Source organism: Arachis ipaensis, chromosome B2, assembly GCF_059453495.1.
Source record: "Arachis ipaensis isolate K30076 ecotype BB chromosome B2, ASM5945349v1, whole genome shotgun sequence".
Classification (NCBI taxonomy): Eukaryota; Viridiplantae; Streptophyta; class Magnoliopsida; order Fabales; family Fabaceae; genus Arachis; species Arachis ipaensis.
In genome coordinates this window covers 112603507-112675595 of record NC_142437.1, presented here as the reverse complement: position 1 = coordinate 112675595, position 72089 = coordinate 112603507, and the positions used below count along the sequence as shown (strand labels likewise).

The following is a 72089-nucleotide window of genomic DNA, read 5'->3' as shown; positions in this document are numbered from 1 at the left end:
ATACATAAAAAATAAATTAAACTACATATATTTATATACAAATATATTAGTGACTGATTTTAATGATCAAATAGTATTTTTGTTCATTTTTAAAGGGGAAAGGGACACTCCTTGAGATCTCATAACCATTGATTTATTTTTTTTGGCTTTCCTATATTATATCAAAAGATTAAGAAAAAATAGTCCAATTATATTAAAATTCCTGCCAAAAAGAAGTCAAAAAGTTCTATTATGTTCAATTGGCCTAAATAATTGTGTCTTGCAGAAAAGTGTAGTTATGTCCTTAATTAATAGGAATTAGGAAGCTTGTTGAATCCAATGATTTCCCTTTTCAATAATTCAATTATTCGCCTTTCCTAAAGAAGCAACAAAAGTTCAGAATTATTGCTTGGTTGGCATTTTAACAAAATAATACTCTGAATATCACATACAAAAAGTAATTCACAAATTACAAAAAGACATTTTCTTTTTATTTTTATATATCCGCCAAAATTTAGGCACCATTTTCGAGACAAAATTGGCCAAATTAACTAATTTATTAAAAAATGTGGCCCCATTTTGTGACCCCTTTGGCTCATCATCAAAGTCAAATAAGGCTTCTGCATTTGCAATTTGCTTAGATTTTTTGTTCATTTCTATTACATTGATGTTACCGCCAAGTACCATTGTCATTCCAGAAGGAGGAAGAGGCAACGCAACAAATTAAATAAATTAAACAAAGCAATGACATGAAAAACACACATTTTGATTTTGGTTTAACTTAACTATTATTTTTATTAAAAAGTAATGTTATTTGTATTATTATGAGAAAAGACACAAAATTATACTTCTATTGTTTTTATTTTATAAGAAAATTGTTCAATTTTTTTTGTCCACTCAAACACTAGGAAACAATAAACATAGAGACATGAAAGTGATGTCTTATTTTTGTCTCAATATCTTTATGGTTATTTTGAATTACTTGCCAAATACAATATTAAAATTTAGTAATTTACTTTAATGTTTAATACCATTTGTTCTAAAAATTAACATTGTCCATAGTCCACAACCTAAATATATGCATGAAAATTCATTCTAGTTGGGCAAAACTACTACATTTATGTTTAACCCATGTAGACTATAGGGGCCACAATCATATGTCCTTAGATGACAAAATCAAGTACACACAAGTTGCACAACCATAACTTGTACCTAAAAAATTATGATACATTTTTCAATAATTGAGACTTCTTAGAACTATGGCTAGTTCAAAAGTTACATTTTTATAATTTTTTTTTCTCAAATTATAGTCTAAAAATTATAGACAAAAAATCTAAATACGTACTAAATGGCTAGAACCAGCCCCGGAAGTGACCTACGATACAAATCGCGAGGCTGGCTCTGCCAGAGAGTCAAGCTATTTTGCTTGATCTCCCACCTTGGAGGACTCAAATCCCTAACAACAAGCCATGTGTTGAAATACTCCCTAAATTGAGTAATCAAGCCATTCTTCAATGTCCAAACATGAACCCAATAGGCTTGTCCTTCCCACCCTTCAGTGATAACACAATCTCCTATGGATGTGAAGCTTCTAGGCTCAAACTTGAAGCCTTTGTTGAGTGCTGTTTCACCAGTGAGGACCTTCATCATGTGTTGGCATTCTGGGGGGCCATGGAACCACCATTCAAGATCACTTGCTAGCACCTTTGAAACCATTTCCATTTGGCCTTCTCCAAGAAGTGCCTTGTATAGAGACTCAACTATGGATTTGTTTTGAACACAAGAAGCTTCATCATACTTGTTTTTTGGTGCCATTTCTTGGTTTCCTATATGGAAATTAAGGGGCTAATAATATGTGCCTCTCTTTTTGGATATAGGAAGTGGCTCTAATTAGTTTCTTGTGTGCATGGAGAATATGGCTTTGGATTCATGTATATTTATAGGCCTGAGGAGGGAGATATATGTCCAATTCTTAGTACCTTAGCTTTTTGTGGAAGGAATTGAATAATAAATTATTGGGGGTATTAACTAATAAGACTGAATTTCAAATTTTAGAAGTTTTGTAACTCAATGTATTTATTTTTATACCTATATTATTTTGTATTTTTTTTCTTTAAATTATATTTAAGTCTAGACTTGACTGGTATAAAATTAGTCAAAGTGCTGGTAGAGTGCAGTACTCTCTAAAAATTAACTTATTATAAAAGGTTAAAAAATAAAATATAAAAAATAAAATATAATAAATTTTGAATTTTAAACTATAAATCATAAATCTAAAATTATTGATATAAAATATAATAAATAGAGAATTAAAATTTGTTTAATTAACAAAAATACAGTACTTTTCATTCACTACTAAGGTATATATAAAGATGAGACATAAAAGTAATAGGCCTATTAAATTATGAAAATGAAAAAAAAAATATTAAAAAACTTTAAAGTTTGATTCGTGATAGATTAATTAAATTTTTAGTAATAGAACATGAATGTTAATAATTGTATTAGAATAAAAAAATATTAATAAATAATTCACAAATAAAAAAACTTAGAAAATAAACTTGGCTATGAATTCAAGTTAATTCTGACAAAAAAAAAAAAAAAGAACTATTGTTTCAAAACTAAACTAATTTACATCTCCTGAAATATGAAATTCATATGGATAAATAAATAGATAGATTTAATTTTTTTTTCTCTTATTGAATTATATATAGTTATATACACACCGGAGATTGATGATTACTTTTATGATGTGACGATTGGACGAGGGTGTGGGATGATTAGGCCGTAGAACTAATTATTATAGCTGTGATTAATGCTGCACGTGTGAAGTGACAAATTAGAATCTGTCATCACACCCAAATTCACGTATAAACGCCAATCATATGCTATTGCAATTAAGCTCTCGAATAATGCTTTTGTATGACGTGTTGATCATAACGATGTGAAAAAAACCATGGTGTGGATATTTTCTAGAATGCCAACTCTACCCTTAGTTTGCCTCCTCATTTTTCTAAACAAAGAATATAATTCCATTTGAATCGACTGAGATTATTATTTTTGCCAAGAAATGAGGTTTAATTTTCTTTTTTTATTTTTAATGGAACTTCATATTTAAATTTAAGGAAAGCGATGTTGCAATTCCCAAATTTTTTTACATCACTTTTTTGTGTAATTCTTTCAAATTTTTGTTTTATTCTTATTATTTTAATTTTTATGATAATAAGATATATTTGATTGAGCGAGGGTGATTTGAAAATAATATATAATAAAATAGTGGTGTTATCATTTATAAAGTGATGCTATTCTATCTCTAAATTTACATTTTAAATTTTAATTTGTTACTTACACTAGCTAGCTCTTATTTTTATTTTCGTTTATGGCGAGAAAGTTAAGTTATTTTTGTGGCAGTGATAAAGGTTCCTTTTAATGGTGCCATGAAGAAGAGGAAGAGCATTGTTGAGGAGTTTGTGTAAAAATGATAATCTCACTATGAGAAGAGCTTTAATTAAACTCATTATAAATGTGATATGACATTTTCACAAAGCAAGTTATTTTCATTTGTACGTCTGGCACAACTTATGTACTAATTTTTATTAACCATTCCTTCAATTCTTTACAACAACTTAAATATTTTTATTAACCAATTTGGGTTGGTCGAGTGATCAGCTCACTTGTCCGCTTAAGTAGCGTTGGGGTTTCAAATTCTGCCTTGTGCATGCAGTAATTTATTGGCCAGCGACAAACCCTTAAATAGAGCTCTGATCCGCAACAGATTAGTCATTGACCTGTCGGGTTGGAAGATACCGTGGGTTAATGCTAGTACTCTTTAATAAACTTAGTTAATGCTAAGATATTTTTGTTGATTTTTTATAGTTGAGATAATTATATTATTAATATAATTTATATTAGTAATTCATAGATATTTATTTTAGTAGTAAAATCTAATATATCTAGTTAATAATTATCTTTTAAATGATATTTTATTACTAAATTTTGGATAAATTACCTTATAACTTTTTGGGTCTACAAGTTTTCAGCTACTCTCAGCCACATATTTTTTTTTAAAGAGTATTATTATTTGTGTTCTAATACATCTAATTTTAAGTATTATGTATTGTAATCAATCAACTGTTATGATAGGTGAAAATCACTATAAAGAAATCATATTATCAGAAAAAGAAGTATGCTTTTGAATACATTCCTATCTTTATTAGATAATATATTCACTTGAGTATTAAAATATCTTTCATAGATATTTCACTCAATGTGTTCTTTAAAGATCAAATATACTTGAAGAAGCTGAAAGAAGGAGACATTCCATTCCAAGCGAGTTATACCTAAGACTCTTCATACACAAAAATATTTATAAGTTTAAAATATATTTTATTATTTTCTATACTGAATCCATGATTTCTTATCAGAGTGTAAAACACTTATTATTGTAACTAATTTAATATTTATTATTTATATATATTGAATAAAAAATTAAATTAATAAATAAATTGTTGTCCATTAATATTGTTTATAAAATTACTTCATTCAAAAGTTTAAATTAATAAAAAAATAACATAAATGATTATATCTCTAATACTGTTTTTCAAATAAATTTTTTTTTGAATTATTTGAATTTTTATATAAATTTTTTTTTATTTATCTTATGTTATTTTTTTATTCTTTTAGAGTTCATTAACAATCAAACTCTAGACTTTTTTTTTAAAAAAAAGGTCACCAAAAAACTCAATTAAACAATTCTAAATTTTTTAGACATAAAACTCTAATATCATAGAATAAAACCACTCCTCCAAAAATTTAAATTCATAAAAATAGATAATATGAATAATTATATCTCTAACAAATATATTTAACATATAATGCAAAACATTTATAGCAAAAAAATACCTTTGTGCCATCATAACATAACCGCGATCCCAAGAAATGTGGAAAGAATATCTTCCGTCATGAAATTGCAAAGTTCCAACAAGAAAAGAAGCATGGTTGGTGTTTATTAGTAGAACTTTCATTTCTTTTTTTTAACTTCACTTTTGTCCTTAATTTTTTGTAGTATCGTTCATCCAAATCCGGAAATCCCTGTCTTCTCTTGATAAAAATCGTCGTTTTCTATTGCAAATTTAGTTTTACCTAATATAAAAAAATCGAAAATAATTCATTGGCAATCACAAGACTCTATGACATTGATTCTTAGTGAAAAATGATAAAATATATGACATTTTTTTTAAGTGGCTGAAAACACGAAACGCCTGAACCAAGCTCTACGCGTATTCTACGTGTTTAGATTTTTCTTTATAGTAAATTATTATTATTATTATATTTTTACAATTTTCGCATTACTGAAAGAGAAAAATGAAAAAAAAAAAAAGTTAAATGTTAGACTCTCTATGTAACTAATGTTACATTCGAGTATTTAGCATGAAAATAAGAAATTTAACTAATTCACATATATTCGTTATAAAGGTTCGTTTGGAAAGTTTTAAAAATATTTTTTTTTATTTTGACTTATGAAAAGTAGTAGTATTAATGTATGGTACAATTTTCAAAACTAAATTGCGACTTTCTAAGAAGCTATTTAGGAAATTATAGAGAAGTTAAAAAAAAATAACTTCTCTCTTAATACTACTACTTTTTACCATATTTTTATAAAATAAGTATTTTTAAAATAAAAAATTTAAATACAAAAAAACTTATTTATAAACTACTTTTAATATAATTATTTATTGTTTAAACTATTTTTTCAAAAAGAAACTTAATTAAGTTGTTTACCCAAATTGGACATCTTAAATATTCAAATAGAATTAGCATTTAATGTAAGAATAGTTATCGTTTTTTAGTGACTAATGTAAGAATAGTTATCGTTTAGTTTTACTCAAATAAATTAAAGATTTTTTCACGATAAAATATTAAAATTTAATTACTTTTCATATCCGAAAAGAAAATCATACCTCAACACCTTGGAGGCCACCACGCGGTGATCCTCTCCTCGATCTTCCTCTATTTCAAAACTCTTTTTTTTGTGTGATAAATAAGAAGCAGAAGAAAAAAAGAAAAGAAAAAAATAAACATGGTAAATGATGAAGCATGTGATGTATATTGTAAAGCTAATTCTATTATGAGCTAATTAAAGAAAGAATTAGAAGTTAGCAAGTTAGTTAGAGAGAGTTAGCAAGTAAAATTATAACAGTTGTCACTAGCATTGTTATATATAGTACAACCAACTACTCTTGTAACTAACTTTGCAATTCACATATTCAATAACAAAGCTTCCTTCTTCTCATATTTGAAAGATTTAAGTATATATCAAAGGAAGGTTTTTATCCATGGAAAATCTTTCAAATAAAAAATGAGTTTAGATATAGGCTTAATTTCGGTAAACAACTTAATTAAATTCATTTTAAAAAAAAAAGTTCAAACAATAAATATTTATATTAAAAGTAATTTATAAATAAGTTATTTTGTATTTGATTTTTTTAATCCTAAAAATATTTATTTTACAAAAAGAGCGATAAAATTTTTATTATTAAAAAAATTATTTTTTTAACTTCTCCATAAACATTTAAATAACTTATTAAAAAGTTATAATTTAGTTTTAAAAATTACACGAAACATTAATATTGTTACTTTTCATAAATCAAAAATTTAAAAAAATAATTTTTGAAACTTCCCAAATAGACCTTTAGTTGAAGAGTAGGAAACAATATCATACAACACTTTAATATTTTCAGTGTAGATCTAAAAATTAAATTTAAGAGATTTAGATTTATCTTTGTTTTTATTTATTAAGATTTTTTATAATAAAAATGTATGCTTATCCTCATATTATAGTTAATATAGAGAACGTTTACTCTTCTTTAAAATAACATCTAATGTATTTCTGCAATTTGTAAATACTATTTAACTATTTATGATGAAACCTTACTTTTGTAAATTAAAAATAAAAAAATAAAAACGCTTTCCATAAAAGGAACTCTTTGCAATCACTAGAAAAAGTATAAAGCCCCCCTTTATTACTATTTTCAGGGGGTATATATCCGTATCTAAATTAGGGAGAAAATTAATGCAAAGCATGTGTAGGCAAAGGGGATACGATTCAATGACAAATTGGAGGCTATATTTATTGGGAAGGGGGGTATGGGCACTTTAATTTCTCACATGCATGGTGTAGGGGAACTTATCTCATGGCGACTAAATAAATAATGAAAGTAAAAATTCACACTTAATTTTTTATATAAAATTAATAATTAAAAATATTAACTAATTTAATATATTTGATAAAATTTATTATCTAATAAATTTAAGGGTTAAGTACGATTTTGGTTACTAAAGTATAGGTTGAAAATTTTTTTATTCCTAACCCTTTTTTGCTTACAAAATCGTACATAAGATTCAGCTAAATTTTAAAATCGTCCTTTAGACTAAAACACCATTTTTCTTCACCAAAATACTCAGTTTTTATTCTTCTTTTTCTTCTCAATCACAGTAGTATCTCCTTCTTTTTCTTCTTCTTCATCACAACATCAACAACAACAACAATAAAATAGAAATAATGTAATAAATATAAAAAATCAAAAATAGAAACATTTTTCGTCTCTATTCAGGATCAAATGAAACAGAAGAAACAGAAATATCAGAATAATAGAATCAGAATCAACAACAACGAAATAAGAATCAAAACCAATGTGATTAACAAAATCAACAAATCAACAATGCAAAAGAAACAGAAGCAGAAGAATCAAAAATGTAATTAACAAAATCAATAAATCAGAAGTAGAATCAGAACCCTAGGGAGGAGAAGCAACGAGCTAGTGACGAAGAGCAGTGGTGACTGGCGAGGAACAACGGTGAGCGACGAACAGCGAGAGCAACGGTTCCCCCTTCTTCCCTTCCCCGCGGTTCCCTTTCCTCGTCGCCACCTTCTTCTTCTTCCCCTCCTCCTTCTTCTTCTTATTCTTTCCTTCCCCGTGGTTCCCTTTCTTTGCCGCCCCCTTCTTCTTCTTCCCTTCCCTCTTCTTATTCTTCTCTTCTCCGTGGTTCCCTTTTTTCTTATTTTTTTTTATTTTATAATTTTTTTATTTTATAATTTTTTATTAGAGATAGTTTGGTCGAAAATTTTAAAATTTTAGTAAAAATAACAATTTTAAAATTTAGCTAAACTTTAAGGACGATTTTGTATGTAAAAAAAAAGTTGGAAACGAAAAATTTTTTTGGCCTATATCTTATGACCAAAATCGTACTTAACTCTAATTTTAACTACAAATTTTATATAAAATTAATTGGATGTGAATTGTCACGAATTTTATATATATGAGGATAAAATTAGGGTAATTTATGTTAATAAATTGATGATTGGATGATAAAATTATCCAAATGTCCTAAATAAAAATTGATTACACATCTACATAAATAAATCTATATAAATTGAATTAAAAAAAGTCGATTTAAACATATACACATAAATAGAATCAATCCAATTCAATTGATTCGATTTATGCACAAAATAAGACATTCATGTAAATCGAATTAACCTAATTCGATTGACTAAGACACGAGAGAATTTTTTCATTTTGAAAAATCTAAGTTTCTTTTTATGATAAATCGATACAAGTCAATTCGAATTATATATATAAAAAATACATCATAAATCAAAGGATAATTTACGCTACTAAAATAATATAAATGGGGATGAATATTACGCAGATGTCCTATATAAACTAAAAATTTTACAAGTTTTGTCCTGAACCACTATATATAAGTCAAATGACTTAAAAAATTTAAGCATTAAACTATAAATTCTGATTTCTAATTTAAATTTAAATTTTTAATTTATACACTAAATTCAATATCCAAATTTAGAGAATTAAAAAATAATTTTATAATTTATCAATTTTTTTATTTATTTTATCAGTATTTTTATTTGTCAGTCTAATTCTTTTAGTCTAATAATCTAATAACATATTTTATATTCACACTTTTAATTTAAATATTACTAGCTAATTAATGACAAAAAATAATAAATTTTACTTACCTTCTAGTATTACTCAATGTATATGAACTATTAGTATTCAATTTAGTCGTGTGTTTTTTATTTAGGGTTGAACTTTCCTTCGTACTATTCATTTTAATAACAAAAAACATATTAATATATATTTATTTTATATTGTTTTATCGAATTTGGATTAATTTCGTAAAAAAAGAAATCGAAGCTTAAATAGACAACAAGAATAATTATGTCTCTAATAATTTTTAAATAATGTTTGATTTTTTTTCTTTTATTTGTTCTATGTTACTTTTTATTTTTAAAATTTACTAAGCATTAAAATTTAAACTTTTTGAATATAAAACTGAAATGATGTAAATAATTATATAATTATAATGATTATTGAAATATATTTTGATTAAACTGGCTGAAAATATATTTAAATCTTCAAAAATGAAATTATATCTAAACATCTGAAAAAAAAAATCATTTTCTATAATAGAATTCATTAGATGGGTCAATATATAATAGTGTGCATGTACTACTATATATGACAGGCTGGTACATAGTTGACAGAGTTTGACCATTGAATTCTATTTCGACGTAGACATGGCACCTACGCGCCATCGCTTTCACTTGGCCAGTCGTGGTCCTCACGCGTCATCTTATATGAATCTAACATAATATATAGTAGACAATTTCCGTTATTAATATGTAGGGTTTTATAAATCTATAAATTCATTAGTAAAATCTCAACTTGTTGATAAATGCCTTTGTGAATGTCAAAATTGTGTGTTGGAAAAACACTAATTAGGGGTGTCTGTGTATATAAAGCATTAGAGGAAAAGAAAGGAAAAGTCCTAGAAGTGTTTTAAGGTGTTTAGAATTTTTAATTTCTCATAAGAAAAATTCAAAAAAAAAAAAAACATAAAAAAAGAGGAGAGAACTAAAAGTCTTGTAACACATTAAATTTTTTATGGCTATATCCTTCAATAAAATAATTTATTATAATTATTATGATTTATATAATATTGTAGTTTATTAAAAGATATGAAATTAGAAAAAAATATTTTTAAAATTTTTAAAATGTTTCATCTCTTAGTTTTTTTCTAAAATAATTGAATAAGTAAAATGTTACGAGTCAATATACCTTTTATTAATATTAATTAATATTTTATTTTTATATTATTAAAATTTAAAATTTAAAATATAATTTAATATTTTTGTATAAAAACATATTTACTATCATATAACATTATTCTTTAAAGAAAATATGAAACGCTTGAGTTTCTATCTTATATAAACAATTGTTTTCATTTGGTTAAAGCATTGTTAATTGAATCCTGAATGTCACACGCTAAACTCGTGTACGGAATAATGATACTACCAAAATTTATTAGAGATAAAAATATAAACAAGATTAAAATGTAATTACCTCCCCCCCATTTGAGTGAACATAATTTATAAAATAAATTTTATGTGGAACTGTTTTGTCGATTTTTAACAAATCGATAGTGGTTTGATATCTAGTAGTCTAGGAGCGAAACATACTCCTCTGTGCGAGTACCAGTTTTTTAGAAGTGTATCAAAGCGTCTTCGATTAGACCAATATTAAAAATAAAAATAAAGTAAATCTGTAAATTAATAAATAAGACTTAAAAATTAAAGTTTTGAAAACTAAATAATAATAAAAAGAAAGGTTTGCAATGAAATTAAAGGAAAACAATAAAATGCCTTCGATTGGATCAAATGACTTCAACATAAAAGATTTAAATACAGAAGGATAAATTGAATAATGAAAGTAAAGAATACTAGGTAAATAAAATTAATTGAAATGTTAAGTTTACAAAAAAAAAAAAAATTGAAAGAAAGAAGAAGATGGAAGGAACCCTACAGAAAATGTAACTCGATCGCAAACTTAGAAATTCGTTGGGATGTGAGAGTGCTAGAGTGTTTTTTCTGAGTAAAAGTTCCAACCCTTAATCCCTAACGCTTCCTAGTATTTATAAGCTGTCTTACATAACGGGTAATTAAGTTACAGTTAATTACAATTGAATGAAAAAATTACACAATCACTCTTGGTAACCGTTCCCGCTGCGTGATTGTAGATATTTCCCATGTTTTCCTCGTGTGATAGAGGCCACGAACCTTCCCGTTTCCACAACTATTCGACCAGCTTTTCGAAGGCTTCACTTAATTTCTCGAATCGAGTCTCCTATTTGATTTAACTTATTCGATCAACAAAACAATCGAAATCCAATCAGCGTTGAATACCTCCAGCTTCATACTCACGCGCGCGTCTTCTCGAGAAACTACACTTGACTCTTTTAGATTCAATTCATTTATATCGAAAATATTTTTTCGATCAACAAATTGCCCCTTGGATTAATGTGATTGTTTTCGATAATATTATCGACAAATAAAGCACTTAATCCAAAAGACGTCAGTTTTTTCAAATCAGTAATAATTGTCATTTAAACCCCATTACCATTGATTCACTCGACACGTCTCCCGAGACTTACGCTTCCTCTCTCTACCACTTTATCTTCCCCACGAAGTTACCTCTATTCGCATCCCCTTCTGCAGTAACGGCTACAGTGATACTTTAAATTGATCACTACTCTCTCCTTTATTCAAATTTCTTGAATCTTCATCATTCTCTGAGTTTCCTCTACACCGAAAAGCTCTTCACAAAATCTTTAACCTTTATTCCCTTTTTACTCTTCTTGATAATGGCTAGTTCTTCCTCACAAGCTGCCACCTAAGATAAGGGCAAAGGCCCCAGAACAACACCGCCATCTCCACCGGCCCTTCGCATTCTCAATCAAGTCAATGATGAAGTCATTGACGATCCCCATTTGCCAACTAATGACACCAGAATTCTAATACCATTCACCATTGGTGCGGATACACACTACTTCCTTGGACCGATTGAGTCTCTGGAGAGGGCAAATAAAAAACTCTCTTTCTTTCCAAGTGCTGAAGGGGAAGATTTACTGATAAACCAATCCTTTAACATCTCCCATTTTATCAACCAAAAATCCTTCAAGAACAATCCGAAGATTAATCCTCATGGATACGATTTTACAGCTTGGTACCGACGTCTTGAACCTACCAAAAGTGCTGACTGGAAAGCTTTAGGCATCCACGAACTACTAAGACTTTCCCACTTCTCACTTACCACATACCCTTGGATGATCGGGGCTGTGACCTATTTCTGGAATAGAACAACCAACAACTTCCACCTTTCATGTGGAATGATCGGAATGTCTCTTCTGGACGTGGCTGCTATTACAGGGTCCCCAATCAATTCTCTAGACTGTACTCCTGACATGCAGTCGAAGCGTCAGTACAATGTGGTTTTAACCAGTTCTTACAGTGACTTTATCGCCCATAACATGGGTGCAGAAGGTACGAAAATCACTGAAAATGAACATGTTGCCTTCCTATTTTATTGATTAAATGCCATCCTATTCTGTTCTCGAAGTGTCCAAATGTCGAAATTTTACCTTCCTTTAGCCGTTCTTCTCCACGAAGGAAAAACTCTCAATCTGGCCAAGCTTCTTCTAGGACATATTTTCGAAGAACTTGGTCAATTTGTTTGTGACCTTCGAGACAACAAGATCATCAGTACAGGGGCCCTCTATGGCTTCTTCAACTATGGCTTAATGCCGTTTTTGAAAATTTCATGACAAAGTCTGAAGGCGGTAGTACTGATAAGCAGTACATTGATGGTTTTCGATTGTCTGTATTCAAGCCCAATTTTCCAGACACCGAATCAGATGAAGATAGATTTTGGGCTGTTTTCTCTCTTTTCCATACTTGTAAAGATTTCGACAATGACTAACTCAATTTTACTCCTTTCTTGCGTCACAATCGTGGTCCTGCTTGGTTGGAATGTTTGCTCTTCCCTGATACAAATGAAGCAAATAAACTTGCAAATCGAAGTTGGGCGAACATGTTGGCTGTACAAGTAATACCAATAGGGCTACCTTTACATAAGAAAGAAAGGTTCAAAATTACCATGTATGCTCCACATTTGATAGCCAGACAATTGGGATTTTTTCAAGCCATCCCAACGCCACAACCTCGAAATGATGATCCTTTCTACCACATTACTTTGACTACTCAAGAGGAATTTAATTCTTGCCTCTTAAAGAATCAACAGCGCAGGGACCGTTTCAATTTCGTGGTGTACGATCGCAGCTTCTATATTACCAAATTCTGTTTTGAATGGTGGGCTACTTACTACTCTGGATACACCCGTACCTTGGAAAAAATTCAACAAACTGCAATTCAAACTACCCCTGTTGTTGAGAGTTCTCCAAAAAGAACTCACAAAAGGAAGGCTGAGACTGCTCGACCACCACCATCCAAAAGTAGAAGAACTCCTACCAAAACTTCTCGAAAGGTAATAATTTTACAACTTCCCTTTTTAACTTAGGATGTACCTCGATTCATATTTCCTTAACCATTCTCAATTCTGAATTTCCTATCAGTTGATACTACAATCATCAACTGAGAGTTCTGAAGAAAGTGAACCGACCAACAAGGACACTCTCGCTGCCTCCTCTCAATCGGAAGACGAAGCCGATTCCGACTCTGGTTCTCAGTCAATACGAACATCCAGACTCCCTCAGGTAATACAATTATTACTACACATACTTTACTTAATTTAAAATAAAGTTTACACTTATAACTGTGTACCTTCTGTTCTAGCCTGTCAATGTTACCCACTCGACTTCAACTGTTGGGATTCTTGATCAATCAATTCTGCCACAACAACATGGTCAAGAACAATCTACATCACATGACTCCATTCAATTCTCAGGACCCGTTCAACCAATTCCAGCCTCTTTTCCACCTATTTTTCATACAACACAGGTAATTAATTTAACAGCAAATCCCTTGCAACACTCTCCAGAAGAAACCCATAGACTTGAAACAACTTCACCAAACGGTCAAACTGTCCTAATTGAAGAGAACCAAGCGGTCCCAGACTCCGATTCTGCTTCTAAGGCTGCTAACACCACCAATTCAGATTCTTCTCGATCCAAGATTTTAGAGACCCTTCCAGAGTTGCAACATGATCCTTCACTCCAGACCCCTCCGGGACCAAAACCAGGGACATCGAATGTTCCTACCACTCCAACTAGTGCTACCTTGGATGACTTGCTTTTTGTTATGAATAAAGTTATCCAAGAAAACAAAGTGCCAGTACCTGTACCAGCAATCTCAAGGCCTGCTACATCAAGGCCTCCAATCGAATTAGAACCTGACACTCGGGAACAACTTCGATCATTCATCAAACTCTTGGATCATCCACCTACCACATGGGTTAATGACCCAATTCTCAACAAACTCTTGGAAGATTGTTTGAATTCCTCTTTTGAATTCCCAACCAACACACCATATTCTGCTTCAATCCAAGAATTTAGACAACTTCTTAATGATAGCGTTGCATCTCAGTTTCAACTCCAAGAAACTGAAAATGAAGAAGCCACAGCCAAATCTAAAATAGAAAATTGTCTTGCAACTGCTCAACCAATCCAGGCCTCTCGTGAGGAGTTTGATCTGAGGATTTCCCATGCTATTTCTGTTCAGGCTTTTCATGATCAAGAAGAAGCAAGACTCGAAGCAGAATTGGCTCAGATTCAGGAACAACTTGCTATCATACGCCAAAATCGAGCCACCATAGCCAAACCTCTGGCTGCAGCCCAACAAGAGCAACATCTCCTTATCCAGAAACTTGTCTCAATTGACATCGAGCGGAGAGAATATGAAAAACAACTTGAGAAAATCCAAGCTGACAAATTCAAGCAGATTGAAATGCTTTCAATTCTGAAAAATAAAAGGACAAAGTTGGGCTCCAATTTGGCAAAACTATTGATATCTTGAACTTCTTTTTATTTTTTATTTTATTCTTGTAATGATTTCTACCTTTTCTGAACTTATGCATGCTAAATTTCTATATTCGCCAGCAATAGAAATGTTTCAGATAGTTCCCATTAATCGAATTAATGATTTTCCCTGATTCGATATCTTTAACTTGATAGGCATTTTCAGAATATATCCCTATCACTTGAAAGGGACCTTCCTAACTATGGGACCACTTACCCAAGAATCTTGATTTCTTTTCCATCGGTAAAATGACTTTCAAAACTAACTCACCTATCTTGAAAGATTTCTCCTTAATTCGACGATTATAACTTCGAGCAACACTTTCTTTTTGTCGAATTACATTATCAAGTGCCAAGATTCGCTCTGAGTCTAACTCATTTAACTCATCAAATATTGCATTCCAATAATCATCGACTGTCAAATCATTCTGTTTTGATACTCTTAAAGTATTCAAATTAATTTCTAATGGTAACACTGCATCATGGTCATACACCAATTCATAAGGTGAAGTCCCTATCGAACCTCTTGGTGAATTTCGATAAGCCCATAATACTTGACTTAAAGTCTCATGCCATATTCGAGGTTTATTCTCGATATGCTTTTTAATCAAGCCAATCAATATCTTATTTGCTGCCTCTACTTGCCCATTAGCCTGTGCATAATAGGGAGTTGAAGTAACCATATTAATGTTCCTTGAAGCCGCAAAATTTTTAATTCGCTGGCCAGTAAACATAGTTCCTTGGTCAGTACTTAACGTCGGAGGAATTCCAAATTGATGGATAATATTTTTCCTCGACAAAGTCAGTTATCTCACTTTGACCAACTTCTACTAAGGAAACTGCTTCAACCTATTTTGTGAAATAATCAATAGCCACTAAAATAAATTTGTGCTTCTTCGATGAAGGAGGATGAATCAACCCAATTAGATCTAAAACCCAACCTCTAAATGGCCATGGCTTTATAATCGAATGCAATTCAACTGCTGGAATCTGTTGTATTGAACCATGTCTCTGACATTCTTGACATGCTTTTGCATAATCAATACAATCTTTTATCATAGATGACCAGTATACGTTATTGCGACATAACACCCATCTCATTTTCTTTCCTGCCTGATGAGCACCACATATTCCATTATGAACTTCACCCAAAGCAGTATTCTGATCTTCTCGACTTAAGCATCTTAACAAACTCCCATCGATCCCTTTTTTGTACAACTCATCGGCCATTAAGACGAAATTTATTGCCCATAATTTTTCTTTTCTGTCGACTGCAGTATTGGAATCTTTCAAGTATCGAGCAATGGGTTTCTCCAATCAAAATCCTCCCACTCATCCATACACAACACTTCTCTTTCATTTGCTGGTACTAAAATTTGATGGATACTAAATAATTTCTTAACAGTTTTCGGACCAACCCGATACCTCGAAGCAATTTGGGCTAACTCGTTAGCAATTTCATTATGAATTCTAGGGATATGTGATGTGTGGCAGAAGTTGACCAATTAAGGAATTAATAAACGAAATGCGTTGCAAGTACAGTCCTTAACCAGTTAAGATCTACCTCGTCAATTTAGAAAAGTTGTCACGAAATTTAGAAATAAAAATACTGGGAGTATGAGTTCTAGGTCGTCTCCCAACGAGTTGCAGGAAAGGGTGCTATTTTATTAACTAGAAATTTTCCGAAAGTTTGAGAATTGAATAATGATGAACAATTGAATAATTATAAATTAGAGCAATAAAAATAAACTAAGAATAATTATTGATATTCTAAATAAAAGGCCTTGACTGGAGAATTAATTAATTGGAAGTTCTATCCTTGTTGAGGTCTCTTAAGTGTAGTATTAAAAAGGTTATTTTTTTCACTTAGTTAACCCTTACTAAATAAAGGAAAGTCAAGTGATTAAGCTAACCCTTATTCGCAAATCCTAGTCCTCTCCCTTAGGAAGGTCTAGCGTTAGTAAATACAGAACTAGCCAACAGCGTTCAATTTAACCGATACTTAAGCTTTCCAACTCAAGTGTCTCCTCTTAATCAACCCCCATGTCAAGTAGAAAAACTACTCCATTGACATGGATATAATACTTATAAAAATATAAGAAGACATGATAAATTAAATAAAATAAAATAGAGAATTAATAATTAATTAAAAGTAAAGGTAACTCTATATATTAATAAATTCAAAATGCAACATACTTATCTGAATAGGGTCAATGATCAACTGAAAAGAGCAAAGGAATAGGGAAACAAACTAAAGTAATGTCTTCAACGGAGGTAATGATTCTTCAACATCCAAAATCCAAAGCAAAAGCATAAACTATCAATGTAAAGCTAATCTAGATTCAGATCTAAAACTAAAAGTAATCCTAATATCAATGTATCTGAATGTGTGTGGATGCGTGTTGAGTCTCTGCATGTTCCCTAGCTTTAGTCTGTGTTTCTGGGCCGAAAACTGGGTCAAAATGCGGCCCAAAATCGCCCCCAGCGTATTCTGTTATTTCTGCAGATCGCGCAGGTCACGCGTACGCGTCGTCCATACGTTCGCGTCATTTAGCTATTTTCCTTGTCACGTGATCGCGTCGTCCACGCGTTCGTGTCATTTGTGCAGACTCCAATCCACGCGTTTGTGTCAGGCACACGTTCGCATCACTGCGATTTCTTCATTTCGCGCGCTCGCGTCAGTGTTCGCTGGTCATCTCCTTAGTTTCTTGTGTTCCTTCCATTTTTGCAAGCTTCCTCTCCATTCTCTGAGCCATTCCTGCCATATGAAGCCTGAAACACTTAACACACGGATCACGGCATCGAATGGTATAAAGGAGAGTTAAAATGTACTAATTAAAGGTTTCTAGAAAGCAAGTTTTCAACCATAAACAATACTAGGAAGGAATTATAAAATCATGCAATTCATATGAATAAGTAGGTAATAGGTTGATAAAAATCACTCAATTAAACACAATATAGATCATAAAATAGTGGTTTATCAACCTCCCCACACTTAAACATTAGCATGTCATCATGCTTAGCTTAAGGAGATAAAATAAATGAGTAGGGAAATGTAAGACTCATGCAATGCAATGCAACCTATATATATATATATATATATATATATATATATATATGCAACTATATGATTCTTGTCTACTTGGTTAAAAGTAAATAAGTTCTTCAAGACAAACATAAATCAAATTCCACTAATTCAAATTATATAGTAAAAACAGGTAATATTGTAAGAAGACAGCTCATGAAAGTAGGGAACATAGAGTTAAGCATTGAACCCTCACTGATGGTGTATATGCACTCTAGTCACTCAAGTGTATAGGGTAATCACTCTACTATTCTCTAATCATGCTTTCTAAATTTTGTTCTTCACCTAACCAATCAACAATATTTAATGTACTAATGCAAACATCATGAGGTCTTTTAAAGGTTGTAATGGGGCCAAAGTAGGGGTAAGGGTATACATATGGCTAAGTGAGCTATAAATTGAATCTTTGACTAACCTAAGCTCTCACCTAACATACATACACTCTATATAACTCTAGAATCATGCCTAGCTACCCATAATTTTCCCATTTTTGCATATTTCACATACTCATGTATCAACTTTTCTTTCAACTTGTATCACATATGCATTGATTTTTCATTAGACTTAACATTGAGGTAATTTTATCCCCTTATTTTAATTACTTAATTACTTGAATATTTTTGGATTTTTTTTCTTTCTTTTCAGCATAGAAATAAACATATCATTATCAATGCACATAGATTTTTAATTTCTCTAGTTTCACATGAATAGGTATCCAAATTCCCATTATTTTATCATGACACATTCCCTTATTAACCCATGTTCCCACAATCTTCCCATACTCAATTAACACACAAATTCTATCTTAAACTAACCAAAGATTCAATTGGAATATTTAATTATTTTTTTGCTTAAGGCTAGTAATGTGATAAAATATAGAACAAATGGGATTGAAAAGGCTCAAAGTGACTAACAAAGGTGATTGAAATGGTAGGCTTATTTGGGATAAGTGAGCCAAACAAGTAATGGCCTCAATCATATGCATGTATATAACACATTAAACATTGGACATATAGGATGGAACAAAATAAAGATTACAATCATAGAGAAGTATACATACAAGAATAATCTTTATGGTTAAATAATGTAACCATGTTATTAAGCTCAAGTCTTACGGGTTGTGTGTTCTTAGCTTTTTAACTATGTTCCAAATACAACTTCTAACAATTTTAACACAGAAAATTTTGATTTAAATTAGTGAAATTTTTAAAAAATAGGGTCTTAAAAGAAACTTATTATTTTTCAATCAAGTAGAACATACATACAATTAACCTATTACTATGCAATTTATCTTATCCTAAACAAAAGAGAAATTAACTAAATATCCTATTTTATTAGTGTTTTAAGGAAAAGAAATTACGTCCGGAAGTCAGGTACTGACCGACCTCCCCACACTTAAAGCTTTGCACCGTCCTCGGTGCCATTTGTCAGGAACAAAGGGGGCTGGTAGCAGCATCTCCACCATCGGGACCGTCATGGCTCCCTGTGCTGGTAAATGAAGTGGAGTCTGGGGTGTCTGGGTCTTCTTTAGGTGGGTGGTTACCAACAAGTAGCTCCTTGAGGTATGTAAATATGCGCTTGTTACGTCGCTCTCTTTGCTTTCCTTTCTGTTCAATCCGGTCTAGCCTCTCAAGTATCTGATGGAGCAGTTGGTTTGTTGAAAGTGATTGTGATGTGGAAGGAGAAGGGTTATCTTCTGCTGGTTCTGTGCTTCGGTTGATAGTAGCTGCTGGAGGTCTGATATACTTTCCGTTAGGGACGTATTGATCATCTCGTAGAATCATGGCCTTGGTGTCCCCAGCTCTATAGGAGACTCCGGCTGCTGAGACTAGATCTGAAACCAAGGCAGGAAAGAGTAGGTTGCCCGCAATTTGTACGTGTCCCATAGCATGCCGAATGTGTCTTGGTAAATTGAGGTGCTGGTCTGTAAGGATACACCAGAGTAGAACAGCCATGTTTGCAGTGAAGGAGGACTCATGAGTGCTCGAAAAGACGTAATGGGACATGATCTGTGCCCATACTCGAGCCTCCAAGGTGAGTGCTGAAACCAAGATTCGCTTAGGTCGAAAACGATAGTATCCATAGATCCATATGCTGTCAGGTTGTGCGATAACTCTGAAAACGGTGTCCCAGTCGAATTGGTATATTTGGCGCTTGAGTGAGGCTTCTTGAAATACGTCCAATCCTTCTGGAGCAAGAGAAAGATCTAAATCTCGCTGAATAGCTTCTTCTGTTATAGGGACTTGCTTCTGACGGACGTAGACAGACTACATGGTTGGCATGTGAAAATTGGAGTAGAATTCGACTACCCATGAAAGATTAACCTGCCATGGCTGTCTCCGTAGGAATCCCATTGTCTTCGCTCAATGCGGGGCTCAACAAATTCAGCAATGTTGGTCGGGAGGATAAGAAGCTACTCATTGTTATAATTACTCTCTGCCAGGATGGGGAACATCTGCTCACAGTAGCGGTTAGTGAACCGCGCAGTGTCCTTTGCTGGAAAAGCTTTTTCTTTTTCATCGACCTTGATGATCCTCTTGATTCGTTTTGTTGAGGATTTCACCGCTGTTGAAGATGGTTCCACCACTAATGCTCTTTTTGTTCCTCTCCTTGCTGGTGGTTTGGGAGTAGCTATCTCTTTACCTTCGTGGTGGCCATCCTGAAAAAGGAAAAAGAAAGTAATATGTGAAGCTAAGGGTTCGAGCAAGGGAGCGAATATTATGGGTGATAATCAATGCACGGTAAAGAAGGATGTCGTTAACACATGGTCTAAACTACATGTGAAAAGTTCAACAAAGGTAATATAGCAAGTGCATGTGATGGCAATTAAATGTAAGGTGTTTATTGGCATGCCGGCAAAGACATAAGTAGCATAGATTAAGCATTCAATGTCCAAGTTAGATTACCAACACTTTCAAACTAACAACCTGTTTGTATTGACAATTATATTTAATTAATAAAATATAAAAGGGGTTTTGTGAAAAACAGGCATGAAAGTAGTAGAATAGAATAATTAAAAATAATGTGCAATGCTATACGGGCTTTTTCACAAACACATAGCATGCATGGTAAATATGTTATTGAAAGTAGTAAATTGAACATGCAAGCAACCCTTTAAGAAGTAATATTAATTGTCAAACAATTTTACAATAGTTCACAAGCAAAATATAGAAGAAAATAATCACCTAATTAAATTCCTAACACCAATTAAAGGAATAAAAAGACATAGAAAAGATAGGAAAAGCATATATAGATAATGAAAGTGAAAAGAAAAAGGAAAAGAAAACATAAACATAAATAAAAGTAATAATGGAAAAATAAAAAGAAAGAAGGAAAAGAACCTTGAGAATGGATGTGAAAAATAAGAAGTAGAAAGTAAAAAGTGAAAAAGAGTAAGGAGGGAAGAAGAGACAAGAAAGAAATAAGAAGGGAAGAGAAAAGATTTAAATTTGGGGAAGAAAAGATATGATATTTGGCTGATCTGGATAATCTGTGCGCCACATGTGACGTGTGCGATGTTATTTGGCTGATATGGTTGACGCGGTCGCGTGGTGTGCGATGTTTTTTCAAGTGACGCAGACGCGTGAGTCACGCGGTCGCGTGACTTGATTCGTGCTAGTGGCGGGAGAGCACCCTCGCGTTCGCGTGACTCTGTTTCAAACTCATTTTACTAAAAATTAGGGTGACGCATTTGCGTGGGTGACGCGATCACGTGAATGGCCTTATTTTGGAAACGACGCGGACGCGTGGGGCACGTGGTCGCGTGGTAGGGCTGGTGCTTACAGCATCATTCCAGCCCCACTCCATCGTAACTTTCTGCCATACACTTCTTTTACGTCGATTTTTAGGGGCACGCGTTCGCGTGGGTGACGCGGACGCGTGGGAGGCTAATTTTTCAGAATGACGCGGACGCGTGGGTCACGCGTTCGCGTGGGAATGTTTGTGCCTAAGGCACGCCTCCAGCCACGCTTTCGCGTGACTTTCTATTTAATTCTCTTTTCTTCCTAATGCAAATATGACGCGGACGCGTCAGCGACGCTTACGCGTCGCGTGCGTTTTTTTTTATGCAGAATGCAACTGCGAATGCAGGCTATATGCAGAGATTATGAGAAGAGTCATTAACAAAAACAAAAATAAAGTAAGGTAAACTAAAACTAAGACTGACATGGAACGACCATACCATGGTGGGTTGTCTCCCACCTAGCACTTTGCTTTTACGTCCTTAAGTTGGACGCTCTTCAGACTCATTCTGCTTCTGTTGGTGGGTCTTCCAAGAGGAAGACCTCTAGTTCCTTGTGATCCTTCGTCTTCTCACCATGATAGAGCTTCAGGCGATGTCCATTGACCTTTAGAAATTTGGAGCTAGAAGGATGACGCAGGTGAAAAACTCCGTATGGTTCTGCCTTTTCTACTCTGTAGGGGCCTTCCCATCTTGATCTCAGTTTACCTGGCATAAGCCTCAGTATGGAGTTATAAAGAAGAACTAACTCCCCTGGTCTGAATTCTCTCCTTTTTATATGCTTGTCATGGACAGCCTTCATCTTTTCTTTGTATCTCTTGGAGTTGTCATATGCTTCTAGGCGAAGGTCCTTCAATTCTGCTAGTTGCAGCTTTCTTTCAGTACTAGCTTCCTCAAAATTCATGTTGCACTCCTTCACAGCCCAGAAAGCCTTGTGTTCCACCTCCACTGGAAGGTGGCAAGCCTTTCCGTATACTAAGCGGAAGGGGCTCATCCCAATGGGTGTTTTGTACGCTATTCTATATGCCTAGAGTGCATCTTGTAGCCTGGCACTCCAGTCCTTCCTGTGAGGTTTTACTATCTTCTCCAAAATGCACTTAATCTCTCTGTTAGAGACTTCTGCTTGTCTATTGGTCTGGGGATGGTAAGCTGTTGCTACTTTGTGAACTATCCCATGCTTCTTCAGTAATCCTGTTAGTCTCCTATTACAAAAGTGGGTGCCTTGATCGCTCATGATTGCTCGTGGTGATCCAAAGCGGCAAATAATATGATTTCTAACAAAGGAAACAACAGTGTTAGCATCATCAGTACGGGTGGGAATTGCTTCCACCCATTTAGCAACATAATCTACGGCTAAAAGTATATAAAAGTAACCATTAGAATTTGGAAATGGACCCATGAAGTCATTGCCCCAAACATAAAAAATTTCACAGAAAAGCATAATCTGTTGAGGCATCTCATCCCTCTTGGATATATTACCAAATCTTTGGCAAGAGGAACAAGATTTACAAAATTCAGCAGCGTCTTTAAAAAGAGTAGGCCACTAGAATCCACAGTCTAGAATTTTTCTAGCTGTTCTTTGAGGGCCAAAATGTCCTCCACTCTCATATGAGTGGCAGGCCTCTAAAATGGACTGGAATTCTGATTGAGGCACACACCGTCTAATTACCTGGTCAACACCACACCTTCATAAATATGGATCATCCCATATATAATATTTGGACTCACTTTTCAGCTTGTCTCTTTGATGCTTAGTAAAATTTGGAGAAAAGGTGTGGCTAACTAGATAATTAGCTACAGGTGCATACCAAGGAACTACTTCAGATACTGCATGTAAGCTATCAAATGGGAAATTATCATTTATAGGAGTGGAGTCATCCTTAATGTGCTCAAGGTGACTCAAGTGGTCTGCCACTAAATTCTGGTTACCACTCCTATCCTTAATTTCTAAATCAAATTCTTACAGCAGCAGTATCCAACGTATTAGCCTTGGTTTGGACTCCTTTTTAGCTAGTAAATATTTTAGAGCTGCATGATCTGAGTACACTACTACCTTAGTACCAAGTAAATAGGCTCGGAATTTATCTAGAGCAAAAACAATAGCAAGAAGCTCTTTTTCAATAGTAGTATAGTAAGATTGAGCAACATCTAAAGTCTTAGATGCATAAGCAATTACAAAAGGATCCTTACCTTCGTGCTGAGCCAGCGCTGCTCCTACTGCATGGTTGGAAGTATCACACATAATTTCAAATGGCTGGCTCCAGTCTGGTCCTTTCACAATTTGAGCTTGAGTCAAGGCGATCTTCAGCTTGTCAAACGCTTGCATACAATCCACACTGAACTCGAACTCAATATCTTTCTGCAGCAATCTGGATAAAGGCAATGCTACCTTACTGAAGTCCTTAATGAATCTCCTGTAAAAACTTACATGGCCAAGGAACGAATGGACTTCCCTCACGGAGGAGGGGTAAGGTAAACTAGAAATAACATCCACCTTTGCTGGATCTACAGAAATGCCAGTATTAGACACAACATGTCCTAGTACAATTTCTTGTTTTACCATAAAGTGATATTTCTCAAAATTCAATACAAGGTTTGTACTAACACACTTGTCTAATACTCTAGATAAACTATCCAAGCAAAAGCTAAATGAATCACCATATACGTTAAAATTATCCATAAAAACCTACATACAGTTCTCAATGAGATCAGAGAAAAGACTCATCATGCACCTTTGGAAAGTAGCTGGTGCATTACATAAGCCAAATGGCATTCTCTTATAAGCATACGTTCCAAAAGGACATGTAAAAGTAGTCTTTTCCTGATCTTCAGGAGCTATATGAATTTGAAAGTATCCTGTATAACCATCTAAAAAGCAGTAATGGGATTTACCTGACAGGCGATCAAGCATCTGATCAATGAATGGCAAGGGGTAATGATCCTTGCGAGTGGCTTGGTTGAGACGCCTATAGTCAATGCAAACTCTCCATGAATTCTGCACTCTAGTTGTCAGGAGCTCTCCATGCTAATTTCTTATTGTTGTGACTCCAGACTTCTTGGGCACCACTTGTACTGGACTGACCCATTCACTGTCTGAGATGGGGTAAATGATATCTGCTTCAAGTAGTCTGGTTACTTCTTTCTTGACAACTTCTAAGATGGTGGAATTCAATCTTCTTTGAGGCTGACGAACAGGCCTTGCTCCCTCTTCTAAGAATATTCTGTGTTCACAAACTTGAGGGCTGATGCCTACTATATCCGCTAAGCTCCATTCAATTGCTTTCTTATGTTTTCTCAGCACATTAAGCAGTTGTTCTTCTTGTTGGAAAGTGAGTTCCCTTGCAATGATAACTGGAAACTTCTGCTTATCCTCAAGGTAAGCATACTTGAGGTGTGGAGGGAGGGGCTTTAATTCCAATTTCTTTTCATGGCTAGGTTCTGGATCATCCGGGGCTGGTGATAATGGCAAAGGGTCTTCATCATGTTCAGAGGGTGTCCCCACACTTTGACCTTGCTCTATGTGCTTCTCTTCCATTTCTTTTTGGTGAACTTCAGCTATAGTTTCATCAATGATGTCGCACTGGAAGATAGAATGATCTTTCGGAGGGTGCTTCATAGCTTCATTTAAAGTGAAACTCACTGTTCTGCCATCTATCTCAAAGGAGTAAGTTCCTGAGAATGTATCCAGCTTGAACTTTGAAGTCTTCAGGAATGGTCTTCCAAGCAGGATTGATGATTGTCTCCCTGAGTCATTAGGGGGAATTTCCAGGATATAGAAGTCAATAGGAAATGTGAGCCCCTTAATGCTCACTACTGTAATAATGCTTTTATCTGCTAACACAAAATGAGCTGCCGACCTTTTTAAGGGAGGGAGCCTCAAAGTATCATATATAGACAATGGCATTATACTAACACACGCTCCTAAATCACACATGCAGTCAGAAAATATTACACCTCCAATGGTACAGTTAACCATACATGGACCTGGATCACTATATTTTTCAAGTATACCTCCCATTAAAGCAGATATAGAACTACCTAAAGGAATAGTTTCTAATTCAATATTTTATCTTTATGTATGCACAAATCTTTTAGAAACTTTGAATATTTAGGTACCTGCTGAATGACATCAAAAAGGGGAACAGTTACCTCGACCTTTTTGAGTATTTCTACCATTTTGGGATCAAGTTCCATCTGCTTCCTGGATTTCTTTGCAAGGTGTGGGAATGGGATAGGAAGGGCGTTACTTGCAGCTTCTGCATCCTTTAGTGTTTCACTCTGTGGTTGAGCTGCTTCCTCTTCAACTATGTTTTGTACGTCCTCTTCCTCTTCAGCATCTTTCACTAATTCACTTCCACTACATCCTTAGCTGGGACGTGTTCTGGTGAGCTTGGCTCCTCCTGGTTCCTCCCCTGCAATGTGGTTTCGGACCTTAAAGTGATGGCATTGATGCCACCTTTGGGATTAGGTAGGGGTTGAGAAGGAATTTCACTGGAGCTTGAAGGTTGATTGATGGAATTAGGTGATGAATCTAACCGGGAGATGAAAGCTTGTAAAGTGGCTGTCAGACCATTTAAAATAGAGTTCAGCTGCGTCTGCATGTCTTGTTGTCCTTGTGCAAGAGAGCGGAACATCTCGTCATTTGATGAGGAATTGGGATAAGTGATTTCAGGAACCTGTTGTTGGTTGTGTTGGAATCGTCTTAGGTGAGGTGCTCTGTAAGACTGGTTCTGATTCTGCTGTCTGTTGTTGTTATTCCACCTCTGATTTCCATTGTTATCTCTGCCTCCTCTGTTATAGTTGTCCCTCCAACTATGGTTAGAATTATCTCTCCAACCTTGGTTGGAGTTATCCTGCCATCCTTGGTTATGGTTTCCACCTTGGTTGTAGTTGCCACCTTGTTGATTGTATCCTTGATTCAGGCGGTCATAGAAGTTATGAGTAGCTACCACAGTGTTATCTTCTTGTTGGAGCTACGGACATTCATCAGCATAATGACTATAATCAGCACAGATTCTGCATACTCTTTAGGGAACTAACTGTTGGCTCTGTTGTGGTGGGTGAGGCTGAGCTTGTTGTTGTTGGTTCAACTGCATTTGCTTTAGTAGGTTGGTCATTTCACATATACTCTGTGTAAGAGTAGTAGTTTCAATGCTAGAGGAAACCTCTGCAACAGCTTTTGAGTGGCCGCTCCTCTGCCTGTGATTCCTAGTGGACTCAGTTAAGTCGCTGATCAGTTGCCATGCTTCATCTGCGGTCCTGTACCTTTTCATAGAACCATTACTAGCACCATCCAGTGTAGTCTTATCCTGGGGGTTCATGCCTTGAGTGAAGTAGATGATCAACACTAGTCTGTCAATCATGTGATGGGGGCATGCGTCTAGAAGGTTCTTAAAACGCTCTCAGTATTCATAGAGAGTCTTCGAGTCTCCTTGAACAATGCAAGAGATCTCTTTCCTCAGTCTATCTGTGACTTCAGCTGGAAAGTATTTTTCCAAAAATTCTCTCCTGAGTGTATCCCAGTTGGTAATAGTCGCTTCAGGTTGGGAGTAGTACCACTCCCTTGCCTTTCCCTCAAGAGAAAATGGGAAGGCAGTTAACAGAATAGAAGTTTCATCTGCACCATTACGCCTAACAGTAGAATAGGATGTCTGGAAATCCCTAAGGTGCTTAATAGGCTCTTGAGCAGGTAAGCCATGAAACTCGGGCATCAAGTTGATTAGTGCAGTCTTCAGTTCAAAATCTGCAGCCAGATTTGGATGATGCACTTGATAAGGTTGTGGTGTAAAATCTGGTGCTCCAGCTTCCTGGAGAGTAATTCTCCTAGGTTCTGCCATGTTACCTGCACGTGAATCAACTGGATCAGTAGTAAAGGAGCTTGTCTCGCTCTCAGATGGCGGTTCAGATTCGCCCTCAGATGAGACTGGTGAATCGATAACAATCACTTCACCACCCTCAGAGGCTAACCGACGTCGAGCTCGCCTAATACGTGAAAGAGTTCTTTCAATTTCAAGATCAAAAGTGGCTAAGCTCGGATCAGGCAATGAATGCATCATTCAATGAGAAAGACATATAGCTCATGGTAACAAAATAAGAATAAAATATGCAAATAAATAAAAATATGTACACTAATTAATAATCTAGCACACTATTGCAACTCTCCGACAACGGCGCCAAAAATTGATGCGTAGCAGAAGTTGACCAATTAAGGAATTAATAAACGAAATGCATTGCAAGTACAGTCCTTAACCAACTAAGATCTGCCTCGTCAATTTAGAAAAGTTGTCACGAAATTTAGAAATAAAAATACTGGGAGTGTGAGTCCCAGGTCGTCTCCCAACGAGTTGCAGGAAAGGGTGCTATTTTATTAACTAGAAATTTTCCGAAAGTTTGAGAATTGAATAATGATGAACAATTGAATAATTATAAATTAGATCAACAAAAATAAACTAAGAACAATTATTGATATTCTAAATAAAAGGCCTTGACTGTGGAATTGATTAATTGGAAGTTCTATCCTTGTTGGGGTCTCTTAAGTGTAGTATTAAAAAGGTTATTATTTTCACTTAGTTAACCCTTACTAAATAAAGGAAAGTCAAGTGATTAAGCTAACCCTTATTCGCAAATCCTAGTCCTCTCCCTTAGGAAGGTCTAGCGTTAGTAAATACAGAACTAGCCAACAGCCTTCCAACTCAAGTGTCTCCTCTTAATCAACCCCCATGTCAAGTAGAAAAACTACTCCATTGACATGGATATAATACTCATAAAAATATAAGAAGACATGATAAATTAAATAAAATAAAATAGGGAATTAATAATTAATTAAAAGTAAAGGTAACTATATATATTAATAAATTTAAAATGCAACATACTAATCTGAATAGGGTCAATGATCAACTGAAAAGAGTAAAGGAATAGGGAAACAAACTAAAGTAATGTCTTCAACGGAGGTAATGATTCTTCAACATCCAAAATCCAAAGCAAAAGCGTAAACTATCAATGTAAAGCTAATCTAGATTCAGATCTAAAACTAAAAGTAATCCTAATATCAATGTATCTGAATGTGTGTGGATGCGTGTTGAGTCTCTGCATGTTCCCTAGCTTTAGTCTGTGTTTCTGGGCCAAAAACTGGGTCAAAACGCGGCTCGAAATCGCCCCCAGCGTATTCTGTTATTTCTGCAGATCGTGCAAGTCACGCGTATGCATCGTCTACGCGTTCGCGTCATTTAGCTATTTTCCTTGTCACGCGATCGTGTTGTCTACGCGTTTGCATCATTTGTGCAGACTCCTATCCACGCGTTCGCGTCAGGCACGCGTTCGCGTCGCTGCGATTTCTTCATTTCGCACGCTCGCGTGAGCCATGCGCTCGCGTCAGTGTTCGCTGGTCATCTCCTTAGTTTCTTGTGTTCGTTCCATTTTTGCAAGCTTCCTCTCCATTCTCTGACCCATTCCTGCCCTATGAAGCCTGAAACACTTAACACACAGATCACGGCATCGAATGGTATAAAGGAGAGTTAAGATGTACTAATTAAAGGTTTCTAGGAAGCAAGTTTTCAACCATAAACAATACTAGGAAGGAATTATAAAATCATGCAATTCATATGAATAAGTAGGTAATGGCTTGATAAAAACCACTCAATTAAACACAATATAAATCATAAAATAGTGGTTTATCAATATGCACCAAAGAAACTTTTTGAAAAGATGTTAATAATTCCCAAGCAGTTACTAAATATTTTTGTAATGTCTCATTATTACACTTAAACTCCTTCGACAACTGCTTTAAAACTAAATGTGAATCCCCTAGAATTTGAACTTCTAAAGCTCCTTTGCCGATTAAAATTTCAAGACCCAAAATCAGAGCCTCATATTCGGCTACATTATTAGAACAATGATACTTTAATTTGAACAAGAATTCTGATGGAATACCCTCTGGTGAGGTAATGAGGATTCCAACCGTCGCACCATCTGTATGCTTGGATCCATCGAAATACAATTTCCAATAGTTGACTTCTACATCAACTATATTTGCCCCCTGGTCATGCAGATCTTTCGAATTGTCTACAAAAAAATCCGCAATGACCTGTCCTTTAACAGCCTTTGCTGGGACGTACTGTAAATCAAATTCTGTTAACGCTAGCATCCACTTCCCCAAAAGTCCTCTTAACATAGGGAAACTTAACATATATTTAATAAGATCGGTTTGGGCTATAACTTTCACCGATTTAGCCACCATATAACACTTTAAATTCATACAAGCATGATATAATGACAAGCATAATTTTTCGATCGGGGAATACCTTGTCTCAATATCAGTTAAAACTCGACTAAGGTAACAAACTACCCGTTCATGTCCGTTTTCATCGTTTTGGGCTAACATACACCCTATAGTATTTTCAGCTGCTGCAATGTATAATTTTAAAGGTTCAAATGGACGAACATTCGCCATAATCGGGGCATTAGACAAATATGTTTTAATCGAATCGAACGCCAACTGATGTTCTGTGGTCCATTCAAATTTTGAACCATTTTTCAACTTCACTAAGGGTGCAAATACCCTAGTTCGATCCGAAAGATTCGAAATGAATCTTCAAAGATAATTTATTTTACCCAAAAACGATTGTACTTCTTTCTTAGATTTGGGTGCAGAGAGAGCTAATATTGCATCTGCTTTATTTTTATCGATAGCTATCCCCTTCTTATGAACAACAAAACCTAAGAAGTTTCCAGTCGATACCCCAAAAGCACATTTTAAAGGATTCATTTTTAATCATTTCTTCCTCATAGTAAGGAATGCTTTTCTTAAATGGTCTATATGCTGACTCACAGAAATCGATTTGACCATCACATCATCGATATATACCTCCATAAGTTTTCCAATAAACTCATGGAAAATGGCATTCATTGCTCGCTGATATGTCGCTCCAACATTTTTTAAACCAAAAGGCATAACCACCCACTCATATGTACCTAATGCCCCAGGACACTGTAAGGCAGTTTTAGCAACGTCATCTTCCGCAATGAAAATTTGGTTATATCCAGAATAACCGTCCATGAAACTAAGAATTTCATTTCCTGCTGCAGAATCAATTAACATATCCACAATTGGCATAAAATATTCATCCTTTGGGGTGGCATTACTCAAATCTCGAAAATCAATGTATACCCTTAACTTCCCATTTTTCTTCATCACAGGGACAATATTCGATACCCACTCCACATAACGTGCAGTTCGAATAAATTTTGCTTTGATCAAGCGTTCTATTTCTTCTTTAATTTTCACATTGATTTCAAGAGCAAAACATCTTGGGGTTTGCTTTACAGGTCGAGTATTGGGTTTTAATGCTAATCGATGTTCTATTAATGAACGATTGAAACCAGACATTTCATGGTAATCCCATGCAAAGCAATCTTTAAACTCGTGTAACAAATTGAAAAGGTCAGTTCGAAAAGGATCAACAAGATCTTTACAAATATATGTAATTCGAACATCATCATGAGTCCCCAAATTAATTTCTTCTAAAGGATCCTGAGATTCGAACCCTTTATAGTGATCATCCTCTTGAATTGAATATTTTTCAAATTCCAAAGGCTCCAAATCATAAATACAATCGAAAGTAAAATCAATAGAATCATGAGAAATAGAAGAAACTTGACTTTCGATTAAATATTGCTACCTTTATTTTCTACACAATGAGCCTCTGCTATTAAATCGGCAGTCTGGCTCACATCATTAGTTCCATTACAAATAATAGGGAAATCATAACTACATTCGACTGGAAGCGTCGAATCGAACATATTACAATTAGTAATTTTACTAATCCTATCTGATCCAACTTTATCAGAAGAATCATCTTTATTTTCTAAAACTTGAAATTTATTTAAATAATTATGCAAAGTTACCAGGTAGTTGGAAACTTCCTTAACCTGGTCCATAGTTCAGCCTTCGAGGTCTTCAAGAAAGACAGTCCCAACCAGTCGGCTCGAAGCCCAAGTCTGGATAGCGTAACTTCACCGAAAGCCCCTCCGAAGTTAAATAACACCCTTCACAATTGTAAGGATTTAGAGATCGATCAACATTTAAAGGCTTTAATTTACGATTATATATCCTAAAATCGACATGCATTTGTTCGACATATAAACTCAAATTTGCTTTGACAATTTCAGGTTTGCCTTCCTTAGTCCATAAAAGCACGCTCTGATGCACTATAGAGGGTACAACACCTACACCATGGATCTAATCTCTCCTCAGTAAGGCATTATAACTAGCCTTCGATGGCACTATCAAAAACACATAATGTCTCTCTGAAGACCCTACTTTTACAGTCAAAGTAACCAGCCCTCTCGCTGATGTGGAGTTCCCACTAAAATCAGTCACAACAATGTTTGTCGGGACCAGTTCTTCAAAATGCTTCCCTACTTTTCCCAACATCCTCTCAGACAGAAGACTAATTACTGCTCCACTGTCAATCAATACCTTGTTTATTTTGAACCCATTCAAAACAACAATAATATGAAGGAGACGCAAATGAGACATTTGCCTTTTTGTAGGACGGGAAAAGAAGCCTGGCTCATCTTCTATGCGAATGAAAGAGAAAGCCCCTTCGTCTTCCTGATCATAATCCTCATCTGGATTACTTTTGCATTCCCCATGGTACTCAGTGGGAATTATCGAGATCGTTCCTACCATGTCATCATATCCTTCATCAAAGTATTCCTCGTCAACATCAACATCTTTGTGTTTGTCAATCCCAGAGGACTGAGCAATTGCCTTGCCTTTTTCCATCTTTGCTGGTGATGGAATTTCCTTGGGATAAGTCTCTCCATCAGAAAGAAAGACAATCCGAGAATGCACAGAAGGCGTTGCTGCTCACCTCTTTTCCTGTCTCAATTTGAAGTTTCTTATTTTGATTGACATTCCTTCTTCTACCTCTTCCTCTTGGGTAACCCCTGGCTCGTCCTCGGTAGAAGGCATATTGATTTTGAGAAGGTGCTCGATGCCCCCACTGAAGATTGCGTCGATACAGCTGATCACGCCTTTGGAATTCTTGACAGATTCTAATCCACTGAACACCTATAGCCTGAGATCGACTTAAAGGTGCAGTCACATCATGCTGAGGGATTTTCGAACTAGAACTCTCCACACGTCGAATTGGTTGCCTCTGGCGTGCTTGTTCCTCCCTATGAGCCAATTTTTTCTTCATTCTCTCTTTTTCAAAGATTGCTGCCGCTTCAACATCAAAGACAGCATTACACCGCGAACACAGAGATACGTCCCGGTGTTTTATCTTTTGCTGAACCAAGAAGTCCAGCAAGCCATCCCCTGTTTTGGGGTATACAGATCTTACCTGTGACTCAAAATCATCAAGAGCCACTTCGAAATCATAAGACATGCCAACCATATTCACCCCTAAGTAGGGCTCGACACAACTGGCATCAACCTCGAAGGGATCTACATCAACCTTCATCTCCTTCTTGCCATCATCAAATTTCAAACGTCCTTCCATGATTGCCTCTTGAATCAAATCTCTGAAATGTACACAGCTGTTATTCTAATGACTAGTTACTTGATGAAATTTACAATAAGGCTTTCCTTTCAAATCTTTTATGGAAAGTAAAGTTCTACCCTCAGGCAAAACTAATTGTTTATCTTTAAGCAACACATCGAAAATCATATCAGATTTTGAGATATCAAAACTATACTTCTTTCCACTTTTAAGTTTTGAATCATTCGATTTTTCACTACTAGGAAGCTTTTTCAGTAAAGAGAAAATATATGGAGGGCCTTTCTTAAGTTCAGCCAAATCGACTTCTGTTTCGAAATCGATTTCCTCCTCTGAGGATTCCATGGTTACGTAGGCAACCTTTTCTTTACAAGTAAACGGTTTACTCTTCGACCTCTGCTCACTCCTATATTTTTCCTTCTCCTTTTTCATGAGCTCGGTCTGCTGAACCTTTTTGACCAAATGAGCCAGATCAGGAATATGCACATTAAGCAATTTTCTACGCATATAAATTCCCAACTCCATAGTCGCTATTTTCACTATCTCACTTTCAGGAAATGTCACATAGCATCTACTTCTAGCATTTTTGAAACGTATTAAATAATCATCGATGGTCTCACCATCTTCACGTTTCAAAGCCACTAGATCAGTAACTGCTACATTCATTTCCCCTCGATAAAACTGAGCGTGAAAAGCAGTTTCTAACTGATTCCATGTTGTGATCGAATTCGGTCTAAGATTCGAAAACCAAGTAAATGCATTCTTCGTCAATGACGAAGGGAAAAATTTCATTTTCAAATTTTCATCATTAGCTAGATTTTCGATCTCGATCAAATAACGAGCAACATGGTCAGTAGTTGATTCTCCAACTTCTCCAGCAAATTTTGTGGTTATTTTCGGATTTTTCACCCCTCTTGGTACTTCAGCCATTTGAACTACTTGGGGAAAAGCAGACACAAAATGTGGTTGATTCATAAAACCAACATTCAGCCCAATCCGATTTAAAACCTCTTCTATAATTCTAGTGACCTGATAGCGATCACCATGCAATCTAGCTATAACATCATCAGCATTTTGACCTCGAAGAACCACGCGAGGATTTTCTCGATTTGGAATATCATTCTCATTTTGAAAAATATTTTCCATCCCCTCGTTATTTCCTCGGGCATTGTGCCTCTCACCTTCATCATAGTCGACGATTCGAGCAATCCTCTTGACTTGTCTAGCAAGACGCTCGAATCTCGATTCATGATCAGCCATCATGGGATTCAGAATTGTAGTTATTTGCTGAATCAATAAATTGACCAAGTCATGGTGACTTTCCTCCATTTGTTGTCGATATACTACTATCGAATTCGCAGCATTCGAAGTGGAGCCCACATGATAATCACGAGAATACTCAGAGTGTTGTGGGTTTTGAACATTATTCGCTCCATTTACATTCCCACAACGGACAGTCGGCATAAAACCACCCACCGGTGGGGTATAACCAGGAGGAAGACCATAAGGGGGCCAACCAGCGGTTAATGGAGGTTGATATGGTGGCACAGGACCACGTGGACGGGTATTACATCCAACATTTCCAGTTTGAATAGTTGTAATGGCTATATTTTTAATTTTGATTGCGCCTTCCGAACGTGAAGACATATCGGCATGTTGCATGGATACTGGTATGCTATCATTGGTGAATGAACCACCATTCACATTTGACAATTCATCAGCCATGTGAATGATCTTCCCACTTCGTAATCGCATACACTAGACAATTACTGGAAAAACAATTATTTTGACACACTTTGATTTAAAAATTGTCCCACCGGGCGTGCCAATTTATTTTGTCGATTTTTAGCAAATCGATAGTGGTTCGATATCTAGTGGTCTGGGAGCAAAACCTACTCCTCTGTGCGAGTACCAGTTTTCTAGAAGTGCATCAAAGCGTCTTCGATTAAACCAATATTAAAAATAAAAATAAAGTAAATCTGTAAATTAATAAATAAGACTTAGAAATTAAAGTTTTGAAAACTAAATAAATAATAAATAGAAAAGTTTGCAATGAAATTAAAGGAAAACAATAAAATGCCTTCGATTGGATTAAAGGACTTCAACATAAAAGATTTAAACACAGAAGGATAAATTGAACAATGAAAGTAAAGAACACTTGGTAAATAAAATTAATTGAAATGTTAAGTTTACAAAAAAAAATAAATTGAAAGAAAGAAGAAGATGGAAGGAACCCTACAAAAAATATAACTCGATCGTAAACTCAGGAATTCGCTGGGATGTGAAAGTGCTAGAGTGTTTTTTCTGAGTAAAAGTTCCAACCCTTAATCCCTAACACTTCCTAGTATTTATAAGCTGTCTTATATAACGGGTAATTAAGTTACAATTAATTACAATTGAATGAAAAAATTACAAATTTGAAATACAATCACTCTTGGTAACCGTTCCCGCTGCGTGATTGTAGATATTCCCCATGTTTTCCTCGTGTGATAGAGGCCATGCTCGTTTCCACAACTATTCGACCAGCTTTTTGAAGGCTTCACTCAATTTCTCGAATCGAGTCTCCTATTCGATTTAACTTATTCGATCAACAAAACAATCGAAATCCAATCAGTGCTGAATACCTCCAGCTTCATACTCACGCGCGCATCTTCTCGAGAAACTACACTTGACTCTTTTCGATTCAACTCATTTATATCGAAAATATTTTTTCGATCAACAAGAACAAATTCTTTCCAATGCTAACTATTTATTAAATCCATTACATGAAAGCAATCCAAATTAAAAATTGGAAATTACTCACGTAAAATTATTTTTATGTAAAAATAATAATTAAAAATTATTATAAAGTTTCACTTATATAAAGATAATTTTCCAGGAATTTTCAGCTTAGAAATCACAAGTTTAAAAAAATAAAAAAATTATGCATCCAAATTTTTTACTTAATCAAATCCAACCAGATAGAAATAATACATTTTAAGATTTATTTTCTACTTTTTTTTCAGTTGAAACAAAAATACAAATAACTAAATTTTACATACATAACTGGTGTCTTTTTTTCTTCTTTCTTTTTTTTTATATTTTTTCTTTTAACTTTCTCTTTTTCTATATCATCAATATCATCTTCTTCTTTTTTATTCTGTTTTTGTTTTTTATTTCTCTCTAAAAAAGAACATGAACAAAAAGAAGAAAAAAAAAAAAATATAACAAAAAAGAAGAAGTAAGACAATAAAAAAAAAAGAAAAAAAAACAGCCAAATAAGTTCTTGTTAAAAAACTGTTGTATCAAGTCTAAAACTTTGAGAAATTTCGATTAAAAAATTCCTATATCACAGTTAAGAAATTTCAGTGCCAAAATTAAGAAATTTTTGTGTTGCGATTAAACAATTTTAGTGCTATATTTTTTATTTTTTATTTCAAACAACTCCTCCTCCTCTTCTTTTTTGTTTTTTATAGTTCTTCTTATTTCACACATATAATTCTTCTTGTGTCATCATCCATATTAAGAAGAATAAAAATAAAAAAAAATAAAATGAAAGAATTATGTAACTTTTTATTTTTTTTGTTTTATTCTTTTTTATAATAAACACAAAAATTTTTGAAGAAAAAATATGTAACTTTTCATGTAAAACCCAAAAATTTTATACGAAGAAAAAGAAGAAAAAAAATTTACAGCATGAAGTACAAAACCTTGAGAAAATTTGATGTTAAAATTAAAAAATTTTTATATTAAGGTTAAGAAATTTTGGTTTTGTTTTTTACATAAAAAATAAGAAGTATGATTCATGCATATACGTTTGAGTAATTTTTGTTAGGTTTTGAACATTAATTAAACTTATTTGATAAAAATGCTCAGATTTGTGACAAGACTGTTAAAAAATACGAAAGGATCTAATTGTTTTCTTGGTGGTATTCACGTCCTTGGTTAAATCTTTAGTAACCTCCCTCATTATCAAAGTTTTACTAACCATTGTAATTTGTAAGTAAATGCATGCAGCACCTCGTTTCTAGCCTATAGGATAGGAATATGCACGTCCGATAATATGGAAGATCATGTGATATCCACATGTGTTCCTAAAGTTATACTTAATCACAACTCAAAATGGATATATATTAGAGACGAAATTGATGAGTCTGATCAAAGTAGTATGTACGTACTTTAACTTTTTAATCAATTATTATTTGTCTTAGATTTGAGCGAGTAATAATCATGAAAAAAAGAATCTTGTTAAAAGACATAATAAGACTCTTCTTGATTATAATAATATCCAATAAATAGATCATTGATGGATTTAATCGTTCTATATATATATATATATAAACTGTCTTTTCATATTAAAGCTTTCTTTAAATTTGTGTTAAACGTGAATTTTACGTTGATATTTTTTTTTCCTTTTTATGTAACTTTTTTAATCAAATTTTTTTTTAAACAACAATAATTAAACTCTAAATTTTTTGTCATAAAAATTATAATAATAACATGTCACGAATTTATTTATCCTAAATATTTAAGTTATTAAATAAAAGAACATGTATTAAAGATATAATAATTCATATATATTTTTTATCAATTTAAATTTTTAGAATAAGTAATTTTACAATATTAAATATATAATCATTATTCATGTATTTCTACTTATTAATTTAAGTTTTCGAGAAGAATAATTTTTTGATATAATACAAAAATTTTGATAACAAAAAAAAGTTGAAATTACTCCGAAGAGAATGAAATTCAACATAAATAAAAAACTAAAAAGAAAGAAAAAAAAATTATGCATCACATACTTCAAATATAAAAAAGACTCTTGTGTTATTGATGGGATGTATTAGAGATATTATTATTTATATATCTCTTCTTATTGACTGAAATGAACTTTTGAGATAAATAATTTTATGACAATATGAATTTATTATATAACACACTAATTAATTTGGATTGGTCGAGTGGTTAGCTTATTCATTTGCTTTTTAAGTAAGTGTTGGAATTTGAATCCTATTTTCCGTGAATGCAGCAACTTATTGTCCAGTAATAAATTTTTAAATGAAGTTTTAATCCGCAACGAATTAGTCCTTAAACAAATTAGAAGATATAATAGACAATAAGAAAAAAATTATCTAACACACCAAAATATACATGGCATCAACCTATTGGAGATGAACACACATTGCTTCACATACATGGTCCAACAAGTAAATCTCTCTTAAATTTGTTATGATTGGAGTGGAGCCCTTTCCCTTGAGGCTCCAAATCTTTTGTTCCACACGTACACCTAACAATGTGATCCATATTATTTCATTTTGGGTTAAATTTTAAAATAGATAAAAGGACAATGATTCTTTGTATATAGGCATCATTGCAATTAAGAGTCACAGTTGGATCCAACCATGTATAGAAACTTCTCTATAGAGTACATGGGTTTTGGACATTCTTCTCTTCCTATATGTTCAATCAATGATTCAGCATAGCCCACAAGAAATTATGAAAATTAATTGATATATAGAACAAAGTCTCTGAAAAAAGTTTATGGATGAGAATTGAGAAATTAAACCATCACCTTTATTGTCCTTTATGTAGAGCTACTCTCTTGAATTCATATACATAACTAACATCTATTATTTTAGATACATTTTTTAAATTTAATTTATTAATATATCTATCATTCTTGCATTTTACTTTCAATTATGATATATACAATATACAATATTTACATTATAAATTAGTTATAAAATAATAAGTAGAATTATATATATATAATAAGATAAGATAACACATGTTTGGAGCATAAGTACTGAATTTTTTCAGTCATATAAAAATACTATATATGTATATTAGTAAGATTTAAACATGGAAATAAAATCCATTATGTTTGACATGCATTAATGGTTTCTCATATGGCCCTTAGCCTCATAGCTCCAAATTATTGGTCTATTAGTAAGTTAGATGATTGAGAGGACTGTGGGTAGGAGAAGGATCACTTTCAATCCAAAGGAACTTGATTGTGCAATTTTTTTGTATATGTATGTAGACCCTATCTAATTGGTAGGGCATTGTATTATTATATTTATATATTTTTATCCTTGAGTTTTCAAATATTTTCACCTTATTGAATTATTATTGGAAATAGGTATTTCTTATGAAATATTTCATTATAGAATATTAAGTATGTGTAGGAACTAATATTTAAAAATTAGTTAATATTAATAATTTTTTTTTATTATAAACTTTTTTAACTCTCATTTTTTGAAGACGTAGGGATTAGAATTAGGATTTAAGGTTTAAAATTTAATATTTAGAATTTAGAGAAAAATAAATTTAAAAAATTAATTGATTTTAACTAAAAGAAATTAATTTTCTGATTCAACTCTTCAATAAAATATATCTTTTGTCTTTATCATTTGTAACAAAATTTAAAAATATTTTTAACGTTTAATTTGTACAAATTTTACTTTTTAACGTATAAAATATGTAATACCCTACCACCCAGAACTTTACGCTTAAGTCGTAAAATAGAGGTGGCAAGGTATTACGACTTCTAAAAATTAAAATAAATTCTTATAATAGTAGAAAGAATATAATAGACTAGGAGCCTTGAAAAATGGGTAAAACAAAATCGCAAAATGAAAAGTGCCACGCTCCGGAAACGGAACAACTTGCGTGTGAGGCAAACTATAACTATAAAACGTAAGACAATAAAAGTAGGAATCGAAAGCGATAGGTACCAAATAACAAGCTCCTAACTCAGTCTGCGAAGTCAAGGCTGGCCGGAGAATATTTACATATATATACATATCCAAAACCCAAGATGTACATAAACAAAATCCTGCCTCTCCATAAACCTCTAAGAGGATCAAAAAGAATAAGTTATGTGGAGAGAAAGCTAAGTACGTGTATATACATCACTGCACAACAAAATAACACAGTAACCACTTCGCTTCAGGTAACCAGACGCCTAATGAGATACCTTTCGACCTGCATCTGAAAAACAACAACATAGTATGGAATGAGAACCGGAGGTTCTCAGTATGATAAAGGTGCCCACATAGTTAATATAAAAGGTCTCGGGAAAGCTAGAGGCATTCCTAGAACTTCGACACTCAGATTTCAGATTAAGAATTCAACTAAACCGGAAGTTAAGTAAATTGTCTAAGGTATTCTAGTTCTGAATCTAACTTTAACCCAACATTCTACTCTCTGTCACTTCTAATCCTCTGAATCATTGGTGGAACAACTCTCGTCATTCCTTCACCAGACAAGGGGCCTCTTAATTACATAGACAAACATTACAGACAAGGAAAACACAAATAGAGAAGCATTTACAGCAAGTAGAACAAGTAGCAGATAAGCAGAATTTAACAGTTAAGCAAACTAAAACAGTGCACACCCAAACAAAGCAAACAAATGCATATGATATATGCCTGTCCTATGGCTGATGAGTCTCATCTGTCGGTTATACAGCCAACCCGACATGTCCTGGTAGTTAACCATTGGACAGTCCCTCTGTGTGCGCATCCCCAAGCTCAATAATATTCCATGGAGTTAAACTCCAAGCTCAAATATAATATTCCATGGAGTCACACTCCAAGCTCAATAATATAGTATTCCATGGAGTTAAACTCCAAGCTCAATAATATACAATATTCATATCTATATGCATGCCCATGGGGGAATCCGGAGAGTTAGAGTGTCCGGTCACATCTTACGACAAAGGGTCAACAAATAGTCTCAAATACACAAGCTACATGATAATCTCTTTCCTTTTTAGAATAACACCTCAAATCAAAACTCCAATCCTTATAGAAACTTTGGCAGTATCTCCTTTAAAACTCGAATTTATGCTACCATTCAAGGGTCCCAACTATCAAATCAAACACCTCTCAGTCCTTCAAATCGTTTTCAATAACAAATTATTTCAAAATCAAACAAATACCAATATTAAATCTTTTTCCAAAACTGACCAACTTCAACAGCAAATTATTGACAATAGCTAAACCTCATATTTTATACCATATACACAATCCATCAATTATTCATTCATTTCATTCCTATCTTAAGGTCTTCTAGCCTAAGTTTTCACGTGACATTAAACATTAACTACAAGAAACCAAAACCATACCTTTGTACGGAATCAAAATATTCAAAGCTCTGGAGAAACTTTCTGACTGAGCTATCGAAGAAGAAAATGTCCAGAATCGTCTATGCCTCCTAAAACTTCCGTTGGCCAAACCCAAAGGAAAGAGGAGCTACGTCACTGTCAACTTCCACTAATCAAAAATGGTGCCAACGTATAGAGGAGGAGGTAACGAATACTCTTACCGAATTAGATTTTTGATTGGAGTTACAGATTGCAAGAAATCGAAGATGGAAGTTTGGTGGGATTTACGGTCTGTTACGTTCTTCTCTCTCCCATTCTTTTTCTCTCCCGCATATGCTAATCATATACATATATATGCATGATTAATTAGTAAGCTGTTAAGCCGCCTTTGGCTTTCTTTTTTATTATATAAGCCTTATGATATATATATACACACAAACCAATACATAATGATAATAATAATATATACGTAACTTAATGCAAAATATAAACCGTCTTTTAATTTCATGCTTATTAATAATAATAATAATAATAATAATAATAATAATAATAATAAATGTATAATAGTAATAATAATAGTAACGTAGTAATTATAATAACAACAGTAAATTTATAATACTAGGGAGTAAAATCATATAAACTTATAATACATATAATACTCATAAAAATTATATCCAATGTTTATAATAATAATAATAATAATAATAATATAGATTTGATTAAATTCAAATTATTATAAAATTAGTTCAATTACTAATAATAAAAATAATTTTCTAAAAATAAAGAATTCTAATTTTATAAAATAAATTATAACTTATTTGTATTTATATTTTTAAAACTGAGGGTTGCTACATTCTACCCACTTTATAAAAATTTTCGCCCTCGAAAATTGATATAAAATGGAAAAGATTCATACTAACGTAACTTCCCTTCTTAAACATGTCAAAGAAAAACAGAAAGGTTTGACATGCTTAGTTTATAAATCCAGGATATTCTTATGGCTTAAAAGTCTACTTAAAGCAGAAGATACAAGATAGGTTCGATGCAGAAAGATTACAAGGTAGGCTGGTATTAGAACGACGGGTTTATCATCCCTAATACTCGTTTCATCTAGCTCCTAAGTTCTGCCGATTCTAATGGTGTCACCTTTCGTAATACAATCGAAACTGGTTCAGTCTCTGACACTAAATCTATCACAACTTAGTTTTTCTCTCGACACCTAGCTGGTTATCAAAGAGATATTTTTATCGGCCTAAATTCCTAGTCCGTATCCAAGTCCAAAACTACGTCCAGTCTTTCCAGTCCTAAATTTTCATATCCGATTACGTAACCTAAACGAAAGCGGAGTCCTAGCTCTACACAGAATAAATCTGTCTTATGCATTATGTATCATACTTACCTCGATCCTGTCGTGGCCAACTCGTATCTGTGGCTCTCCCACGCGAACAATCTCTAGACATGTGTTCCGGTGCTCCACATCGAAAGCACATTCCCAGCCCGTACCTACGCGGCTCCTTTGGAGTAGTCTCACCAAAGCCTTCCTGTAGCAGTGTCCACTTCATGGAGTAATCCTCTGCGAGTTGGCTCTTCTTAACCAACTCAGTGAAATTTGTTAGCTTTTGTGGATACACGTAATTAAAGATATCTCTCCTTAGTCCTTTCTCATACTGAGCACACTTCCATTCCTCATAATCGGCTGGATTTCCTTGACAAGTTTTTGAGAAACGGCACAGGTTGTCGAATTCACGGGTATAGTCAGCAACGGACATATCCTTTTGCTTCAGCTGCATTAACTCCAATTCTTTTGCAATGCGAAAAGCATGCAAGAAATATCTCCCATAAAATTCTGTCTTGAATCTATGCCAAGGGACATCCGTTAATTCCACCTGTAAGGTATGACACAATTCTCGCCACCAATTCTGAGCATCTCCCTCCAACATATAAGTCACTATCTCCACTGATTGTTCTTCAGGAACATGCTGAGTGTACAAAAACCTCTCCACTTCTCGAAACCACTGATCAGCCTCCAGGGCATTAGCGTTTCCGTTAAATCGAGGTGGACCACTCTTGAGGAAGTCAGTAAGGGTCATAGACCTATAGTATCGACTTACGTTACTTGTACTAGTACTAGGGTTTCCACCTCGACGTCCGTGCATTGGTTCAACCATGGAATTTCCTCTCTAAATACCTCGTTCGGATCCACGAGACGACATTTGGTCCCTGTTCACACCAAACAAGTGATATTAAGTTGATCAGTCTCAATATCGCAAGTTTAATGCTTCAAGTTCCAGATGCATGCTCATGAATATTTATGCCACATATATCAATCAGATATCCTAATAGCACATACACACACCCAGAGTATGCCCAGAAGCATAATCAGTCCATCCCTCAGGCTCTATAGGAACGAACTGCTCTGATACCATAATGTAACACCCTACCACCCAGAACTTTATGCTTAAGTCGTAAAATAGAGGTGGCAAGGTATTACGACTTCTAAAAATTAAAATAAATTCTTATAATAGTAGAAAGAATATAATAGACTAGGAGCATTGAAAAATGGGTAAAACAAAATCGCAAAATGAAAAGTGCCACGCTCCGGAAACGGAACAACTTGCGTGTGAGGCAAACTATAACTATAAAACGTAAGACAATAAAAGTAGGAATCGAAAGCGATAGGTACCAAATAACAAGCTCCTAACTCAGTCTGCGAAGTCAAGGCTGGCCGGAGAATATTTACATATATATACATATCCAAAATCCAAGATGTACATAAACAAAATCCTGCCTCTCCATAAACCTCTAAGAGGATCAAAAAGAATAAGTTATGTGGAGAGAAAGCTAAGTACGTGTATATACATCACTGCACAATAAAATAACACAGTAACCACTTCGCTTCAGGTAACCAGACGCCTAATGAGATACCTTTCGACCTGCATCTGAAAAACAACAACATAGTATGGAATGAGAACCGGAGGTTCTCAGTATGATAAAGGTGCCCACATATTTAATATAAAAGGTCTCGGGAAAGCCAGAGGCATTCCTAGAACTTCGACACTCAGATTTCAGATTAAGAATTCAACTAAACCGGAAGTTAAGTAAATTGTCTAAGGTATTCTAGTTCTGAATCTAACTTTAACCCAACATTCTACTCTCTGTCACTTCTAATCCTCTGAATCATTGGTGGAACAACTCTCGTCATTCCTTCGCCAGACAAGGGGCCTCTTAATTACATAGACAAACATTACAGACAAGGAAAACACAAATAGAGAAGCATTTACAGCAAGTAGAACAAGTAGCAGATAAGCAGAATTTAACAGTTAAGCAAACTAAAACAGTGCACACCCAAACAAAGCAAACAAATGCATATGATATATGCCTGTCCTATGGCTGATGAGTCTCATCTGTCGGTTATACAGCCAACCCGACATGTCCTGGTAGTTAACCATTGGACAGTCCCTCTGTGCGCGCATCCCCAAGCTCAATAATATTCTATGGAGTTAAACTCCAAGCTCAAATATAATATTCCATGGAGTCACACTCCAAGCTCAATAATATAGTATTCCATGGAGTTAAACTCCAAGCTCAATAATATTCAATATTCATATCTATATGCATGCCCATGGGGGAATCCGGGGAGTTAGAGTGTCCGGTCACATCTTGCGACAAAGGGTCAACAAATAGTCTCAAATACACAAGCTACATGATAATCTCTTTCCTTTTTAGAATAACACCTCAAATCAAAACTCCAATCCTTATAGAAACTTTGGCAGTATCTCCTTTAAAACTCGAATTTCTACCACCCTTCAAGGGTCCCAACTATCAAATCAAACACCTCTCAGTCCTTCAAATCGTTTTCAATAACAAATTATTTCAAAATCAAACAAATACCAATATTAAATCTTTTTCCAAAACTGACCAACTTCAACAGCAAATTATTGACAATAGCTAAACCTCACATTTTATACCATATACACAATCCATCAATTATTCATTCATTTCATTCCTATCTTAAGGTCTTCTAGCCTAAGTTTTCACGTGACATTAAACATTAACTACAAGAAACCAAAACCATACCTTCGTACGGAATCAAAATATTCAAAGCTCTGGAGAAGCTTTCTGACTGAGCTATCGAAGAAGAAAATGTCTAGAATCGTCTATGCCTCCTAAAACTTTCGTTGGCCAAACCCAAAGGAAAGAGGAGCTACGTCACTGTCAACTTCCACTAATAAAAAATGGTGCCAACGTGTAGAGGAGGAGGTTACGAATACTCTTATCGAATTAGATTTTTGATTGGAGTTACGGATTGCAAGAAATCGAAGATGGAAGTTTGGTAGGATTTACGGTCTGTTACGTTCTTCTCTCTCCCATTCTTTTTCTCTCCCGCATATGCTAATCATATACATATATATGCATGATTAATTAGTAAGCTGTTAAGCCGCCTTTGGCTTTCTTTTTTATTATATAAGCCTTATGATATATATATATACACACAAACCAATACATAATGATAATAATAATATATACGTAACTTAATGCAAAATATAAACCGTCTTTTACTTTCATGCTTAATGATTAATAATAATAATAATAATAATAATAATAATAATAATAATAATAAATATATAATAGTAATAATAATAGTAACGTAGTAATTATAATAACAACAGTAAATTTATTATACTAGGGAGTAAAATCATATAAACTTTAATACATATAATACTCATAAAAATTATATCCAATGTTTATAATAATAATAATAATAATAATATAGATTTGATTAAATTTAAATTATTATAAAATTAGTTCAATTACTAATAATAAAAATAATTTTTTAAAAATAAAGAATTCTAATTTTATAAAATAAATTATCACTTATTTGTATTTATATTTTTAAAACTGAGGGTTGCTACAAAATACCTTTTATTTTTATCCTTATCCATTAACTTCGTTGTCTACTAACAATAATTCAATCAAGGATAACTTTGAAACATAAACCAAAATTGATAATAAAAATGGTTACCAATTTTCGAGTTTGGGACAATTTTAAATCATATTGACATACATGGTTAACGCATAAGAATAAAACTAAAACATATTTCAATTGTGAGAGTAATAAATTAAATGCTAGAAGTATTTTAGTTTTAATAATTCTTACAAACATTAAAGATATCATAATACTATTTTTTTTTTAAGTTTAAATTGATAATAGGAGATACATGAAATAGATATATTTTTAATATGTTTTCTCAAACAAAAGTTATTTTTGAGTTTGCCTGAAATTTTGCACTGATCTTTTATTCTCTTTTTTTAATTTAATTTATGCTGTTTTTAGATAGCAAATATTAAACTCTAGATATTTTAATCATAAAAATTCTGATATTATGTCATAATAGTATTTTTTTTAAAAAAATTAAACTAATAAAAAAATATACATAAAATAATTATATCTCTAACAAAAGATATATAAAAGACTTTTTTTTCTTTTTATCATTAATCTCATAGAAGGTTTAAAGGGAGTAGATTTTTCCATTTTTTTTTAATTATTTGATAAAATATATGATCTCTTATTATTTAATATCTTCTCTCATATATATTTTTTTATTAGAGAGTATAAAATAAAAAAATTATATTTTATTAAATAATTGAAAAAAAAAATGAAAAAAATCCATTCCCAATTTAATTTCAAAAAAATCTACAGAGATGAGATAATCCCCTCTTCAAGTCATTATGGCCGTTAACTCAATTATTATAAAGAGAGATAGTTAACTAATATCAATTTTGTAGTTCTTTTTGTATTTCTTTTGGTAATTCTATATGACTAAATTATTTTGATAATTAAATTTGATTAAATTGATCTAATAATTTATTGATACAAAAAATCAATTAAAAAAAAAAGACACAAAAAAATTTTGATTAAACTTAATTATAAAAATAATTTATTCATCCGTTATTTCTTTATGAGCAAGCTAAATAAATTAAATTTAAGATCAAAATCTAATAATTAAAATACCGGCCACTAAATCTCTTTTTTCTAAGTACGCAAATCTTAGGTTAGGTTAGGTAGCGGCAATGATTAACCTACTAAAAATAAGGATGCCTTAGAGAGAACTTATCAAATCGTTCTTTATGGAAAATTTTTGTAGCGAATTAACTATTAGTCCAGTAAAACAAATTCTAAATTATTGCCAAATATAATAATCCTTATTGGCAGTACGTATCATAAAAAAATATTTAAGTTTAGCCATTAACAAATTAAATACAAATTGTTTTTACTATAATATTATGAAGATAAAAAATAATCAGTCTACATAACTTAAATTTATTTTATTTAATATTTATTTATTTTAGAATATATTAAATAAAATAAAAAATAATTATTATTAACATTGTTTATTAATATTTTTTTTCACCAAACATTCTCGTTATTTTAATTTATACATGGAGGAAAAAGTGATCAAATATGGTTTTGCAGTAATCTAACAAGTCATTTTTAAAACAAAAAGCCGAGTTACAAAATGTGACTAATACATTATTTTATTTCACTTTCATCTAAATATTTTGTGAAACTTCTTAAATGTTTTTTTTTTTTTTTTTTTGCATTTTCCTCCTTTAACGTATTTCTTTATACAAATTAATTGTTTATGATAAAAATAAAAGGACTTGTCGCTTGTAATAGAACTTGACAATTGACAAGAGGAAGATTTGAAGAGGGTTGGTGGTTAAATCGCTTTCCATTCGAGTGACACTGACCCATGTTCATGTATTCATATATGATTGTTAAAGTCGCCAGCTGGCAAGTTAATATAAACATAAAACTGCCACAAATTATTTTTTATATTGGATCTTTTTCAATGTTATGCAAGGGCTAAATTTTTTTTTTATATTGATTAGATATATGTGTAATGCATTGTTTTTTTTTTTTTTTTTTGGTTTTCTATGTGTAATGCATTGTTATTGGAAAATTAGGTATTTTTTTTATATAGTGGTTTATTCAAATCGGATGGTCCGATTTGTTTGATAAAAAAAATAAATTATAAATTGAAGGGTCCGATTTGTTTAAAGAAAAAATTAAATTTCAAATCAGAGGGTCTGATTTGTATTTTTTATTTTTTTTATTTGTTAAAATAAAAATTGGACGGTCCGATTTTAACATTAAAAATTCTTTTATTTTTGAAATCACAAATCGGACCGTCCGATTTGTGATTGTTTGTTTAAAATACAAAACAATGCAAACAAATCGGTGCCTTCGATTTGTGTCATCTTATAACCAAATAAAACATCTCCCTCCTCACACTATATTGTCATACACGTTTTTCTCTCCCACACGAAAAATCAAAAGCGTTATGCAAGTGAGGGGGGTTAGAGAGAGTTAGAAGCAGTGGCGCGACACGTACGCACGGATGCTGTAGGTTCTGATCAGTCGTGACCAGTGAAAAAATAAATAGAAGAAGACACGCATTAAACACGTGTTTTTATATATTCAGGTCGTCCTTCTCGTTGTATCCGAAAAGAAAAATTTAGTATTGTATTGTACTCTAAAGTGAAACTCTGAAAGTAAGACTGTAAGGTAGCGTTTGGTGGAGAGACAGAGACGGAAAGACTGAGATTGAGAGACAGAGATTAAGAGACAGGGATTGAAATAAATTTCAGTATTTTTTTGGTGCAAAATGAAAGACAGGAATTGAAACAAGAATGAAACTCTAATTTAATTTGTACAAAGGGTAAAATTGGAATTAATTAATTGAAATGAAAGTATTTTAGGTATAAAATGTTATTAAAGTTTCAGTCTCCATCTCTAAAAATTTCAGTCCCCTATGTCCCTACTTTTTGGAGGTACTGAAATACTGAAATTTTAGAGACAGAGACAGAAATTTTAGTACCAGTCTCTGAACTAACAAACACAATACTAAGTCTCAGTCTCTCAGTCTCTGTCTCAGTATCTCAAAACAAATGCTACCTAAGAGTGAAGGAGAGGTGGAAAAATAAGATTTATGTATCTATGTTTATAATAATAAATTGTGGTTATTAGTGAGAAAAATATGATTTGAGTAAAAACAGTGCGAAATTTAATTTTAACAAAAAATATATTATTGTGCATTTAAACCATTCTTGATATATAAATTATTATTTTTGTCAAAATATATGTTAAATTATCAGTGTTATTTTTCTTTTAATTTGTTAATATTATTGTCATTTTAAATATTTAGACAAATTAATTACTTATATTAATATTGTGAATAAGTTTATTAGAATGAGTATTTGAATACTAATATTAAAAGACAAAATACATCATTAAAAAAAGAACTTTTGTAGCATGACAATATATTAACATACATATATTTTAATACTAATGATATATATTATTATAATACTATATTTATCAATAATATATTTATGTATGTTGCTGCATACAGCAATAGATTTAGAATACATATTTTAATATAAATATATTTAGTAACATAAATATATAAAATACTTTAATGTAAATACATATTCGTAATTAAAATCAGTATAAAAATTAATAAATAAAATCTATTAATATATATACTATATGTTATGATATGAAAAATAGATACATTATTTAAATTTTATTTACTAATTTATATAATAATTTTAATTATATATGAATATAGTTTTTTTTATTTTTGTTGTATGTTAATCTGATTTTTTATTTTTATCTTTATTTATATTCAAGCGAAGAGAATTTTAAGATCGAGAAAATTGGTTCCCCAAAAACAGTATAATCAGTTAGTGATGGAAGCATTACGAGAAATCGATTTCTATCACATTTCTCAAATAAGATAGAAGAATAAACTGTAAATCACTCCTAATAACGCATTAATAGACAGACGGCGGCTGGAAATACATACGTTCCATCTTCCAGTGGGTGAATTATATACAATCACTCTAGATGATGTGGTACGCATTTATGGTCTTCCGATTGACAGTCGTGTTGTAAGTAGAAGAATGAATAGTAGTTTTGCCCATGGTGCACGAATTGTGAATCACACTTTTCACAACGCGTACCACTAACCAGCAAGTGCACTGGGTCGTCCAAGTAATACCTTACGTGAGTAAGGGTCGAATCCCACGGAGATTGTTGGTTTGAAGCAATCTATGGTTATCTTGTAAATCTTAGTCAGGAAGTCAATTATGTTTATCAATTGAATTGTGAATAACCAGTAGAGCATAAATTAAACGTTACTTGTTGTGCAGTAATGGAGAATATGTTGGAGTTTTGGAGATGCTTTGTCTTCTGAATCTCTGCTTTCCTCTGTCTTCTTGTTCACGCACGCACGTCCCCCTATGGCAAGCTGTGTGTTGGTGGATCACCGTTGTCAATGGCTACCTTCCATCCTTCCAGTGAATACTACGCTCACGCGCTCTGTCACAGCACGGCTAATCACCGGTTGGTTCTCGATCCGGTTGGAATAGAATTTACTATCCTTTTGCGTCTGTCACTAACGCCCAGCCTTCAGGAGTTTGAAGCTCGTCACAGTCATTCAATCCTTGAATCCTACTCGGAATACCACAGACAAGGTTTAGACTTTCCGGATTCTCATGAATGCCGCCATCAGTTCTAGCTTATACCACGGAGATTCTGATTAAGGAATCTAAGAGATACTCATTCAATCGGATATAGAACGGAGGTGGTTGTCAGGCACACGTTCATGGTTTGAGGAAGGTGATGAATGTCACGGATCATCACCTTCATCACAGTTAAGCGCGAATGAACATCTTAGATAAGAACAAGCGTGTTTGAATGGAAAACAGAAATACTTGCATTACTTCATCGAGACACAACAGAGCTCCTCACCCCCAACAATGGGGTTTAGAGACTCATGCCGTCAGAGAATACAAAGTTTAGATCTGAAATGTCATGAGATACAAAATAAGTCTCTAAAAGTTGTTTAAATACTAAACCAGTAGCCTAGGGTTACAAAATATGAGTGGACTATGATGGATGATGCAGAGATCCACTTCTGGGGCCCACTTGGTGTGCTGGGGCCCACTTGGTGTGTGCTGGGGCTGAGACTTTAAGCAATTCACGTGCAGAGGCCATCTGTGGAGTTGAACGCCAGTTTTTGTGCCAGTTTGGGCGTTCAACTCCAGTTTTTGATCCTTTTCTGGCGCTGGACGCCAGAATTGGGCAGAGAACTGGCGTTGAACGCCAGTTTACGTCGTCTATTCTTATGCAAAGTATGAACTATTATACATTTCTGGAAAGCCCTGGATGTCTACTTTCCAACGCAATTGGAAGCACGCCATTTCGAGTTCTGTAGCTCCAGAAAATCCACTTTGAGTGCAGGGAGGTCAGAATCCAACAGCATCAGGAGTCCTTTTTCAGCCTGAATCAGATTTTTGCTCAGCTCCTTCAATTTCAGCCAGAAAAATACCTGAAATTACAGAAAAACACACAACTCATAGTAAAGTCCAGAAATATGAATTTTTCCTAAAAACTACTAGAAATAAACTAAAAACTAACTAAAACATACTCAAAACTATATGAAATTATCCCCAAAAAGCGTATAAAATATCCGCTCATCACAACACCAAACTTAAACTGTTGCTTGTCCTCAAGCAACCAGACAAATAAAATAGAAGACTAATAGGTTGAGAAGCAATAATATCTCAGAGTTTTTGAATGAAGCTCAGATTCTAATTAGATGAGCGGGGCTAGTAGCTTTTTGCTTCTGAACAGTTTTGGCATCTCACTTTATCCATTGAAGCTCAGAGTGATTGGCATCTATAGGAACTCAGAATTCAGATAGTGTTATTGATTCTCTTAGTTCAGTGTGATGATTCTTGAACACAGCTTCTTTATGAGTCTTGGCCGTGGCCCTAAGCACTTTGTTTTCCAGTATTACCACCGGATACATAAATGCCACAGACACATAACTGGGTGAACCTTTTCAGATTGTGACTCAACTTTGCTAAAGTCCCCAATTAGAGGTGTCCAGGGTTCTTAAGCACACTCTTCTTTTTGCTTGGACCTTGACTTTAACCGCTCAGTCTCAAGTTTTCACTTGACACCTTCACGCCACAAGCACATGGTTAGGGACAGCTTGGTTTAGCCGCTTAGACCAGGATTTTATTCCTTTAGGCCCTCCTATCCACTGATGCTCAAAGCCTTGGGATCCCTTTTGTTTGCCCTTGCCTTTTGGTTTTAAGGGTTATTGGCTTTTTCTGCTTGCTTTTTCTTTTTCTTTTTCTCTCTCTTTTTTTTTTCTGCAAGCTTTGTTCTTTGCTGCTTTTTCTTGCTTCAAGAATCATTTTTATGATTTTTCAGATTATCAATAACATGTCTCATGTTCATCATTCTTTCAAGAGCCAACATATTTAACAGTCTTAAACAACAAATTCAAAAGACATATGCACTGTTCAAGCATTCATTCAGAAGACAGAAAATATTGCCACCACATTTAACTAATTAGACTTTCTCTTATTGAAACTCGAAATTTTATTGCCTCTTATTCAAAAGATCTACTATTTTATTCATGTTAAATGATGATGAGAAAAATAAACTATAGCTTAATTGGAGATAAAATCAAATAGATACTAATTACTATTATATGACTTCTAAGGTAAACTTTTTATAAGGACACTGTCACAGAGTTAAGGCAGAAATTGGAAATTAACAACCTTTATTCTGGGGGTATGGGCGTTCCTCTGATCCTTGGGAGGCTTGGTATTACAGAAGACTTTTGGTGCTTCAGTTCCCTTAAGTCACGTCCCTGCTCTTCTTGTTCTTTAAACATATGGGTCAGCATTTGACTGTGTTCCTTCTGTTGTTTTATTATTTGCTCCATAGCTTCTTGTATCTTGGTGACAGACGTCTCAAGATATTCCCAATATTCTGCTTGAGGAATCTCCGGGAGGAATTCCTGTGCTCTCTTCTTGATAGGATCCTCCTGTGCTTGTTGTCTCTCCATTGATGCCTTGGTGATAGACTTTTCAATTAGGATATATTCAGTTATTCCCATCTTGACTCCAGCGTCCTTGCAGAGCAGAGAAATCACGCTTGGATAAGCCAACCTGGCCTCTCTTGAATTTTTATTAGCTATCTTGTAGAGTTCAGTGGAAATCAGCTGATGAACCTCCACTTCCTTCCCAGTCATGATGCAATGAATCATCACTGCTCTTTTAACTGTGACTTCAGAACGGTTGCTAGTGGGCAACAGAGAATGCCCAATGAAGTCCAGCCATCCTCTGGCAACTAGTTTGAGATCCTCCCTCTTGAGTTGATTTGGGACGCCCTTTGTGTTGGTGGTCCACCTGGCTCCAGGGATACATATGTCCTCTAGAATCTTATCCAGGCCAATGTCTACTCTCATCATCCTCCTGTTGAAGGAGTCTGGATCATCCTTTAGCTGAGGTAGCTTTAATATCTCTCTGATCTTGTCAGGGGTGGTATGAACAATCTTTCCCCTGACCATGGTCCGAAATTCGTAGCAGGCTGTTCCAGATAGTCTTTGCTTGTCAGTCTGCCACATATTAGCATAGAACTCCTGGACCATGTTCCTTCCTACTTTCGTTTTAGGATTAGCTAGGACTTCCCAGTTCCTGATTCGAATTTGCTCCTGGATCTCTGGATATTCGTCTTCTTTCAGATCGAATCTAACTTCTGGGATCACTGATCTCAGACCCATTACTTTAAGATAATGGTCTGAATGTTCTTTAGATAAGAACTTCCCTTGATTCCAAAGTGGTTTTGAAATGCTCTCTTTCTTGCCTCTTGGATTGGATTGTTTACCTTTGGGAGCCATGATCTTAGTGATCTTGGAAAAACACACCAAACTTAGAGGTTTGCTTGTCCTCAAGCAAAAGAGAAGAAAGGAGAGGGATAGAAGGAGATTGAGTAGCACTTGTTGATGAAGGAGGGGGGGGGCCGAACCCAATTTAAAGGGGTGGGGGGGGTGTTGTTTTTCGAAAAATTGGAAGAGATAAGATAAAAAGATTTAGTTGAAAAAGATAAGATAGAAGATAGAGTTTAATTTTGAAAAGATATGATAGATTTTTGAAAAAGATAAATATGGATTTTGAAAAAGATAATATGAAAAAGATATGGGTTAGTTGAAAAGATTTTTGAGTAAAAAAAAGATAGATTTTGAAAAAGATAGATTTTTCAGAAAAAGATTTTGAAAAGAGTTGGATTGAATTTGGAAAGATGAATTTTTAGAAATTAAGGATTTTAGAAATCAGGGTTCTTGATATGTTCATGTAAAAATCGTGCATTGAAGCATAAAATTTGAAATTAAAATGGAAATACGTGTGGGATTACTTGGATTTGGCTCCTCCCTGTCCTCCTGGCGTTTGAACGCCCAAACACTGCCTGTTTTGGGCGTTCAGCGCCCAAATGCTGATCTCCTGGGCGTTCAGCGCCCAGTTGCTGCCTTTCCTGGCGTTCAACGCCCAGTGGGTGGCCATTTCTGGCGTTGAACGCCCAATTGCTGCACTTACTGGCGTTCAGCGCCCAGTGGATGCCCATTTTGGGCGCTGAACGCCCAAAATGCCCCTTTACTGGCGTTTTCTTGCCATTGAGCTCTTTTACTCTGTTTTGTGTGCCGAGGTCTTTTGTAAATGATTATTTACCTTGTTGTCAATGAACTCTATATAAACAAATAAAAATAAAAATAGAAATAGGGCAAAAATGCTTAGAGGATTAATGCCCCATGGCTGGGTTGCCTCCCAGAAAGCGCTTCTTTATTGTCTTTAGCTGGACCTTGCTGAGCTTTTAATCTAGCTTCAGCCTTGAGCATTCTTGCTCAATGTTGCCTTCAAGATAATGCTTGATTCTTTGTCCATTGACAATGAACTTCTTATCAGAATCAATATCTTGAAGCTCCACGTAACCATATGGTGACACACTTGTAATCACGTATGGTCCCCTCCACCGGGATTTCAGTTTCCCGGGGAATAGCCTGAGTCTAGAGTTAAACAACAGGACCTTCTGTCCTGGTTCAAAGATTCTAGATGACAGCTTTCTGTCATGCCATTTTTTTTATTTTTCTTTATAAAGCTTGGCATTTTCGAAAGCTGTGAATCTGAATTCCTCTAGCTCATTTAGCTGGAGCAATCGTTTTTCTCCTGCTAATTTGGCATCTAATTTTAGGAATCTGGTTGCCCAGTAGGCCTTATGTTCCAGTTCCACGGGCAGGTGACATGCCTTACCATACACCAGTTGGTATGGAGAGGTCCCTATATGGGTCTTGAATGCTGTTCTGTAGGCCCACAGAGCATCATCCAAGCTCCGTGCCCAATCCTTTCTACGGGTATTTACTGTCCGTTCCAGGATTCTCTTTAATTCTCTATTAGAGACTTCAGCTTGCCCATTGGTTTGTGGATGATATGGAGTGGCCACCTTGTGGCGAATTCCATACCGAACCATGGCAGAGTAAAGCTGTTTATTGCAGAAGTGAGTGCCCCCATCACTGATTAGTACTCTAGGGACACCAAACCTGCTAAAAATATGTTTCTGGAGGAACTTCAGCACTGTTTTAGTATCATTGTTGGGTGTGGCAATAGCCTCAACCCATTTTGATACATAATCCACTGCCACCAGAATATAAGTGTTTGAGTATGATGGTGGGAAAGGTCCCATGAAGTCAATTCCCCATACATCAAACAACTCTATTTCCAAGATCCCTTGTTGAGGCATGGCGTAACCATGAGGCAGGTTACCAGCTCTTTGGCAACTGTCACAATTACGTACAAACTCTCGGGAATCTTTATAGAGTGTGGGCCAATAGAAGCCACATTGGAGGACCTTGGTGGCTGTTCGCTCACCTCCGAAATGGCCTCCATATTGAGATCCATGGCAATGCCATAGGATTCTCTGTGCTTCCTCTCTAGGGACACACCTACGGATAATTCCGTCTGCACATCTCTTAAAGAGATAGGGCTCATCCCACAAGTAGTACTTTGCATCAGTAACTAATTTCTTCTTTTGTGTTCTATTGTACTCCTTGGGTATGAACCTTGCAGCTTTATAGTTTGCAATATCGACAAACCATGGTGCTTCCTGAATGGCAAATAGATGCTCATCAGGGAATGTCTCAGAGATTTCAAGAAAGGGGAGGGACGTCCCTTCCACTGGCTCTATCCGGGATAGATGATCAGCCACTTGGTTCTCTGTCCCTTTTTTGTCTCTTATTTCTATATCAAACTCTTGCAGAAGCAATACCCATCTGATGAGCCTGGGTTTTGAATCCTGCTTTGTGAGTAGATACTTAAGAGCAGCATGGTCAGTGTACACAATCACCTTTGATCCTACTAAGTAGGATCTGAACTTGTCAATGGCGTAAACCACTGCAAGTAATTCCTTTTCTGTGGTTGTGTAATTTTTCTGGGCATCATTTAAAACGTGACTGGCATAATAAATGACATGCAGAAGCTTGTCATGCCTCTGTCCCAATACTGCACCAATGGCATGATCACTGGCATCACACATTAGCTCAAATGGTAATGTCCAGTCTGGTGCAGAAATGACTGGTGCTGTGACCAGCTTAGCTTTCAGCGTTTCAAACGCCTGCAGGCACTCTGTGTCAAACACAAATGGCGTGTCAGCAGCTAGCAGATTGCTCAGAGGTTTTGCGATTTTTGAAAAATCCTTTATAAACCTCCTATAGAATCCTGCATGCCCCAGAAAGCTTCTGATTGCCTTAACATTGGCAGGTGGTGGTAATTTTTCAATTACCTCTATTTTTGCTTGATCCACCTCTATTCCCTTGTTTGAGATTTTATGCCCAAGAATAATTCCTTCAGTCACCATGAAGTGACACTTTTCCCAGTTTAAAACTAGGTTGGTTTCTTGGCATCTTTTCAGAACAAGTTTTAGGTGATCAAGACAGGAGCTGAATGAGTCTCCATATACTGAGAAGTCATCCATGAAGACTTCCAGAAATTTTTCCACCATATCAGAGAAAATAGAGAGCATGCATCTCTGGAAGGTTGCAGGTGCATTGCATAGCCCAAAGGGCATCCTTCTATAAGCAAACACTCCGGATGGACATGTGAATGCTGTTTTCTCTTGATCCTGGGGATCTACTGCAATCTGGTTATAGCCTGAGTAGCCATCCAAAAAGCAGTAATAATCATGACCTGCTAGTCTCTCTAGCATCTGGTCTATGAATGGTAAAGGAAAATGATCCTTTCTGGTGGCTGTATTGAGCCTTCTGTAGTCAATACACATGCGCCACCCTGTAACTGTTCTTGTGGGAACCAGTTCATTTTTTTCATTATGAATCACTGTCATGCCTCCCTTTTTTGGGACGACTTGAACAGGGCTCACCCAGGGGCTATAAGAAATGGGATAAATAATCCCAGCCTCTAGTAATTTGGTGACCTCTTTCTGCACCACTTCCTTCATGGCTGGATTTAGCCGCCTCTGTGGTTGAACCACTGGTTTGGCATTATCCTCCAATAGGATTTTGTGCATGCATCTAGCTGGGCTTGTGCCCTTAAGGTCACCTATGGACCACCCAAGAGCTGTCTTGTGTGTCCTTAGCACTTGAATAAGTGCTTCCTCTTCCTGTGAATTTAAAGCAGAGCTTATGATCACTGGAAAAGTGTCACCTTCTCCTAGAAATGCATATTTCAAGGATGGTGGCAGTGGCTTGAGCTCTGGTTTAGGAGGTTTTTCCTCTTTCAGAAGAAAGTTCAGAGGCTCTTTCATGTCCCCTGAATCCTCCAAATCAGGCTGAACATCTTTAAAGATGTCTTCCAACTCTGATTCGAGACTCTCAGCCATGTTGATCTCTTCTACCAAAGAGTCAATAAGGTCAACTTTCATGCAGTCTGTTGATGTGTCTGGATGCTGCATGGCTTTGACAGCGTTCAACTTGAACTCGTCATCGTTGACTCTCAGGGTTATTTCCCCCTGTTGGACGTCAATGAGGGATCGTCCAGTTGCTAGGAAGGATCTTCCTAGAATGAGAGTGGCACTCTTGTGCTCCTCCATTTCCAGCACAACAAAGTCAATGGGAAAGGCGAATGGCCCAACTCTGACAATCATGTCCTCAATCACGCCTGATGGGTATTTAGTGGAACCATCAGCAAGTTGGAGACATATCTGGGTTGGTTTAACTTCATCAGTTAAGCCAAGCTTCCTGATAGTGGATGCAGGTATCAGGTTGATGCTTACCCCAAGATCGCATAAAGCTGTCTTGGTGCAATCACCTTCTAATATGCATGGTATCAGAAAACTCCCAGGGTCTTTAAGCTTTTCAGGAAAGCTTTTAAGAATGACTGCACTGCATTCTTCAGTGAGGAGAACTCTTTCTGTTTCTCTCCACTCCTTTTTATGACTCAAGATCTCTTTCATGAACTTGGCATAAGAAGGTATTTGCTCAAGTGCCTCTGCAAATGGAATCTTTATTTCAAGAGTCCTTAGATAATCTGCAAAGCGAGCAAATTGCTTATCCTGCTCCTCTTTCCGGAGTTTTTGAGGATAAGGTATCTTGGCTTTATAATCCTCAACCTTAGTGGTTAAAGAAGCCTTTTTAGAGGGGTTGTTATCAGCACTTGTGTGTGTCTGATCCCTCACTGGCAATTGAGTGCCAGAGTCAGAAGCTGGAGTGACGTTAGACGTCAGCTCACTGTCTGTTCCTGGCGCCTGAACGCCAGAAATATGCTCATTTTGGGCGTTCAATGCTGGATTCTGCCCTATTTGGGCGTTCAACGCCAGATTCTTGCCCATTTCTGGCGTTGAACGCCAATCCTGCCTTGTTTCTGGCGCTGAACGCCAGTTTTGGGCATGGTCTGGGCGTTCAGCGCCAGCCTTCCACCCATTTTCTGGCGTTTTAGTGCCAGAATTATTTTTTCCTGGGCTCTTACTGTCCTCAGGGGAATCTTTGGTGGGTCGCTCATTTCTTGAATTTTTGATGCCTTGAGGTGGGGTATTTAATGTTTTCCCACTTCTTAATTGAACTGCTTGGCATTCTTCTGCTATTTGCTTTGATAGCTGCTGCTTTGTTTGCTTAAACTGTTCGTCCATATGTATGTTAGCTATCCTTGTCTCCTGTAACCTGTCTTTGAATTCAGCTAGCTGCTTTGTTAGAAAATCTAATTGCTGATTGAATTCAGCAGCTTGTTTTACAGTATTGAATTCAGCAGTTACTGTTTTAACCTCTTCATTCATGGAAGGGTTGCTGCTTAGATACAGATGCTGATTCCTGGCAACTGTATCAATGAGCTCTTGAGCTTCTTCAATTGTCTTTCTCATATGGATAGATCCACCAGCTGAGTAATCTAAAGACATCTGAGCTCCTTCTGCAAGCCCATAGTAGAAGATGTCTAACTGAACCCACTCTGAAAATATTTCAGAGGGGCATTTTCGTAGCATCTCTCTGTATCTCTCCCAGGCATCATAAAGAGATTCATTATCTCCTTGTTTAAAGCCTTGGATGTCCAGCCTCAGCTGTGTCATCCTTTTTGGAGGGAAATATTGATTCAGGAATTTTTCTGTCAGCTGTTTCCATGTCCTTATGCTGGCCTTAGGTAGGTTATTTAACCACCTCTTAGCTTGATCTTTTACAGCAAATAGAAACAGTAATAGTCTGTAGACATCCTGATCTATTTCCTTATCATGTACTGTGTCAGCAATTTGTAAAAATTGTGCCAGAAACTCTGTAGGTTCTTCCTGTGGAAGACCGGAATACTGACAACTTTGCTGCACCATGATAATGAGCTGAGGATTCAACTCAAAGCTACTAACTCCAATGGAGGGTATGCATATGCTACTCCCATATGAAGCAGTAGAAGGGCTAGAATATGACCCCAGAGTCCTCCTGGACTGTTCATTTCCACTTATGTCCATGATGGATATATGGATATAACTTGGACTGATTTATCTTTTTATTTATTTTATTTTATAAGAATTGAATACTTAAATAAAATAAAATAACTAAAAAGAATTTGAATTTTGAAATAAAAATATTTTTTTTTTCGTAAAAAAAAATTAAAATTTAATTAGTTAAAAAAAAAAGAAATTTTTTTGAAAAAGAGGGAAGATATTTTCGAAAATTAGAGAGAGAGAGAGAGTTAGTTAGGTAGTTTTGAAAAAGTTAAGAAACAAACAAAAAGTTAGTTAGTTAGTTGAAACAAATTTTGAAAAGATAAGAGGTTAGGAAGTTAGAAGAGATATTTTGAAAAGATATTTTTTTTTTAATTTAGTGAGGAGAGAGAAAAACAATAAGATAGTACAAGATTTAAAATTTTTAGATCTAATGCTCCTTGTTTTCGAAAAATTTGGAGGGAAAACACCAAGGAACACCAAACTTAAAAATTTTAAGATCAAGACACAAGGAAAACTCAAGAACACTTTGAAGACTCACAAGAACACAAGAACATGAAGAAAGAACACCAACTTAAAAATTTTAGAAAACCAAACCAAAATTTTCGAAAACCAAAGGGAAATCAACAAGAAAACACCAAACTTTAAGTTTGGCACAAAATTTAATAGAGAAAATATTATTTATGAAAAAGAAGGTTTTGAGAAGAGTATAAAAGACTCTAACCCAATTACCAAGAACACAGATTAACGCTCTAGCCAAATGAGTTATGGGACCTTCAAAAATTTTAAGAAAGATTATTTTTGAAAACACCAAACTTAAAGTTTGGCACAGGATTTAATAGAAAAATTATTTTTGAAAAAGGTTTTTTTTTTTTTTAAAAAAAAATATGATAGCCAATTATCATGAACATAAACACCACGTTCTAATTAACTGAGCTATAATTTTAAAGTATTTTAACAAGGGATAATTAATAAAAGACTCTAAACCAAAAAAAAAAGAAAGATTTTTCCTAATCTAAGCAACAAAATAATCCGTCAGTTGTTCAAACACGAACAATCCCCGGCAACGGCGCCAAAAACTTGGTGCACGAATTGTGAATCACACTTTTCACAACGCGTACCACTAACCAGCAAGTGCACTGGGTCGTCCAAGTAATACCTTACGTGAGTAAGGGTCGAATCCCACGGAGATTGTTGGTTTGAAGCAATCTATGGTTATCTTGTAAATCTTAGTCAGGAAGTCAATTATGTTTATCAATTGAATTGTGAATAACCAGTAGAGCATAAATTAAACGTTACTTGTTGTGCAGTAATGGAGAATATGTTGGAGTTTTGGAGATGCTTTGTCTTCTGAATCTCTGCTTTCCTCTGTCTTCTTGTTCACGCACGCACGTCCCCCTATGGCAAGCTGTGTGTTGGTGGATCACCGTTGTCAATGGCTACCTTCCATCCTTCCAGTGAATACTACGCTCACGCGCTCTGTCACAGCACGGCTAATCACCGGTTGGTTCTCGATCCGGTTGGAATAGAATTTACTATCCTTTTGCGTCTGTCACTAACGCCCAGCCTTCAGGAGTTTGAAGCTCGTCACAGTCATTCAATCCTTGAATCCTACTCGGAATACCACAGACAAGGTTTAGACTTTTCGGATTCTCATGAATGCCGCCATCAGTTCTAGCTTATACCACGGAGATTCTGATTAAGGAATCTAAGAGATACTCATTCAATCGGATATAGAACGGAGGTGGTTGTCAGGCACACGTTCATGGTTTGAGGAAGGTGATGAATGTCACGGATCATCACCTTCATCACAGTTAAGCGCGAATGAACATCTTAGATAAGAACAAGCGTGTTTGAATGGAAAACAGAAATACTTGCATTACTTCATCGAGACACAGCAGAGCTCCTCACCCCCAACAATGGGGTTTAGAGACTCATGCCATCAGAGAATACAAAGTTTAGATCTGAAATGTCATGAGATACAAAATAAGTCTCTAAAAGTTGTTTAAATACTAAACCAGTAGCCTAGGGTTACAAAATATGAGTGGACTATGATGGATGATGCAGAGATCCACTTCTGGGGCCCACTTGGTGTGCTGGGGCCCACTTGGTGTGTGCTGGGGCTGAGACTTTAAGCAATTCACGTGCAGAGGCCATCTGTGGAGTTGAACGCCAGTTTTTGTGCCAGTTTGGGCGTTCAACTCCAGTTTTTGATCCTTTTCTGGCGCTGGACGCCAGAATTGGGCAGAGAACTGGCGTTGAACGCCAGTTTACGTCGTCTATTCTTGTGCAAAGTATGAACTATTATACATTTCTGGAAAGCCCTGGATGTCTACTTTCCAACGCAATTGGAAGCACGCCATTTCGAGTTCTGTAGCTCCAGAAAATCCACTTTGAGTGCAGGGAGGTCAGAATCCAACAGCATCAGGAGTCCTTTTTCAGCCTGAATCAGATTTTTGCTCAGCTCCTTCAATTTCAGCCAGAAAAATACCTGAAATTACAGAAAAACACACAACTCATAGTAAAGTCCAGAAATATGAATTTTTCCTAAAAACTACTAGAAATAAACTAAAAACTAACTAAAACATACTCAAAACTATATGAAATTATCCCCAAAAAGCGTATAAAATATCCGCTCATCAGCCCACTTGGTTGACAATTGTGTGGCCAACTTTGGGACACCGCCAGGTGAAAACGATCATGTATCTAATGCGATCAAGCTAAGGGTGCACAGACCCGGCCCGGTCCGAAGGCCCGGTCTGGTCCCGAACATTTTAGGGACTAATTTGGTGTAATTTCATCGGGTTTAGGACCGGGTAAGGATCTCAAAAATAGACCCGGTCATTATTTCGGGTCGGGTCCGGGCCATGGGTCGGGTTACCCGAAGTCGGCCCGGTGGCTCGGTCATCATACACAATTAATATTTTGTGTTATTAGTGATGGATCATAACTATTCTTATGTGGAATTTAAGTATTGTAAACCTTAATATTTTGTGTTATTAGTCATTATAAGACTATAAGTTAATGTTTTATGTTTAGAATGCATAAGATTTTAGACTAATGCATAATATTATGTTATTTGTATTGATTTAAATATTTGGTATTATTAGACAATATTAGTATTGATTGTGGTTTTGCTTTAATTTTAAAGAATTGTTGGTTCTTGTTATATTTTTCTAAGTGAATTTTACCATGTTAAATAATGGTTGGAGTCTTGGAAATTTGGATATTTTTACATGCTAGCTTACAAGAAGGTATCAACGTAATGTAATGTTAACGGCCCGATTTTCACCCGATTTTTACCCGGTTTTCACCCGGTATAATTGTGGCCCGAAAGTGTATTGGTTTCATCGGGTCTAGGGTCGGGTTTGGGTCTAATAAATAGACCCGGTGTATATTTCGGGTCAGATCTGGGTCCCATCAAACCCGGCTTCATCCGGCCCATGTGCACCCCTAGATCAAGCTGTCATGGATCAGACACATCCGTGATGCAGAGGCGTTGGGCACTCCAGAGTTTAACGCAATATGCATGACATATAATAGATGAAATGTCCTAGGAGGACTCCATGCATCATTACATCTAGCCATTGTTGCACTGATAAAGTCGTGTCTATCAGAAATAATACCGACATCATCCCTCCTAACGATATTCTTCCGTAGATTATTCAGAAAAAAGTGCCATGCATTAGCAGTCTTTCCTTCAACGATGACAAAAGTAAGTGGCATAATATTCTAATTTTCATCTTGAGACACAGCAACCAAAATAGCTCATTTTATATCATCCATACAGATGTATGCCATCAACTTGCACGAGTGGTTTGCAGTGTCGGAACGTTCTAATGCATGGATGGAAGCTCCAAAAAACTTAGCGCATTATCTTAACAACTTCCTCCACCTTAGATCCAGGATATGCTGGTATAGTATCAACCTGAACCACATATCCTGGGTTTTGAGCACACATTACCATACACCATGCCGACAAACACTCATAGAAAGCTTCCGAACCACCAAAGACTTTTGCAATCAAATTTTGCTTTTCCAATCACGATTTACGATAGGTTATCACATAGTTGAATTTTGACTGAACATCTACGATCACAACTCAGATCTTCAAAGATGGGTCGCTTCAACTAGAGGCCTTATAGCGTTCGTGATTGTGTTGGAATCTAGTTTCAAATGGTCTTGAGAAATTGTGTCCATAATGTAAGTATGACTTCCATTGTATTGTCTAATTTCCTAACAACATTTCTCTAAATCAAACTATTCTGAATCAGCCAATCACAACCTCTGTCATACTGCAGGTTTTTCGCATAAAACGTCAAAGGCTCAGACTCAGATATCCTGTAATTGACACATTTGAAAATAGTGTAATTCCTAATTTCCATGAGTACAGTCTCTCTAGAACTGAACTCTATTCCAACAACAAACTCACCATCTTGCACAAAAGGAACACATGTGTATGTAGAATAATAATTTCTAAATTCTAAAAAAATATAACTAATTGTATTTAAAGGGTTTTCAATTTTTAATAATTTGTACAATATTTCATCAAAGCAGGCACAATATCTAATAAAATAATGTAAGTTGGATTTTTTCTTTATCTTTCGTACAAAATAATCTTATTAAAAAGTATTCTCAAGCTGAGCAAAATTTATCATTTTTAAATAGTGAATAATTTTTGAAACACATTTTAACTTGTAACTTAAAAAACAAATATATTTTAAATAATTCAACGTCTAAAATTAAAATGTATAACCAAATTTTGAAAATTGAAAATAAAATTGTCATGACAAAAAAAAATGATAGGCTGACATACTTGAGTTTGCCAACTTAAAAAATTTAGGTGTGTTCATAACTTAATAATTTAAAGCACGCATGAAACATGGAACACCAAAGAAATGTTGGCTTCTTACCGTGTTTGTTGCAGCTTGAATTTTCATGTTGATAATCTCGTTTCCTCCCAACATGTCATTGTTGGATAAGAACTCCTCTTTGCCGTAATTGTTGTTTTCTTTCCAGTCTGTGTTACCCTCTTCATTTAGAAATGATTCGTCCACCTCGTGATTAATAGCCAACTCTTCGACTTTAACAGACAACTCGATCATTGACACATGAGCTTAATTCTGTTGATAAATCATTAACATTTCTAGCATGGTAACTTCATCGGTCACATTCATTATTTGAAACTGTATTACATCACTGAAACTAATGCAGGTTGTCTATATAAAATACTACTAACTCTCTTTAACAAATCACCGTATATGTGTTGGTATAGTCTACTTTGTAACTCTACAAATGATATCATGCAAGAAATAATAAAAGATGCTAGACTTGCACAAGTAAATTTCACACTTTCATTTATATATGATATAATTTCACTCTCAATTCTCAAAATATACTAATAAACACAAATTAATTTCCATGACCTCCAAAAGAAAAACTTCTAAAGAGAACTCTCATGGTGAAGACTTATACAAAATTATAGTTTTAACTTCTCAACAAGATGAATGTTGATTCTAGAATACTAACTCCTTTATATAGGAAAAGAAAACTTTTAGAACTTTTAATATAGGTCATAATGAGATTTTTTATCGAATGAATACACTAAAATCAATCATCAAAATTAGAGTTAAACTCAAAATAAATTTTGAGATTCATGAAATACACTGATTTTATCCTTAACTTTTTAATTGCACTATTTTCATCTTCGAAATTAAATAAAAGGCACTTAGTTGATCCCTTACCTATTTTCCAGCCAATTTTCTTGCTGTCAGGAGTGACTTGGCACGCTAGAGTGTCTAACGGTTATATCAGCTGGCAATTGAAACTATTTAACCCAATTTGATCCCTTATCCCCTTTTTAACCCTAATTACAGTAGCACTTAACCTCCTCCCCCCTCCTCCTATTTTTCTTCTCTACTTGTTCCATTTCGTCACCTTTGCTATGTTGTTTGGAATGATGATTAGACGTGCAAGTCAAGGTGAAAGGAGTTCTATTCGATCAACGACGAGGATGCCAAGTCGGAGTAGAGCCTTGCGGGTGCCAAAGTTCCTTGAAATAGTTTCTCACAAAGAAGACATCAAATGTATCCTCATCTAAATTTTACACAACTTCTATTGTCAGGTGAGTAAATCAATATTCCATTAGCATTCCTCTTAAATTTTTCACCATGATAGAACGTGATATCCATCAATTTTTCTATCTACACCCTAAACAAAAGTAAACAATTTTAACTAATGAAGTTTCACACTATTAATAATAGAGTTAGCAGATCTCAGTACAACAAAAACAAAACAAAAATTGTTTGAGATAGCTACATCATTAACATTACCATTATAGAAATATCTTCTCTCTTCTGTGAAACAGAGCATTCTAAAAATTCCTACCCACACCATACCCAAAAACCCTAGCTAATAATCTAGTTTCAAAATTTTTTTCATCAACATGCACAAAATCTCGAAGTAACATTCACAATGACGCATATTTTAATATCGTAAAAGATGGAAAAAATTAATTTTATCTGCTGCACACCTACCTCTATGTCAGGGGATTTTGCAAAGAACAATGATGACCAAGGTTCCAACAAACTCCAAATCGCTTCACCACAATAACCCTCACGAGCACTCGTAGACGCCAGGAATTTGAGCGAAGTGTTCTATTTTCAAAAATGAAGAAGACGAAGTGATCACTTTGCTTTGGGGGGTTTGAACGTTTTAACTCTCTTAATCTTGAAACAACGTCGTTTTATTAGGGATTTAGCGCCAAAATCAACATGACAACATTTTATATTGTCCGACGTGGCAGTCATTTGCCAGGTCAGTGTCATGTCACTCTCGACAGCAAGCAAATTGGCTGTAAAATAGGTAAGGGACCAACTAAGTGCATTTTATTCAATCTTGGCAATATAAATAGTGCAACTAGGAAGTCAGGGATAAAATCGATGCATTTTGTGAATCTCAAGGATCACTTTGAGATTTAACTCTCAAAATTGATATTTGTATAAAATTTAGGTTGAAATATAAAATACACTCTAAAAATGAATTAAACAATACATATCTTTATACATAAATATATAATAATTTTAATAGTTGATTTTAATATACAAATAATATTTTTTATAAAAAAATAGATTGATAATAAAATTTTAGTTATAAACATGTAATGTAGCCATGTAGGTATATTATTAGTAAATTTCCATTGGTAACCGGCATATTATATATTGTTAGTCTATTATAGTTGTATTCTAATTTCTAATATTTGATACAATACATTTGTTTACAAATATTTATTATAAGGGTATGAAGTTTCTTGATGAACAAGAAACTGTGAGAGAGTTATGAAAACAGAGAAGAGAGGAAACTCAGACTTTGTATTTTACTTATTCATGTATGGTATAATGAATACAACACTTTCAACTTTAAGTACTTATAACTCTCTTCATTCTCTAAAAGAGTGTTATCTAACTATCACACTCTCAATCTAATAATATTACATTAACAATTCTTTAGAAAGAGAATGTATTGATGAGTTCAATCCTTCAATAAAAAGCTCTCAATTTAAAATTGCATTAACAATTCCTTTAAACAAAATAAATAATAAAATATGTTTGTGTGTGTGTTTTTTTTTTTACTTTTTTAATCTTTGATTAAAAAACCTTCACAGAAGAAATTTTTTTTTTTGGGGGGGGGGGGAGTAGTTCGGGCTGTTTGTGACTTTGTGATAACTCATAACTATGTTTCTAGTTTTTTTAATTTTCTGAAACCTAACAATTATAGGCTTCAAGTTTTTGGACTTGGGCTTTATGTTGTTACTATAATTCCTAGGCCTTCTCTCAGTTCTTTGATTGGGCTCCTTTTAGTTTTCATTTAAGTGCTATACGTATTGACTGATTCGACCAAAAATATAATGATAGATTGAAAATTATGCTATTTTTATTTTGAGTAAACAATTAAATTTAAAGTCATCTCTAACGATTTTAAATTAAACATTTTAATTATCAATTATTTTTTATACTCTGGAAATTTTTAAAAATTATTCTCATAAGAAAGATTAAACAAATAAACTTCTAACAAATTTTATTATAAAACAATTAAATTTTAAAAAATATCATTACAATAAAATTAATTCCTTTACTAAGGAATCAATTCATCTAAAAAAAATTTAGAATAATAAAATTTATTCGAAATAAAAGTATCCAATTTAATTTTTTTTAAAGATTAAATTAAATATTTACTCGTTTATTTTCATTAACTAAGTAAAATAAAATATCTAAAAAAAAAAAAAAAAACTAAGTAGCATGGACATTAAAATGTACTTTTTTTTTGTGATAAAAGGGGTCAAGGACTCAGAAGAAGAAAACAAACACTAACTAAACCCTCTAAGGAGGGGAACACCAGACATATCATGCAAAAGTAAATTTTGAACATCAAAGAGAGGAGCCGCAAATTCATGTAGTCCAAAAAAGAAGTCATGTCCTTTCTTTGCGAGATTATCTGCAACAAAGTTAGTTTTATGCAACGTATGAGACCATTCGATGATTTGAATACGGCCGGCTAGGATGCCAACATCAGCCACAAAGGGCACAGGGGTGTGTAACTAGACACCCTTTTTTCACAAAGTTAACGGCTGCAGTCGAATCTGATTCAATCACCAAGAAATTACAATTGTTAGCTAATGCTATTCGGAGACCATAAGCAATTCTCCCAAAACAGAGTTATGGAACAGCTATCCGCAAGTAAATCCCTTCACAAAGTGACCAAGATGATTTCTCAGAACGCCACCGCATGTGGCACTGCTTGCTTGGTAAAAAAATGAACCATCAACATTTAACTTCATATACCCTTCTATCAGAGGAATCCATTTGATAACTTCCTTTCCAGCAGATCGATTATGATGGTGGGGAATGAGAAGCCCGATGCTATGGATAATCTCATTGAACTAAGCTTTCACCTGATTAATTCTAGACCGAACAACAGTAGTGTCCCCATCAAAAATGAACTTGCTCTTAAAGTACCAAATTGACAAAATCGTAACCCCAAAGAGGCAGGGTCAATCCCCATTGATGGTCAGGTTGTAACTCATCCAGTCATGAAGATTAAGGTTGAAAAAATTATTAATGTCCACATCTCAGATGAGAGGGAGCCAAATACTAATAGCAAAGGTACAATCTCAGAGAACATGAATAATGGTTTCATCATGTAAGAAGCATCTCGAGCAAGTTCTAATAAGAGTGAGGTGATGTCATCTTCTTTTCACATTGGTAAGAATAGCATTATCGGACACCAGCCAAAGGAAGCTACGGATATGTTCACGACCTCTCCAACACAAAATAATGTTGTGAATTTTGTTTGGGTTGTTTGGTTCTTCTGGATCTTCTGGTATGCTGACTTCATCTTGAAAGTCCCGTCCGAAGATAGACTCAAAGCTATAAGATCAGCATTCTTTTAAGGAAAGGGTGGGAGAATTGCTACAATCTTCTTGATCATTTTCTCCGGAAGCCAAGCCAATTTACCTTCATCCCAGCTCCCTAAAATAGTAAGAAAATCCATCAGAGTACTATATGTATCAATTTGAGTATTTATCTAGTTTGTGTATTGCGTCAAACAACCCATATTTGCAATCCAATTATGGTTTCAGAAATTAATCTTGGAAACATCACCAACGTGCCAAATATAGTTCTGTTGAATGTCCGGCCATACTTTGCATACGCCTTTCCACAAGTTGGATTCGCTCCTCCTTCTCTCCACCTTCGGGATGATATAATACCCACCCCTATACTGAGAACAGAGGACTTTCGCCCAAAGACACTCTTTCTTTTTAATGAGGATTAGGTCATCAGCAAAATATAGATGTGAAATCTCAGGAGAATTCGTCTTCATACGGATGGATTTCCAAAAGTCATACTGTACAACCGCATTTATTAAATGGGATAAGCGCTCGTACACAGGACAAAGATGTAAGATGATATCGGATCACTCTGACGAATCCCTCTATTTGGTAAAAATTCATTAAACTCTTCTCCATTACACAAAATTCTCATCTTAGCAGTAGAAATACAAGAAAGGATAAGGTCGTTGATGCGGTTTGGGAAGCTGATCTCCTTTAATGTATATTTAATGAAACTCAACTTAAGCCTATCATACACTTTTTCAAGGTCTATTTTGATCGCTATTCATCCTTTTGGTCCCTTCTTATTTCTCATGGAGTGAATAATTTCTTGAAAAATAATGATATTATTAGTACTTTGTCTTCCAGGAATGAAACTACATTGGGTCGGCGCAACTAGCTTATCCATAAGACTCCTTGTACAATTTGCCAGAATTTTAGTGATGACGTTGTAAGTGGCATTACAGAGGCTTATCGGGCGCATTTGGCTGAGGCTTGTGACCGGATTCGTCTTAGGAATAAGGGTTATCAGAATTTCATTCAACTCCTCAATCTTTTCTGGATTCACAATAATCTGTTGAGCAAGAGTGCAAAGATCAGCCCCACTGTCTCCCATTGATTTTGAAAGAAGGCCGCTTGCAGCCCATCTTTTCCAGGAGCTTTAAAGCTATCCAGATTAAAAACAGCTTCTTGGATCTCTCAATCCAACATATTCCTGCTAATAAAATTATAATCTTCTGCACTTAGGTAAGGGAAAGCATTATTTAGAACAAACGGAACATCAGGTAAAGCATCATGGTATAAATCAACAAAGAAAGAATGGGCCATATTTTCTAAAATATTTTTATCAGTAATAAGATATCCATTAGAATTAAGGAGCGAGTTCATCTTCTTTTTCCTTCTTCTGATCATGGTGGATCCATGAAAATACTTTGTATTGCAGTCTCCAAATTCGATCCACTTGCACCTTGACTTTTGGTACCACAACAACTCCTCTTGAGCAAGCACACTTTCGTATTCTCTCCAAAGTTCAATTTGAAGATTTTTCAAAAAATTATTGACCCTGAGCAAGGCTAGACGCAAATGCCCTGCATTCTTCTAAGAAGAATCTTCTTTTTCTTGAAAATATCCCCAAACACATTAGAGTTTCAGGTCTTCAAAGAATTATTAAAATTATTACTGCCTTCAGACCAAGAATTATTCATGTCCCAGGAGTTATTGACCATGTTTTTTAAGTCTGGATATGATAGCCACATAGCCACAAAACAGAAAGGTCTTCTTTGTCTATTGTAAGAACCAATAGTAGAAAGTTGAAGACATAGAGGCACATGATCGGATTTAAACATGGGCAGGTGCTTCAAAGTAGCTTCTGAAAAAGTCAGCTGCCATTCCAGATTACTCAAATCCCTATCCAATCTTTCAACAAGGTTCCCTCTTCTCCAAGTGTAGGGCCAGCCTACATTGTAACATCTCAACTTTTTGAATCAAGACATTTTTTTAATAACTAATTAATTAATTAAAATGGTAATAATTTAAGATTTGAATTTAAAATTTAAACATATGAAAGCATTAGTGGTAGTAAATCTCTAACCGACAGTAAACAACCTTTTAAAATATAGTCATAACTAATTCTACATTTATTAGATTTGAATGATATTTTGTTATATGAAAAGATAAGAATATTAGCTCTATTCCTTAAGTTCAGTATAAAATCAAATTCAAATTAAATTAGGTAGATAAATCGGTTACAAGTTCAGAGTAGAAAATCGCGCTCTTATCAGCCATCCTGATATACTAACAGTATTTCGGAAATATCTCAAGCTGTGGTTATTCGATTGACTTTGTTTAAGATCCGTTTTAAAGCTAATTCAATTATCTATAAATTTGTCTCTAATAGCTAATTCCAAATTCCAAACGTAGAAAAAGTTATAGGGCTCACAAAGTGACGATTCAGATTGAAGATTTCACCTAAATGCCTCCTAACATAATCTGCACATACCTGAGAGCTATTTGATCCTTCCTTTATCATTCTATTCCCGTTTTCTATACAAAACATTCTAGTATACACAAAGTCTAGCCATGAAACAAGTCTCTCTTCACTAATAAACCGCATCTATTT

At 34.5% G+C, this 72089-nt stretch overlaps 5 protein-coding genes and 1 non-coding gene across 6 annotated transcripts in view; 2 read left to right on the top strand and 4 right to left on the bottom strand.

Moving 5' to 3' along the window:
- Positions 1-182, top strand: part of LOC107625841 (uncharacterized) — a 3027-nt gene extending 2845 nt beyond the window's left edge. Inside the window, exon 3 of the transcript XR_015905207.1 lies at positions 51-182. The gene's annotated coding sequence lies outside the window, so the exon portion shown is untranslated. The remainder of the gene's footprint in view (positions 1-50) is intronic.
- Positions 183-1054: 872 nt separating this feature from the next.
- On the bottom strand, positions 1055-1936 carry LOC107628498 (senescence associated gene 20-like). The gene has a single exon (XM_016331147.3). It carries the CDS (start codon positions 1792-1794, stop codon positions 1324-1326), a length of 471 nt encoding a protein of 156 aa, XP_016186633.1. The 5' UTR covers positions 1795-1936; the 3' UTR covers positions 1055-1323.
- A 13129-nt stretch (positions 1937-15065) lies between these two features.
- Positions 15066-15551, bottom strand: LOC107627736 (uncharacterized). Its single transcript, XM_016330557.1, has one exon. It carries the CDS (start codon positions 15549-15551, stop codon positions 15066-15068), a length of 486 nt encoding a protein of 161 aa, XP_016186043.1.
- Positions 15552-27049: 11498 nt separating this feature from the next.
- LOC148575253 (small nucleolar RNA R71) lies at positions 27050-27157 on the top strand. Its single transcript, XR_015906085.1, has one exon. It is a non-coding gene; the product is annotated as a small nucleolar RNA R71 (small nucleolar RNA).
- A 1421-nt stretch (positions 27158-28578) lies between these two features.
- LOC148575252 (uncharacterized) lies at positions 28579-30141 on the bottom strand. The gene is made up of 3 exons (XM_088506141.1): positions 29993-30141; positions 29451-29854; positions 28579-28589 (listed from the first exon to the last, which is right to left on the bottom strand). The coding sequence occupies exons 1-3, from the start codon at positions 30139-30141 to the stop codon at positions 28579-28581; spliced, it is 564 nt and encodes a 187-aa protein (XP_088362267.1).
- A 12529-nt stretch (positions 30142-42670) lies between these two features.
- Positions 42671-43456, bottom strand: LOC107627735 (uncharacterized). The gene has a single exon (XM_016330556.1). The coding sequence runs from the start codon at positions 43454-43456 to the stop codon at positions 42671-42673; it is 786 nt and encodes a 261-aa protein (XP_016186042.1).
- Between the last annotated feature and the right edge of the window lie 28633 nt (positions 43457-72089).

Bases quoted from the DNA above. Each gene is read 5' to 3' on its own strand.
- LOC107628498 (XM_016331147.3), bottom strand. From the start codon at position 1,794: ATGGCACCAAAAAACAAGTATGATGAAGCTTCTTGTGTTCAAAACAAA.
- LOC107627736 (XM_016330557.1), bottom strand. From the start codon at position 15,551: ATGGTTACTTCAACTCCCTATTATGCACAGGCTAATGGGCAAGTAGAG.
- LOC148575252 (XM_088506141.1), bottom strand. From the start codon at position 30,141: ATGGCGAATGTTCGTCCATTTGAACCTTTAAAATTATACATTGCAGCA. The intron at 29,855-29,992 runs GTATTCCCCGAT...CCCTATGTTAAG, and splicing joins TTAACTGATATTGAGACAAG to AGGACTTTTGGGGAAGTGGA.
- LOC107627735 (XM_016330556.1), bottom strand. From the start codon at position 43,456: ATGGTTGAACCAATGCACGGACGTCGAGGTGGAAACCCTAGTACTAGT.